The sequence below is a fragment of the Colias philodice genome, chromosome 13 (assembly GCF_061535455.1).
Source record: "Colias philodice isolate Cphi_HAF_F1 chromosome 13, ilColPhil1 Martin Lab GWU primary, whole genome shotgun sequence".
Lineage (NCBI taxonomy): Eukaryota > Metazoa > Arthropoda > Insecta > Lepidoptera > Pieridae > Colias > Colias philodice.
This window is the reverse complement of record NC_143098.1, coordinates 4,123,193-4,195,281: the sequence shown is the minus strand read 5'-3', so window position 1 is coordinate 4,195,281 and position 72,089 is coordinate 4,123,193. Positions and strand designations below refer to the sequence as shown.

The 72,089-nt window shown below is 34.7% G+C and overlaps 6 protein-coding genes across 6 annotated transcripts in view; 5 read left to right on the top strand and 1 right to left on the bottom strand.

The window, feature by feature from the left end:
* The window catches only part of LOC149483315 (ESF1 homolog), a 5,108-nt gene extending 4,779 nt beyond the window's left edge, over positions 1–329 (top strand). Inside the window, exon 8 of the mRNA XM_089702320.1 lies at positions 1–329. This exon is cut by the window's left edge and continues 346 nt beyond it. Within this exon, the coding sequence (XP_089558446.1) occupies positions 1–316 (316 nt within the window). The 3' untranslated portion in view covers positions 317–329.
* A 2,290-nt stretch (positions 330–2,619) lies between these two features.
* LOC149483313 (DNA (cytosine-5)-methyltransferase 1-like) lies at positions 2,620–18,998 on the bottom strand. The gene is made up of 8 exons (XM_089702317.1): positions 18,758–18,998; positions 17,896–18,010; positions 16,968–17,334; positions 16,569–16,782; positions 13,489–16,489; positions 10,395–10,575; positions 4,653–4,834; positions 2,620–2,745 (listed from the first exon to the last, which is right to left on the bottom strand). Exons 1-8 carry the CDS (start codon positions 18,817–18,819, stop codon positions 2,674–2,676), a joined length of 4,194 nt encoding a protein of 1,397 aa, XP_089558443.1. The 5' UTR covers positions 18,820–18,998; the 3' UTR covers positions 2,620–2,673.
* LOC149483314 (uncharacterized) lies at positions 5,386–6,815 on the top strand. Its single transcript, XM_089702319.1, has one exon. The coding sequence runs from the start codon at positions 5,503–5,505 to the stop codon at positions 6,250–6,252; it is 750 nt and encodes a 249-aa protein (XP_089558445.1). The 5' UTR covers positions 5,386–5,502; the 3' UTR covers positions 6,253–6,815.
* An 834-nt stretch (positions 18,999–19,832) lies between the features above and the next one.
* SerRS-m (Seryl-tRNA synthetase, mitochondrial) lies at positions 19,833–22,268 on the top strand. The gene is made up of 4 exons (XM_089702318.1): positions 19,833–20,563; positions 20,830–21,017; positions 21,219–21,386; positions 21,946–22,268. Exons 1-4 carry the CDS (start codon positions 19,940–19,942, stop codon positions 22,259–22,261), a joined length of 1,296 nt encoding a protein of 431 aa, XP_089558444.1. The 5' UTR covers positions 19,833–19,939; the 3' UTR covers positions 22,262–22,268.
* A 3,220-nt stretch (positions 22,269–25,488) lies between these two features.
* LOC149483311 (NFX1-type zinc finger-containing protein 1-like) lies at positions 25,489–66,420 on the top strand. The gene is made up of 27 exons (XM_089702302.1): positions 25,489–25,680; positions 29,844–29,884; positions 30,650–30,754; positions 31,725–32,314; positions 32,699–32,918; positions 33,569–33,614; positions 36,092–36,317; positions 37,181–37,348; positions 40,520–41,407; positions 41,520–41,675; positions 43,799–43,946; positions 46,530–46,613; positions 46,792–47,060; positions 47,622–47,768; positions 49,520–49,694; positions 49,772–49,914; positions 50,926–51,077; positions 51,363–51,552; positions 52,298–52,423; positions 52,898–53,020; positions 53,846–54,004; positions 54,428–54,674; positions 57,198–57,360; positions 59,880–59,991; positions 61,880–62,097; positions 63,403–63,686; positions 64,401–66,420. The coding sequence occupies exons 2-27, from the start codon at positions 29,857–29,859 to the stop codon at positions 65,123–65,125; spliced, it is 5,892 nt and encodes a 1,963-aa protein (XP_089558428.1). The 5' UTR covers positions 25,489–25,680; positions 29,844–29,856; the 3' UTR covers positions 65,126–66,420.
* A 3,588-nt stretch (positions 66,421–70,008) lies between these two features.
* dbe (KRR1 small subunit processome component homolog dbe) lies at positions 70,009–71,316 on the top strand. Its single transcript, XM_089702316.1, has one exon. It carries the CDS (start codon positions 70,252–70,254, stop codon positions 71,275–71,277), a length of 1,026 nt encoding a protein of 341 aa, XP_089558442.1. The 5' UTR covers positions 70,009–70,251; the 3' UTR covers positions 71,278–71,316.
* Positions 71,317–72,089: the final 773 nt, after the last annotated feature.

Below are 72,089 nucleotides of genomic sequence, written 5' to 3'. Positions count from 1 at the left end.
GAAATCTAAGCGTAAGAAAAAACTTAAAGAGAAAATGAAGGAACAAAAAGAAGCGGTCCCCGACTTCGAAATGAACTTGAATGATCAAAGATTCTCAGCTGTGTATAACTCCCATCTTTTCAATATAGACCCCACTGATCCCAATTTCAAGAAAACAAAAAATATGGAAAAACTTATACAGGAAAAGTTAAAACGAAGACCAACAGAAACACCGATGACGGCTTCGGAACCCAAAAAGTCTAAGGAAGATATTGAATTAAATTTGTTAGTGAAAAATATTAAACGAAAAACGAAAGGTGTAATTGTAAAAAAATAAATATATAACATACGTGTATTTGTTTCATTATTCTGCCTATCTCTTTATCTAACCACAAGATTGTTCTCGATGTATAACATCAATGTTTTGCACGCCTCATAAGCGAAGCGTTGAGGTGGGTACTACTGTCACTTCGCGCAAAACATCTGATTTTTCAAACTTAAAATGTCTTTATGTATCATACATTGCACTTGTAAGATAATACATACACACACATATTAAGAAAAACACTATTTTTAACATTCATGATATTTTTGATGTCATTTTTGTTATTTAAACTAGTTAAAAAACAGTTTATAAAAGTTCTTTCTTGGACGTCCGTGTGTCTGTATGTGCGGAGGATTTTCTTGTTAACACGATAGCGACCGAAATACTTTACTAATCGAGTCTTTTTTTTTCTCTTACGCTTGAGTATGCTCAGGAATAGAACCCTTTCATTTTTCAGGGTCTTATTCGATGTGGTTTAATTGTTATTAAATAAACAAAAATAATAATTAATAAATAATTATTAAAAAAAATTATGAGGCGTGCACTTTTGGATTTTCCAAATTATTTCGTTTTTTTATTTGTTTAATTGAAAAATTTTTGAATGATATAAATTAATTAGAATTATTAATAATTTTACACAATTTTTTCATATAATAGCTGATTAGTTTGTTTGTTTGTTGGAACGCGCTAATCTCAGGAACTACTGGTCTGATTTGAAAAAATATTTCGATGTTAGATAGCCCATTTATTGAGGTAGGCTATAGGCTATAATATATAATCACGCTAATACCAATAGGTGCAGACCAATGCGGGTAAAACCGTGGGGCACACTAAACTAGCTAAAAAAATATAGTTTGAAAAACTAACAAACACGCTTTCAAGATAGATACAACAAAAAGTATAAAATAATTCTTAATCTAGGAATCAAACAATAAACAATTCATAGAATATTTGAGAAAAAAGCGTGAGGTGCCCGTAGATTTTGTACAAATTACCTAAAGTACAGAAGTCGGAAATAAAAAAAATAGCCGTATGGGGGCTGTCGACGAAAATGCTATCTAAACCCTTTGAGATATACGGTCTACCTAACGAAATAATGTATGGTGGAATTCAACTACATATTACGCTATACAACATGTCACGTAATTGCTAAGCTACTTACAGAAATACGGTACTAATTATTTTTCAGATTATTTATTCCTTTTACATATTACAGTCAAAACCGTTTATGGCGACATCGCGATCGTTTAGAACAGCTTCTTGAGAACAACATACTGGTTAAATTGACCAAAATCAAAGGTCCTGGCTGAATTTTATATGACCGCCTTATCGAAAACATTGGTTTTTACGACATTGTTTACTACGACATACCGCATTAAGCGACCACATTTGGTTAATATTTTCGGAGTATTATATCTGTAGAACGACCGGCTCAGCTGTATTAAACAATTTGAATAGGTAACTGTATCCACATCTGGCACGGTATAATAGCACTGTGATAATAGTCAATGGCTATTATCGTAAAAGTAATCAAAGTTTAGGGTCTTTTGTAATTCTTAGAAACAAAGCACATGCATGCAGTAGCCTGAAGGCCCGTTGTTAACTCTTTGGTTTGTTACTTATCTTTACACAAGGCACACCAAAACATATTGTTGAGTTAACTGTGAAAATTGTAACATGTCGCAAAAAAGAAAACAAATCAATATCGAAGAAAAATCGCGTATTATTTCAAAGCTAGAGAAAGGATTTCCAAACAAAGACCTGCCAAAAGAATATAGTGTATCACACTCGACAATTTTAACTATTTGGAAAGAAAGGGAGAAAATTCAAATCCGGTTGTCACAACTATCGGTTTTTACGACTCAATATGAGTAGTCCCTTCGATGTCGTTATAACAGATTTTGACTGTATATCATATTTAATGAATATCTTTGGAGCTAAGATTAAGTAAAGCAAAATTAACAAGATGCGTCACAAAATGATTTTCTGTCTTGATACGAACGGAGCCCTGCGACAAGCTGCGCTTGCTAAGTCGATAATAAGATAAACTCATGAAATTATTGTAAAGTCACCAATCCTTGATAAGTGTACGAATTTTGAATTAAGACTGACCATTTAAAGTGGCGAAATAATCCGGACGATCCTTATCAGGATAATAAGATAAATTTATGAAATTATTGTATTGTCACCGGTCCTTGATAAGTTGATACTTAACTGTACAAAAGTGGATCAACATCGAATCGAAAGGAGTCGGTTACATACAAACATACAGGTGAAGCTAATAAAAGCGTGTTAAAAAAATAAAAATACCATAATTTGTGAACAATATGATTTATTACTAAATTATAATTACATTTATTGATTGAATATCATGATATTAAAGCTTTTTTTATTTCTCTTCCTAGGGCTGCTCCTAGTGGAGGAGGAACTGCATTACCCACCTGAAATAAAGATATTATTAATCTTATATATAAAAATGAATCGCAAAATGTGTTGGTAAGCGCATAACTCGAGAACGGCTGAACCGATTTCGATAATTCTTTTTTTATTATATTCCTTGAAGTACGAGGATGGTTTTTACGTAGAGAAAACGTAAATATGTACCACGGGCGAAGCCGGGGCGGACCGCTAGTTGATAATATAATTTTAATTATTAATTTGTCATAGTTATCACTAGTCTAAAATTTCTATAACTATATGAGCTATTACGCACTGTCGACCAGTCGCTGGCGACTCAGTCGCCGGCGACTGTGACTTACTATAGTTTAAACTAGCGGTCCGCCCCGGCTTCGCCCGTGGTACATATTTACGTTTTCTCTACATAAGAACCATTCTCGAACTTCAAGGAATATAATAGAAAAGAATTATCGAAATCGGTTCAGCCGTTCACACGTGATGCCGTGACAACGCGAAACGGGTGCAGACCCGCCGCCTTTTTATAGCTCCCGCCGCGAAGCGCGTCGAACGCGGCAACTGATACACAAAAATAATCCTTATGGCATGATTCTGTATTCACGCGCAATGATATGCGCGTATTTCATGTATAACTTTGGTGTTTCTACACCGATTTACATGATTCTTTTACTATAACCTGCCCAGGAGTATGAAGAATAATTTTGCCAAATTTGGTTAAAATCCGTCGCGTAGTTTTTGTTTCTATAACGAATATACAGACAGACAGACAGACAGACAGACAGACAGACAAAAATTTTACTGATTGCATTTTTGGCATCAGTAGCGATCCCTTATCACCCCTTCATAGTTTTTTTTTAAATATATTTCATGTACAGAATTGGCCTCTCTACAGATTTATTATAAGTATAGATAGGGGCTTGCGCACTTAGTCGTCAGTCGTCCAGGAGTAAGTCCAGTCGCCGGCGACTGAGTCGCCGGCGACTGGTCGACAGTGCGTAACAGCTCTATGCAGCATTGTGAAAGCAAGTTTCCCGCAGCGTCTGTCGGTAAATTCCCGTTATATTCAAAAACTACTCAACACATATGTGGTTATCAAAGACATTATATGATTTGTTTCAGTTTTGGGTATATTAGTTAAAAATAATATCCATTTTATTAAAATCGCTTCCTTTATAAAATAGCAATATAATTTCTAAAATTTGATTCTGCCCTCTAAAATATATTAAACTTTAGATTTATATCCCATAAAACCTTAACTTTTATAAAATGTATGACCCTTACATCATCTGCAGGTATAGCCGATGTTCCATCAAGATGTACATATTAACAATACAAAGTATAAAATATGATAAAAAAGAGCGTGTGTGCCGAGTAGCTGTCAGAAGTGAAACTTCTTTGGCAAGATTCAAAGATACCAAAATCGTCGCTTTACTTCATGACGTGACGGTATTGCCATGACGCGACTTTGAAATATTACTCTCAACGTGCCTAAAGTTTCACTTCAATAAACGCGTGTTAGAGCGGCGCTACACGGGCAGCTCGAGCTGTGGCTACAAACCGCGAAGTTGACGGCTTGAAGCGTTCGCGACTGCTCGAGCAGTCCGTGCACGGCAGTGAATGAATGTCTATAGTTCAACGGGCGTCGCGGCTTCAAGCTGTCATCTCTGCTTGATCCGGTCCGTTTACGCCTCCCCTTAAAGCGCGTCACACACGGTGAAGATAAGTACTATAATATTTTATGTTAAGATTCTCTAATATAAAATATTACAGTATCTTAAGGTATCTGGTATCAGCGTTCTGACCATCATTTTTCTTTTTGTCATTACGTACTAAGACCCCTGTAGAACCGCCATCCTGTTACAAATGACCCGAAACACTGACACAAAATTTGTGTGACGCGCTTAAAGAGAGGCCAGTAGGTGTGTGCAGTCACCTGGCGATGCTTGTCCTGCACGGAGCCGGCGAGCAGGTACTTGTCGCGGAAGCCCTGCGAGCGCGCGCACTCGCGCACCGACACCACGCGGCCCTGCGCCGGGTGCAGCACGCGGCCCTGCTTGCCCATCGGCTCGGGGTCCGTCACCGTCGTGCTGAAGTACCCGTCCCACGATATGCGACCTGACCAGTACATACGTCAAATAGATTTTTATTAATTGTTGTAACATAATTAAATAAAACTGGCCTTCGAAACACAGTTTACCACTCGTTCGAAGGTCAGGGTCTGAACATAATGCTGTACCTGTTTCTTGAAAAATAAATTTTTATTATTTACTAGCGGTCCGCCCCGGCTTCGCCCGTGGTACATATGAAAAATAGATGTTGGCCGATTCTCAGACTTACCCGATACGCACAGAAAATTTCATGAGAATCGGTCCACCCGTTTCGGAGGAGTATGCAGACTAACATTGTGACACGAGAATTTTATATATAAGAATGTTGGCCGATTCTCAGACTTACCCGATATGCACAGAAAATTTCATGAGAATCGGTCCACCCGTTTCGGAGGAGTATGCAGACTAACATTGTGACACGAGAATTTTATATATAAGATTATAATTATCTATATAAGTATTTATTTAAAAAAATTATCTATGTCATACATTTTTTTTTTTTTTTTTTTTTTTTTTTTTTTTTTTTATTGAAAATTTGTCTCCTACTGTTGTTTACATAAATAAAATGCTTTAAAAGTTACCTTTGCCATCCAGTAAGTGTCACACAAAATCACTTTCACTTTTCACCAAGACCTATTGATAATCCAACACCGAAGTTTAAACATAACCTCCAAAATGGAAACCATTGCACAAACTGTAGCGGATATGAGTGAAATGTTCAATTATAGAATGGAGGAGTTTCAACGTGAGCTGCAAAGTAGCAATAATGGCTCTGGAAGTCCCACCAGTAAGATTTCCTCTGATTTTGCTGTTTTTCGAACATTTGTGCTGTCATCGTTAAGCTGCCTTACATCTCAAATTCAGCTGCTAACCCAAATGCACGATCAACTAGAAATGCGCAGCAGGCGCAAACACCTATTGTTTCATGGTATCCCAGAGTCGAAGAATGAAAACTCTAGCATTGTTGTTTCCAAGGTTATATCTGATCACCTTAAAATGCCCGAGGTTACTCCAGAAATATTTAGTCAGTGTCATAGAATGGGAATGATGAAGGAAGACAAACCACGGCCACTTCTGGTCAAATTTAAGGATATCCATGTACGGAGCCAGGTGTGGCAAGCCAAGACCGCTTTCAAGGGTACCAATATCACTGTATCTGAATTCCTCACTAAGGCTCGCCATGCCCTCTTCATAGCAGCAAGGAAACGGTTCGGTATATCCAAGTGCTGGACAAGAAATGGTTTTATTTTTGTTATTGGATCAGATGGGGCTCGCAATCAGATTAATTCCATCGCTGACTTGGACTCAATAAAATCTCAGACTCCTGATACTGAAATGCAACCTCTTGCTGCTTCTACTGGCAATAACCAGAAGACTTCTTCGCTGCAAACAGGGAGATCCAGAAGAATTCCCAAGAATAAGTAGTTTTATATCTTTATCATTTTATTTTTCTTTGCTTGTTAAATGATGGTGTAGGGTTTTAGATTGTCGGTTTTGCTACGATAACTTTTGCATATTGGAAGATATTCTTTTTTTTTTCTCTTCTTTTGTTTCTAATTTCACCATCATCTATTTTCATCATACATTATAATTCATTATGTAGTCTCGCCATAATTTCATGTTTCTGTTTTGTTTTTTTCACCTATAATTTGTGTAGTTGCGCTTTTGTTTTGCCGACATATGCTGTGATGGGTGGCGAACGACTGTGGTTTGATTTTGAGTCTTTGTTTATGTTAATATTACAATAGTTTATATATTTAGCGCGTAGTACCTTCGTATATTAATTATTACTTTATTTTTTGCTACCATAATTCTTTAAATACTTGTAAACAAACCAATGTCATTTGTCACTTGTTACATGTCAGATGTCATTACAATTCATGCTTTTGTATCTTGGTGTTACCACTTTATAAAAATACTGGAAGGTGTTTATGGTAAACTGTCATATTACATATTATATTGAAAAATAACACATTTTATTTAACACATTAATAAATTATTATATTAAATTGTATAATAAACTAAAACTTATATATTTTATTAGTACGTATTAGAGCTTAATATATATTTTTTTGTATAAATCACATATTTTAATTGTATTTATTTGTACACTTATTTTTATTTTATTTATTTATTTATCTATTATTATTATTATTTTTATCTCCATTTATATAATATTATTAATAGGCTTTTAGTATATAATAATGTCATCCAACGAGAGCATCACGAGCGACGAGTTTTTGTCATTACCATCAGCCTCTGACTGTTCAATGGAAAGTTTTCTTAGCAGTACCTCCTATATTCCTCTCAATATGTCACTTGATAATCATTTTCCTGCAACCTCTAAAACTTTTAATGTGGTACATATTAACGCGCAGAGCATTCCGGCACATTACACTGATTTTCTAGCCTCATTCGAGTCCAGTAATGTTCAAGCTATCCTTGTATCAGAAACCTGGCTGAAGCCCTCCTTACCTTCCTCCTGTTACTCCCTACCCGGTTTCCATCTGATACGTAACGATCGTGCCTGCAGGGGCGGAGGTGGTGTCGCTATTTATTTACGCAATCACATGCCGTTCACTATTATCAGCTCTTCGCCAGAACCCACACCTGCAGCTGCGATCGAATACCTTATCCTAGAGGTCTGCATTTCCCACACTAAAATTCTTTTAGGTGTTATGTACAGTCCTTCCTCTTCCGTTGACTATTTTCCTTCTTTCGATGATCTCCTTCTAAATTTGTCTCCTTCTTACAGTCACACCATAATTATGGGTGACTTCAATACCTGCTTACTAAAAAATGACTCTCGCTCTAATAAACTATTATCCATTGTAGACTCCTATAATCTTCACATCCTCCCTCTTAATCCCACGCATCATTTCCCTAACTGTGCACCTTCCTTGCTTGATCTTATAATTGTATCCAACACAGACTTCATCTCTAAGCATGGACAGTGTGCAGCAGATGCGTTCTCCTATCACAATCTTATTTTCCTTTCCTACAAACTCCGTCCCCCCAAATCCAAGCCCCAAATTGCTATGCATCGAAGTTTTGGTCGTATGAATCATGAAGGTCTCTGTGCTGATGCGATTAAGATGGATTGGAATGCAGTACAATGCTGTGAGAACCTTAATGAAAAAGTAATGTTATTTAACTCCTTTCTTACGCAGCTGTACGACATCCATGCCCCAGCGCGTCCAGTGAAGCTTAAACACTTGCCTGCACCTTGGCTCACTGAGGAAATTAAATCGCAACTAAATTTAAAAAACCAAGCCAAATCTCAATTAAAATCGTGTCCTTCTGATGAGGCGAGGGTGAGGTATATAAGACTGAGGAATCGATGCAATACTGTGTGCCGGGATGCACAGCGCCGCCATATTCATACATCCATTGAAAATGGTGACCCCTGTTTTGTATGGAAATTTCTCAAAACGATTGGAGTAGGCAAACAACCTAAAGCCTCGTCTACAAACCTGAATATCGACCAGTTAAATACACATTTTTCCACTCCTCCCGTTCTGTTTGACAGTGTCGATAAACAGGCTACCCTTGATTTCCTTTCTTCCTTACCTCTTTCTTCTAAACAACCTTTCAACATTTCACCTTTCACCGAATGCGATGTTAAGAAGAACATATTATCCATATCTTCTAAAGCTGTCGGTTGTGATAACATTAGCCGTGCTATGATCGTTCCTATCCTTGACATCATCCTTCCTACTATCACCAACATCCTTAACCACTCTATTTCTTCCAGCACATTCCCTGAAGTTTGGAAAGATGCAAATGTTATCCCACTCCCAAAGAAGTTGAATGCTAGCTCACTGTCCGATTACCGTCCTATTTCCATTCTCCCTTTCCTCTCTAAAGTTCTTGAAAGACTTATCCATCACCAATTAAGTATCTTCCTAAACTCGAATTCCATACTCAATCCTCTACAATCCGGTTTCCGCCCCGGGCATAGTACGGCTACTGCTTTAGTAAAAATAACTGATGACATCCGGTTAGGTATGGATAATAAGCAGCTCACGTTACTAACTTTGCTTGATTTTAGTAATGCATTTAACTGTATTGACTATGACGTACTTCTGAGTGTGCTGCGTTCTATTAATATTTCTGCTTCGGTGTTAGAGTGGTTCCGTAGCTTTTTGTATGGTCGCCGGCAGAGGATAAAGCTAGATGAATCCATTTCATCCTGGAGTTATCTGACTGCAGGTGTACCACAAGGCGGCGCGGCGTCCTCTCTCCTCTTCTTTTTTCACTCTTCATTAACTCCATTACGAACAACATCTCATCCCGGTTCCACATGTATGCTGATGATCTTCAGATTTATACGCATTTTCCTCTGTCTGATTTGCCTACAGCCATAAACTCAACTAATACTGATCTCGATTTTATCGTTAGGTGGAGCAAGCTGTACGGCCTTAAAATTAATCCCCACAAAACGCAAACCATTATTATCGGTAGTCCGCAGTTCATGTCTAAAATCGTGTGGGATAATTTACCTTCCATTTACGTTGACAACACTAAGATCCCTTACAGTCCGTCTGTCAAAAATCTCGGTGTCCATATAGATGTTACACTTTCCTGGCATGAACACATGAAAAATGTCAGTAAAAAGTTATTTGCGGCATACCACTCCCTTAAGCGATTACGAAACTTTCTTCCGATTCCGACCAAAATTTTGTTAGCACAATCACTCCTTCTCCCTATCCTCGACTACGCCGATGTCAGTTTCTGTGACCTTACTGAGATACAGCTTGATAAGCTTGAGCGATTTCAGAACTTGTGCATCCGTTTTATCTTCGGGTTGCGTAAGTATGACCATGTCTCTGCTTATCGTCGCAGGCTGAAATGGCTGCCTATCAGATATCGCCGGGATGCTCATGTGCTGCATCTGTTGTATGGAATATTATTCGATCCCAGAACCCCACCCTACTTAAAAAACAACTTTGAGTACGCAAGTAACCACGGATTAAATCTTAGATCCAGTGATACTTATCTCCTTAATGTACCCATACATAAAACTAAATTTTTCAATTCCTCATTTACAGTGAAGGCTATTAGACTATGGAATGACTTACCAATAGCTATACGCAAAGCGAGTTCCATTGATGCTTTCAAAAACTTGCTTTTTAATTACTACATATCTTTAATCAAGTGATGACCTTATATATTTATGTATTTTCTCTCATCTATTAGTACGTATTATACATATTTATTTATTTTTTATCTTTTTATTGCTTCAGTGCTTCAGTATACACCACCTACCTGTATTCGTTGTTTTTGTCATTGCTTTCCTTGGTTGGGTTACCTGGAAGAGATGGCTCTGTAGCCATAAGGTCGCCCATTGTGCAATTTATGTGTATTCTATTTTATGTAATGTCTGTAATTTGGTGTGTACAATAAAGTTCTCATTCATTCATTCATTCATTCATTTACTATAAATATAAGTATTTTATTTGCAACAAATGGGATTGACCGTGCATTTTAGTTCTAATCTCACATCATAGGAACTCTCAAATAAGTTTTATGTCATAGCACAGATACTAGTTGTAGAGGGAGCGTACCGTAGAGGCCGGCCCAGTTGTTGTGCCGGTTGGCGGTGTGCGGCAGGCACCAGGGGATGAGCGTGTGCTCCTGCTTGTCCTGCGCGCCGCACGGGCCGCCCGCCGCGCACGCGCACACGCCGCGCCGCGCGCCCGTCGACGAGCGACCGTTCTTCTTGTCCTCGTAGCGGTACTGCAGCACCTGACCGAACGACAATAGGGAATATGCATACAATTTGCAATGGCCTAAAACATTTTTTTTTCGAATACTTATTAGTTATTATCGTAGTATTATAATGAAAAGGATTTTTTTTTATTTACTTATTATTTAAACCCCTAAAACAATTATAATATTCAAAAAGTGCAAAATAAGGGAGCGAAATTCAAACTTCCAAAACGCGCCACATTGGTCGAACGAAATGTGACGTCATCTGACACGACATTATATTCATCACTCCACAGTAAACACAAAGGTAAACACCCACTGGACGAGTCATGTGACGTCACGCAAAGCCCGCGCAAAATGGCGGCGTTTGAATTGCTTACATTTTTTAAAAGTTATAAATTTCATTTTTAAAAATATCTACAGTATTTTGAAGCCGATTAATATTTTTTTCTACGTTATAAAATAGTAAACTATTAAATTAAGACAAAAAAGAAAAACATGAATATTCTCCGTTGTTATCTATACTAATTTAATAAAGCTGAAGTTTGTTTGTTTGAACGCGCTAAGCTAAGGAACTACTGGTCCGATATGAAAAATTCTTCACTTCTTTATTTCGGTGTTATACCCCAGCCACACGACTCGACGAGTGGTATGGGAAGTGACGAGGGAAGTAGGCAGGGACGTAGTGTGGCCACGTTACTCGTCATGCCACTCGTCGTGCTCATCGTCCTGCTCACTGCTCCCTATTTTGTCGGCTTTTGCGCGCGAGTCAAAGGACCGGCAATACGAGTGCGAATTAGGGATGGGCGTCATGGAATCAACGGACTAGTTAAATTAACCGTCTATATGTACACTCAACGATTCGACTAGTCCATCGCTCACCAATGCACTAGTTGAATTCAACGGCTAAACAGTCTTATTGATAAGAATAAATTCTTTTCTTTGAGGTTTAAAAAAAAAATATTTTTGGTTTATAAGACCTATAATAATATATAAGGTTTTGAATTTAAACTATAAAAACAAACGATAATAAGTTTTTTAGTAATACTTTTTTTAGGGAGTATAATTTTTGTAAGAAAGCATAAACATTTATTAATTGTTTTATTGAGATTAGAATTTATTGTTTTAAGAATTTATTTAATAATAGTTATTTATTTTACACATGGACTAGTCGAAGATTTTAACTAGTTGAACGACTAGTTGATGAACGTCATTTAACGATAGTCTCGTTGATGAAAAATACGTCGACGACCCATCCCTAGTGAAGAGCGTCGCGATTAATCGCGCGAGTAGAGCAGTGTGTGGCCAGACGGCAATATCGAGGCGAGCGGCAGCGCGATGAGCAGGACGAGTAGCAGGACGAGGAGCAGGACGAGTAGCATAGTGTGGCTGGGGTATTAGATAGCCCATTTATCGAGGAAGGCTATAGGCTATACATAATATATCATCACGCTAAGATCCACAGGAGTGGAGCACTGCGAGTAAAACCGCGTAACTTATACCCTACTACAGTTGAACCTCGATAACTTAAACCTCGGTAACATAAAAACCTCTGTAACTTCAAAAAATAATATGTTCCCTTCCCATCAGAGCCCAAAACCTCTTTAACTTAAAATACGCAACCTCTATAACTTAAATAAATAATCTCTGTATTGGCCCTCAGTAACTTCAAGAAATGTTTCCACAACCTCTATAACATAAAATTGTTTGTCAATGAGTCATTTTGAAAGAGTGTCAAAACAAAATGTTTCGGTATTTATTGCTTGCACGTGTTTACTATGTATTGTTAACGTAAACAATACATTACCTATTGTTTGCTTTATCGAAATTCTTCAAAGCTTTTCGGCGGTTAGCTTTATGACAACGACTTACTTGCATCATAAGTTTTTGATTGTTGTCCTGGAAACATCACTTTACTTACTGTGTGATAAAACTGGCTTAAAACGAGTCCAAAAAGAAAACTAACAACCCTCACCTACGCTTATAAATTAAAAGCTATAGAAGCAGTGAAAAATGGAACCCTTGATAACTTAAAACCTCTATAACTTAAAATATTTTGTGTTTCCCTTGGACTTTAACTTATCGAGGTTCTACTGTAATATTACAAATGCGAAAGTTTGTGAGGGTGGATGGATGTTTGGTACTCTATCACGCATACTGAACCGATTACAATAAATTTGATATGTAAGTAGCTATAGGCTACTTTTTATCCCGTAAATCCCACAGAAACATGAACTATGCTAGATTTTCTTTGTAAACGCGGGCGGATTAAATAGAATTAAAATAGGTTCAGTAGTTTATCGCGTACAGACGCGGCGGAAAATTATTTATAATACGCTAACCGCTTGTCCCGGCTACGTCTAGGCTGACACAAAATAAAAACAAAATAAAATATAGCCTATGTTACTTCTTATTAATGTACCTTCCCATCAGTGAAAAAATAATTAAAAAAGGTCCAATACTTTTAAAGCCTATTCATTACAAATATACAAACAAAAAGCGATATTAATTCTTCTTTACTTATATTAGTGTTGATATGCTAGTAATTTAATAATATCGTGTGGCGTCCGTGCACCTAAAAGTGCGTCCTAAAAGTAGCAGGTTTTATGTTGGAAATTATTATTCTTTTTGTTTATATTAGTGTTCGTTCAACATTCTTTAATTCTGATAATGAGATAAATATTTTCTGTGCATGTAAAAGTAAGTGTGGACATGGAAAAGATTTACTTGCAGGTTTTTGTTAAGGTTCAGATGTAAAAGAACTATTATTACAATATAATAGATTTTTTTGAGTTTAGACCAGATACATCAGACGAACATTTTAAAACTATATTTTTGGCTTAGATATTGATTGCTGATCAAGCCTCAATCAAGTATTCTTTTAAAAAATATTCAATGTACAGTTTTGAATTTCTTACGATTTAATTTTTATTGTTTTGACAAACTTACCTTACACTTAGTTCCATCAGACAATGTCACAGAAATATTGGGAAGATCTCGCCAATCGGAACCAGGAGTAGTCGGTATTCTAGCAATACGAGCCTGTATTAGAGGGGCCATGTTTTTGCATATATGATCCCTCAATTTTGCATTTTCATCTTTACTTCTCACTAGCCGTTGGAAATAACTTTCAGGCATCGATCCGTAATCTATTTCAATTTTATTCGCGCCATTGCATATTTGCGGCAGATCACTCATAGCGTCTTGTATGGTGCAAGTGCGTCTCGGCGCCGACTCGTCCCATTGCATGTTCGTTACGAATCGTTTCCCGTCGATGGTGGTTGTGAGGGAGCAAGCTCGACGGCTGAACACGTGCGTCGGCTCCGGGTACAGCGGGAGCTTGTAGCCGGGTGCCGCAGCCAATATGATGAGCCGTCTTCTCGTTTGAGGCACCCCGTAGTTACCGGCTTGTAGGATTCCGAACGTGCACTGATACCCCATATCCAATAGGGCCCTCAAAGTCAACTTCAAAACCATTCCCTTTTTGAATGCTACAAAGTTTCTCACATTTTCTAAGATGAAATATTTGGGTCTGTAGTAATCACAGTACGAGAGATACGAGGCCACTAACGAGTTTTTGAAATTTGAATACTCGCGAGAATTAAATCTATTCATGCCTGAAAAGCCTTGGCAGGGAGGGCCACCACACAAGAGCTCGACTTCACCTTGCATGGGGAGCCTCAGACCGCCGGAACTGTGTGTCGCACCCGACATGGCATCTTTGAGCAGAGCATTGCAATCTTCGTTGAAAACGATACAGTTTTTGTTATTCAAAGAGTATGCATGTGCTGCGGCTTCAACATTCTCGATGGCCCATTTACATTCAGCAACACCAGACATATGCAAACCTTCTGACAATCCTCCACAACCCGCAAACACATCCAATGTCCGAAGAGGTTTGACCTTCACTTCATTGACTTTTGAAATTTGTTCAATGGGTTTACTTGACTTTCCTTTACCCTTTCCTTTGTCTTTGCCTTTATCTGTACGGCCTATATTCTTCGCGTAATGTGGAACATCTATAATTTCATTTGACTTCTTGTCATATGACATTCGAAAGTAAAAGCGGTTCGGATCTTGTTCCAACCAGCTATATATGTTATCAGACTGGGGTATGTTCTCAATATACACTAAATGGCATGGTCCAACTACAGCTGAAAATGGTACTTCCTTAATTTCTTCACTCCAATAAACAACATTTAAATCTTCATGTTGTGGAAATCGATTGCTAGTATTTTCTGGTCTATACATAATGTTCACTTTTATATAAATATCTTGTGGTACAATAAGGGGCCCTTCGCCAGCAGCTGTTACAGCTACTATATGACCAATACAAAACGGGTCACTCGTATCAACATTAGACCCACGTAAATTATTATCACTTTTTCTGTAGTATTCAGGATAAATATCTTCATCAACTTTATCAAGTTTCATTCTTGTTGTGCTATTGATATTGAGGTTGTTTCGAAGTTTAAATGTGCCCGGCTTAAGGAACACACCATTTCCTTTCTTATATTCAAAATCTTGCCATTTAACAACAGTCCATTCAGATCTATTATCTTCTTTAACAAATTCAGACTTTTCAACAAGCTTGCCGATAACTTTTGGGATATCTTTAGCATCTTTTTTCGTCTTACGTTCACAAGATGGACAGTATCTGTGTTTTCTCAATTCATTTGGACAGGGTGGATCAGGTGGTAAATCTTCAAATCGAGACGTGAATCTCTCATAAAATTTCTTATAGAAATATGTTTTACCATCATCTTCAAAGAACTCTTGTTCTACCTCTTTTCCACCGAGTTTGAACCAGTCTTCTGGAGATTCCTTTCTGTCTACTGAAGCTTTTCTGAGGATAGACGATAATGGTGCACCATGACAGCATCGATCTGCTAAGAATACTTCTCTCGGATCTCCTACTTCGCCTAAAACAGTATCTGATGATCTAATGAATACTTCAGCATGAAAATAACCAGATTTAGGATTTATTATTTCTTTCCACATATAAATAACTCTTGAAACTAAAGCCGGTATATTCGCCTGCGATGTTTCAACCATTACAAAATCTCCAATTTTTAACTCGGCGCCGTCAATTTCAACCCGTTCGTAATATATTTTTGTTGCATCAGCTTTAACTGGTTCCCCAATCCATTTAATATTTCTATTGTTTGAACCCGTTAATTTTACTGGCAAAGCATCTTCAATTTTGTTAAATTTATTTTTTTCTGCATTCTGTTGGTATTCATCGTCATCTTCGGGTTCTGAATCTTCAGCCTGCTGTACGGCCATATTTGGGCAAAGTCTTCTGACACAGGCCTTCTTAGTCCTGCCATGACCCCCAAACTTAAGCATAGCTCTGCAGGCATTGCACTCACCACAATCAGGTAGTTGACAAGCCTCACACACACCACATCTCTTTCTTCTTAACACCAGTTCATGGTTAGTTTTATCTAGTTGATTCGTAAAGAAGCTTTCAAATGTTTTTTGAACTAAGGGTGTGGTGGTAGCTTTAGTCCAAGCTTTTTTATCAACTTTCTTATAATCAATTTTAGCTCGTATTTTCCTTTTACCAAACTTTATTCCCATAAGTTTTATTAATTCTCTCATACATGGGAGTGTTATAAGAGGATCACTGTCTTCATCTGATTCTAAGCTAACAACTTGATCACAGACAAACTGAGCATGTTTGTGAAGCATTTCTTCAGACATTAACTTATCATTAAGATCTGGTATTTTAGACTCTCGAACAACTTCTAATAGATCTTCATATGTAGGTTGCAGATAATGGTATTCTTCTAAATATTCTACCACCACTTTGCTCAACCAAATTTTCTCATACAAATTATCCATCAAAGGTGTATAGTCCACACTTGGTTTCAGTAAATTATATTCCCCAAACTCAGTGGAAAGTGTTATACAATTACGACTACCTCCATCAAATCCATGGATATACCTGTAAAATTATTAAGTTTTGATTAATTCGAAAAGTGAAAAATTATTAAAGAATTAACTAAAAATAAATAATGATATACCATTCAATTATAGGGCCAACATCTTTTACAGGTATGCATTCCTCATCAATATCTGGGCAATCAGAGCAGATGGATTTCAAATAACCCGACATAAAAATCCTAACGTCACTCTCAACAAGGCCACCGTCTATTGGGACTAAGTGTCCTTGTTGGTCAAATATTGAAAATCCTGTTATGTTAGTTTGTGGGCGTTCCATAATGTCACCTTCATCGCCTGTAACATAGTTTATAAAAGGATATGAAGCTATTTAAATATATTTTTTATCAAACTTTGTATATTTTATATATTATGTTAGTTAATTAAATTTGATTCTGATATTCAATGAGTTGAACTGAATTCTGAATTCTGAATTTTAAAAATTTTACTTTTCTTAAATCAACCCTCATAATATGATTTACCTGCAACTAAAAGTAATTTTTCATTTGTTAAAGCAATAAATTCTTCCATAGCATCTTGTGGGTGTCCTTGATAATAAATTATGTCTGAATTATTGAGAAACTGCCCACAAATGAGGCATTTCTCAGTATCTAGATTTTTATTAATCATAGTATCTTCAGGTACTGTGGTTTCTATTTTTTTGTCATTTAATTCATTAACATTTTGATTTTCATCTATTTTTTTGTGTGTTTTAGTGTTCACATCATTATTTAAAGGTTCTGAAAGGTGACTTTCTTCATGATTTTTTGTTTCAGTTGTTATACCATTATCCATATCATTTGGTGTTTTTATTTCATTAGTCAATTGGTTCTCCTGTTTTAATTTTTTCTGCGAAATAGTAATTGAAAAATAATAAATGAAATGAATAGTAAAAGTAAGTAGAAAAATAGTAATTACTACTCCATATTTTATGTTGATAACTAGCTTTCCACCTGCGGCTTCGCTCGCTTTGCCTAAAACCTAATCTATACTAATATTATAAAGCTGAAGAGTTTGTTTGTTTGTTTGAACGCGCTAATCTCGGGAACTACTGGTCCGATTTGAAAAATTCTTTCGGTGTTAGATAGCCCATTTATCGAGGAAGGTTATAGGCTATATATCATCACGCTACGACCAACAGGGGTGGAGCCACGGGGGTGAAACCGCGCGGAGCAGCTAGTATATAATATACTAAAACCTTCCTCTAGTATCACTCTATCTATTAATCCGTCAGTCCTCGGATCACAGACACAATAGAAAATCTATTGTGTCTCGGCCCGATCGGGCCGCTCGGTGGTCAATGGGTTAAAGCGCATCAAAACCCATTGCATAGTTTTAAAGATTTAAGCATACATAGGAATATAGGGGATGAGAAAGCGACATTGTTTAAAACAATGTAGTGATAATTACCATATTATCATTCATTGTATCTAAATCATTCTCTGAATCCGGACTTCGTGTTCGTTTTTTAACAAACATGTCTGTTAACTTTTGTTGATTTTTTTCACTCAAATTATTTTTTAATCTGAAAAAGAAATCATTTTTTAATTCATCATCATCATCATAAACCTATTATGTTCTCACTGCTGAGACACAGGCCTCCTATGAGGGTACAGGCTATAATCCACTACCATGGCCAGGTGCAGGTTGGCAGGTGACAAATTTATGATTCTTTGTTTGACATGTCGATTTCCCAATTATTTTGTCAATGTTATCCTTCACCATTTAGCAATCACCATTGCTAAATGTTATCAGATAAAATGAAAAATATATTTATTTCCTTATTGCTCGCCTGGTCTCGAACCCCCAACTTATTGATTTGAAGTACTGTGCCAATACTGCATAAACATGTATATATGCCTACATAGAGCCAGCAAATCATTTAATTAAATTACAAAAATATGTGCAACTAAATCACTTTAGTATGTTTTATAATACAATTTTATTTTTAAATGTTTTCTATAAATTTCACCCATGGCTTTGTAGTCAAAATAAATTGCCATGGGAATGATTGTAGAAATTATTACTTTTTAATTACATATATTATGTGTATTAAAAACACTACCCAATAAAGTCTAAAAGTGCTACATACACTCTACTAGTGTTAGAGGACATTAAAGAGGGACCAGACTCCTGTAGGCATAGAAATCGTACCACAAAATCGTTCCGTTTCGTGTGTAAGGATGACAAATAAACTTTCGCATATTATTTTAGTATTATTGATGTCGCAGAAAATTATTATTTTATTATTGACAGAAGGATTATCGCTTACTTGTTTTCATTGAATACTTTGCTTTTCTTAAAATCGTCATGTTCTTCAGTGAGCGTAGGCATATTTATGTAGGTAACTAATTCCTATAAGTTCTATAATTGTTTACACTTTATATAAGAAATCAAACCATTTATCATATTGTATGTTGTAAATGTGGTTGTAAACAAGAAAACTGCAAAGGCGCGAAAAATATTCGTGTAGTCACAGACACAGGTCACAGAGCAAGTACCTATAAATAAGTGTAATGTTGCCATGGTTGGTTACCAGAGACTAAATAAATGAAAACTTTTAGCACCGCAGATAATTATATGTACTACTTTAAAATATACAGTTAGCATGAAAATAAATACTTACAGTTAGGTGTGCCCCTCAGTTTTACCATCATTGCTTCACTCCGGTTGGTCTTAGCGTGATGATGTAGCCTTCCTCGATAAATAGCCAAATAGGCTATCTAACACCGAAATAATTTTTCAAATCAGAGTAGTTCCTGAGATAAGCGCGTTCAAACAAACAAATAAAATAGCAAGGCGAATTAACAACTAACCTAACGAAATTTATTGAGCTGTATCAGAGTGAAAACTGCGTGTTCCCAAAAAATAAGCTCGATTAAAATAAAAATCCAAACATCCAACATCCATTTTGAATCCGGCCACACATTGGCCCGAGCCCGAACCAAAGCATACTGATTACTGAAAGTCCTTCCAAATCCAATGTGTGGACTGTGGATGAACTCACAAGCGCGTTGGCAAGCACACCGCTATGCTTGCGCGTAGGCGGAAGTGCTGGCATAATATCATAATATGTGTGGAGGAGGCATAAGTGAGTCCTTGCGCCGCGGCCGCGGCCGCCAGTTGTGTGATTTGTTAAAACAAAAAGTGTTATAGTGCCATAAACAAATACGTAAACAACACTGTTGGAACTACGTTGGATCGGTTTAAATAAGGACAAAGGAAGGAAAAATATCTTGAACATTTATGATCAAAAATTAGACTTGGCTTAAAGGTCTCGTAACCAGGCCGTTAAATCTTCAAAAAAAAAAATATCATGATAGAATCTGTCACTTGTCAGATCGACAGATCGTAATTTTGAATGAAAATTAAACTGTTTAATGAATGCTGTATTTTGTGATTTATCAAGGATTTAGCTGAGAATATTTTTTTTAGACAAATTCAATAATAAATAATGAGTAAAGTAATTATAACATATAACAAGATGCTAGCGCCTTATTACAGGAGATTTAATATTAACGTCGGCAAGCGATTGTTTTCAACTTGCTATCCTGAAATAGAAACAGAATACTATTGTAATATTAAAAATTGTTCAGAAATTAAACAAAATATTAATCAACGGAAGGGTATAGGTAGCTTAGATCATGTACTAGAATTGTACCATACTTTAAAAACAACATCTACTAGTGCAAGTTCTTATGAAAATGTAAAGAAGGATTTTTACAAAGAATTGATGCTATTACCGAATCGAACTCATCCTTTAGTTCAGCAATATGGGGAAAATCCTGTCACTGTCACTACTTTAAACGAAAAAAAGGATTTTGGCATTCACAAACCATTGGAATTCAGTGAAATTACAGAATTTTTGAACTTGATGAGAACTGACAGGCTTGGATATACTTGTGATAATAAAAGTTATTACTACTTTGGTGAATTAGCTGAATATGAAGAAGCTCTAATCAAATACACAGTGTCTTCATTATTGAAAAAGGGTTTCAAATTAGTTTCTGTACCCGATATATTACCAAGTGCGATAATAACAAGTTGTGGTATGACTGTAAATAGTGACAGAACTCAGGTATAAATTTGCATAGAAAATATATAATTTGAACTTGTCTAGGACTGTTATTTGTAAAACAACTTTCTTGAAAAGTACTTGGTTAATTTTCATGACTTTAATTTTTTGATTCATATCATAAATGGTTATTAATGCAAAAAAAGAAAAATGATTACTATTCTGTTTCTCTATGTTTAAGTGATACAAGTGTGTGTGTGAATGAAACCGATTGTACAGAAATATGTAATTGTTAAATATAGGTAAGTATATTATATTTTTTTTTTCAGATTTATTCTTTGGATCCCATATTGCATGGACCTGATTTGTATCTCTCTGGTACAGCTGAAATGTCTCTAGCCGGGCTTTTTAAAAATACTCTCCATTCTTCAGATAAATTGCCAATAAAGCTTGCCGCAGTTAGTAGATGCTATAGAGCGGAGACTTCTAATGTTTTAGATGAAAGAGGGACTTATAGGTTTGTTTTTTTGCATTAAAGTGTACAAGAATAGTCTAAATGTTATTTTTTTTTTTGAGTTCTAAGCCTAATTTTGCAAGTGTTCTACTGTAATAAATATTTCACTGTAAAATTGTGAACACCATATTTTGTGTTGCTAAATTATAAAATTTAAATCATATAATACTGACTGGATATGTAGTCTCAAATTTCAAATTACAGAGTTCATCAATTTACTAAAGTTGAAATGTTTATTGTTTCACATCCAAATTTGTCTGATCAGATGCTAGAATATATCAGAAAAACTCAAGAAGAATTATTTACGCCATTAGGCATACACATGAGAGTGTTGGATATGCCACCACATGAATTGGGGGCACCAGCTTACAGGTAATCTATACCTAATACTCATTACACACATTACACTATGTATATACTATTATTATAACAGAAATATTCATAAAACATTGACTAGTTTATAATAAAGGTACAATGATATGTTTTGCAACTACTGCGTTTAAACAGTGTAATATTTTGTACATAGTTTTTTAAAAGAGTTTTGTGACTAATAATGTTTACACAATATGACACTTTTATTATAAACACAATTATTTGCATTGTTAAAGGAAATGTGTTATGAAGATAGGCTAACATTGTTCTCTAAGTACATAATATTCTCGAAATGCTTATCAATGCACCTTCCAGCACCATAAGCTTTGTATGCACTATTTCTAACCTAACAACTAACCTTTAAACTTGGTCTCAGACTCAGAATTAATATTCATAAAAATAGGATGACCATGTTAATAATCACTGTACCATGAGGAGTACAAATCTTTAGAGCTATTTATATGGATAGATATACATATTTTAAAATTTGTTAAACATGTTTTTATCCTTTAGGTAGGACACAAATATTTTATAGAATGTGTTAATATTATTCTTGTAGAAAATATGACATTGAAGCTTGGATGCCAGGCAGAAACAATTATGGAGAAATATCGAGTTGCAGTAATTGTACAGACTATCAATCCAGGAGACTTAACATTAAATATAATGATGGAAAAACTGATAATTATGTGCACACATTAAATGGTACAGCTTGTGCAATTCCACGGATGTTAATTTCTTTAATGGAAACCCATCAACAGGCTAAGGGAAAAATAGAAATTCCAGAAATCCTACAACCATATATGAACAACAAAAAAAATATTGTTAAAAACACAGTCATGCCGAAATTAAAATTTTTAAAAATAAAACATTAAATTTGAAGATTGTTTTTCATTTCACCCGATAAACCTAGTTAGCAGATAAAATGTGGCATCAATAAATTGTATAAAACAAAGTGGCTTTCTCTGTCCCTATGCACCTGTATGTTATCTTTAAAACTACGCAACGGATTTTGATGCAGTTTTTTTTAATAGATGAGTGGTAGAAGAGGAAGGTTTATGTATGTATAATTTACTAGCTGCGCTTCGCGGTTTCACCCGCGTGGCTCCGCTCCTGTTGGTCTTAGCGTAATGATAATATATAGCCTATAGCCTTCCTCGATAAATGGGCTATCTTACACTGAAATAATGTTTCAAATCGGACCAGTACATCCTGAGATTAGAGCGTTCAAACAAACTCTTCAGCTTTATAATATCACTAGCTGCTCCGCGCGGTTTCACCCCCGTGACTCCACCCCTGTTGGTCGTAGCGTGATGATATACCTATAGCCTATAGCCTTCCTCGATAAATGGGCTATCTTACACCGAAAGAATTTTTCAAATCGGACCAGTAGTTCCCGAGATTAGACACATCGGGCGAAGCCGCGGGCGGAAAGCTAGTGAATAATAAAATATTTAAACACTATGTAGTTATGACTTATGAGAGATATTTATGTACCTACACAGTACACAACATAAGTTAACAGAAAATAAACATTTTTGTTTCTGGCAGCTGGCCTTTGATTTGTTAGTACACTTTGCTTTTAACTTCTTACATTATTTACATAATTTAGTACATAAGATTGGATTAACAATATTAATTGCTATGCTATGGATGTTTCTAGACGGTAGACCCCAAAGGCCAAAAGAAAAACAGAGCGGTGGGTTGGCAGTGGGCACCACAGGTGGGCACTGGGCAGTGGGCATATTATGACACAAAGATTAAAGAGGAAAATGGAAATTATGACATATTAAGCCGTAGGTCTTTAAATTATTATTTGATCTGTGGTCTTTCTGTTTAATCTGTAGCAATGTTGGAATGGTTGCCATGTCGGTTCCAATATGGTTGGCACCAACCAAATCGGAGCGTCTGTAGCTCTAAGACTGATTTTCAGTTCGTATGTGCGATAAATAAACGTAAAAATCCATTGTAGACCAGAGCCGATAATTTTTGAAACAAAAAAAAAATCGCAGTAGGATGAAACCCATTAAAAAAGGAGGAAAATATGATAGTTATATCTTGCATATGATAGAGTGAAAAATTCAAAAAAGTTTTTGGTTTTTTGAATTTTTCACCTAAATTTTAGGTTATGTGAAAAAATTGTTAATACAAAAGTTGTAGATCTTTTTATTACAGCTACAACTTTGCCATTGAACTATTTCCCGTAGGACTTGTAGTTTTGTCGGAAAACGAGAGAGACAATTTTTTTCTCTTAAAAGCTCCCGAACTCGTATTAACCGTAATTTTATTTTTTCCTTACATTTTTATCATATTTTCCTCCTTTTCTAATGGGTTTCATCTTACTGCGATTTTTTTTCACTTTTTATTATTTTTAAAGGCTTCTACCCTGGTCTATTGGTCTTTCTTGTCCAAAAAAACTAAATATCGCAAATGAAGCCTAGATAAATGATCATATAATATGTGTTTAATATGATACATAATCATAATGCCACATACAAGTGATCTATAAATTATTATATTAATCTAAAACAATTATATTTTAGACCTGTTAACACTTAACTTTAAGTAAAAAGTAAGAGCTAGCGCGCACCACGACTTTATGCAGCGTGATTATTTTATCGCAGAAATACAACGTATGAGTTACTATGACAATGCGCGCACATGCGATTAAGTAATCGCAGCGATTTTAAAATTGTGATTTGTTACATTTTGCTGCGACTGCTCGCGACGCGATTGTCGCGAAATTAAATGCAGAATATGAAATTGTATGGTACCGCGCGCACTGCGATAATAAAATCGCACACTCGGGCCCGGCCGGCACTTCACTTGTGTTTCGTCTGTCCAACAGTATACATCGTAGTGGTATAGGTACTTTTTGGTAAACATAAACTCAGTAATCTGTCAAAAGTTTGAATTTACAATTTATTTATTTACTAGCGGTCCGCCCCGGCTTCGCCCGTGGTACATGTTTACGTTTTCTCTACATAAGAACCATCCTCGTACTTCAAGGAATATAATAAAAAAAGAATTATCGAAATCGGTTCAGCCGTTCTCGAGTTATGCGCTTACCAACACATTTTGCGATTCATTTTTATATAGGTATAAAGATTTATTTAACACTTTATTGTGCAAAATATACATAAAGGTTACAATAATAAAAAAAGCACAAAGGGCGGCCTTTTGGTGGAATTTTCATTCTATAGTAGCCAAAGAATTTTTTGGGATACATCCATATCAGAAATACAATGAACTTCCATGTATGGATATCCATACACAAGTTCATTGTATTTCTGATAAAAGAAGTCTTTGACATTTATATCTGCTGTAAAATGATGAGTCCAATATTGACGAATTTTCTTTTTTTTCTTCATCTTATCCTCCTAAGTAGTTAGTAACTAAAGACAAGCAACTTGTACGAAATCCATGATGAAAGTGAGTAATGATCACTATTAAATTATCGCTGTGCGCGCACCGTACTCTCTGCTATTTTCTACAGCGCGATTTTGAAATCGTGTCGCAAAAATTAAAATCGTGGTGCGCGCTTGGTCTAAAATCTAAACGTCCGCGTCGCGTCGATTCGATTGGGGAATTCTCCGCTATTTCGTAGTTGTTTTCGATTGGCTGCAAAAGAAATACGATAGGTAATTGAGGAAATACCCGACCATAGATATAAAGATGTGACCATATGTAAGTTATGTTGTTTTCCACATTTATTGGGTATTTTGGCCGCAATAGGTACTTTTAGTTATGGTTTTATTTTTATTTATTTGACTTTTAATTGAATATAATTAAAACGATAACTATTAAAGGTCACAATTCTTTTAGGATCAAATAAATATTCATTAGAAATTTACAAATCTACTTGTACGTAGAAGTATAATATTATTAATTTACATTTAAATGTAAGTTACATTTTAATAAATAATTGAGATTTTTTTTATTTCTTGATCTTTTCACTTGAATGTTTTAAGTATAAATTTTCCTTCCTCATGAAGGCCAATGGCGATTTGGGATAATTGCTAAATATAAGCTTGCAACTCAACAGTCGAAGATTCTGTGTACCTACTGCAAAATGCAAATGCTGTGACTTGTGACTTGTGAGTTGTGAGCTGTTTTCAGACTTCATTTGAGTTTTGGAAACGCAACGCTGCGAGTACCGCAAAGATTTTAGCATTTAGTTGATTTAATTGATAATTTCAATTTTCAGAATTATTCCCTTATATTTGCGATTCGATCGTGCGTGGTTTCTGTGGATTAAAATATTGTGATACCTTTTCGGACTTGGTGATCAAGAGTAAGTAGTTAGTTAACTTTAGGAAATTATATGCATTCAGTCGTATATATATACTAATTTTTATATTAACAAAGAAAATCCTCATGGCATTATTTATTTTAGTAAAAATTTACGGAAGAATAGCTGTGTCCCGCGGATTTACCCGCCTAAATGTATATTTTCTTTTAAACCACATGTTTCTATAGGAGTATAATATTGCATACCACAGTTGCATACATTAGCATACTTAATTAAGTTACCTACCCCTTATTACATCAGCCATATTATTCTGTCCACAGAGCAAGTAATATAATAATTCTGTCAGTTAAAGTCTTGCCAAAATCGGCCCAGTCGTTCCAACTTCCAAAGCCCGAACAAAGCACAAACAGACATTAAAAAATTAAAATTTGGTAGTTAGGTACTAGGTATATGGACCGTGAATCTGTACTATTATTATAAATGAGTTATAAAAAATCGGATGCATTATGTAAAAACACTACTAGCATCTACTTTCTACTAGGATAGTCCCAAAGTAGGTATATATTAAAAGGACTGGACTACCCACAGGATGTTAAAGTATAATAATTAGCTATTCCTACCAAATTTCATGGTAATCGAACCCGCAGTTTTTGCAATAAACAAACCTATATGTGTAGACACAGTTAACCAACCTATATATGTACATACTAGGTTTCCGCCCGCGGCTTCGCCCGCGCAGTCAAAGAAAAATCCGCATAGTTCCCGTTCCCGTGGGATTTCCGGGATTGCGTCATTTTCCCGGGATAAAAAGTAGCCAGTAGTGTAAATTTCATGAAAATTGGTTCAGTAGTTTAGGCGTGATTGAGTAACAGACAGACAGACAGAGTTACTCTCGCATTTATAATATTAGTATGGATTGTATTTCGCATTTAGTACTATCTCGTTAACTTCCGTTTGCTTGTGCCGCACACTCACATATTTTGCACGAATACGCAAACCCACAATAATAATAGTTATTACTTATTAGTGTAGGACGCCACTGATTTCAAATATTTAGGTACCTATATAGGTAAGTATATGTATATAGTTTTTGCGTGCGTAAATATTTTTACAGTGTAGGTAGTTACAATTTTTTGCAAAAAAGGGAGTGACCCAGGTAACGTTTTTTTTTTCAGGATTTGTCTTAGATATTAATTTCAAAATTTACTATTTTTATCTATCACACGTTGAGCACACCTTATAATTAGGTAGTTTTGATGTAAATTCCGCCCGCGGCTTCGCCCGCGCAATCAAAGAAAAACCCGCATAGTTCCCGTTCCCGTGGGATTTCCGGGATTACATCATTTTCCCGGGATAAAAAGTAGCCTATGTCCTTTCTCGGCTATCAAAATATCTCCATACCAAATTTCATGAAAATTGGTTCAGTAGTTTAGGCGTGATTGAGTAACAGACAGAGTTAATTTCGCATTTATACTAATATTAGCACAGAATACATAATAGTAGCTAAACCACAATATACAGATACATACAGTAAGGAAACTTCATACAAATCGTTCGAAATGGCTCACGCACACAAGCAAGCGTGTTTACGAGAATCTTAAGGGTATTCAGGGGGATCGATAGTAGCGGGTGACACATCCACAGATTTTGAATGACAAAGATACATAGGCAGTATAGAAAAGTGATGTCAATGACTTCACGTTAAATAAATATCGATTGTTTCAGTTTGTAGCCCAACTATATTTTTCGGTATCTATTGTCCCAAGTATTCTTTTAAAGAAATATTCAATCTACAGTTTTGACTTTCTTACGATTTTATTATATGTATAGATATTAAAATAACGATAACATAAATATGCCTTTATTATTAAATTACAAATTATTTACTGAAAAATACTTTCGTCTACTATGACTAATTCGGAATTTATTGTAAAATTTTATAGTGTAAAATATTCTCAATCTTATGAACAGTTTTTTTAAGTAACTGATGTTTAATTCGTTGTAAATAAATTCAGCCACTTCACTTTACAGTTTATGTGTTCTCTCTTAAAGCAGCAACGAAAATGTTATCCATTTTCTCGACATATTTAACAAAATCATCTGGTGGTATAATTGGTATAGTTGAATTCAAGCAGCCGAATACTTCGCAATTAGTACGTGGCATTTTTAAAATGATCGCCGTAATCAACTTATCTACAAGAAAGTGTTCAAATTTAACTGAAATAATATATTTCACCAAAATGTTAAAACATAAATACATAAATGATAGTCTATATTATAATTATGTATTGTATTTTTATCGATACGTGACGTCACCACTTTGTCAAGCACTAAGCCTGTCAAACTATTTTCTTTTTCATCCTAAAACAAAAAGGTGGAGGTTCTATGCTCGTATAATAATAATTTTAATTTATTTCTGCATATTTTGTGTTTTTTAATTTAATTTAATTTATCGTTTTAAAAATAATTTTGTAGGTAGGTATACCTACATACAAGTACATATTGTAAATTCTGGTTTAAAATAATTATTATTGAATATATGTATAATACAAATATCAAGCATTATAAATAATTTAGGTACATTAAATAACCTTCGGCGTCCATAACAAAACAAGATTTCGAAATATAGCACTGATAAAAACGTATTTACTTTTACAAAGTGTATTAATTCGGATTGTTTCTTCTTGTAAATTCATATTTAGGCTACACCATTTTTGTATTTTAACGAGTTTTAATCTCAAAATTACCACAAAATCGACTGTGAAAAAAAAGCAAACAGAAATATACAGGCCGAATTGATAACCTCCTCCTTTATTTTTTGAAGTCGGTTAAATATCAAAAAGGTAACAGCCCTATAGTTATAACAGTGCTAACGTCATAATTTCATCGCAGGGGCTTAGTTTCCTAACTGTATGTACATTGTACGTATATATCTGTCAACTGTGGTTAAACGCTACAGAACGGACACTCCGCCTCCCGCCAAAATTAAACGCAGGCGATTAACACACGGCACCGCGCACCGCGGCGGTTGGCAGTGAATCCCTACGAGGAACGGACCATTCGACCGCGCGGTCGGGCGGTGTATGTGTGTTTGGTATCAACGGATTTAATAGAAGCCAATGCAACTTGAGAACCGCTTCACCGCCAACCGCGGCGGGTCGCGGCACCGTGTGTTAATCGTCTTACCTCACCACAATCAGGTTAAAAATGGTCCAAATTTTTCTACAGGGACGATACGCAACGAAGATTGACAAATTATTTTGGATTTGTGATTATCGTTTTTCGTAGAAAATGGTTTGTTTACGGATGTATTTCATCAGAAAAACGCGAATTTTTTTTTACGCTAGTCAAAAATGTGCCAACCATAAAGCGTTATCACACACATTTGCAGTCTCTACAGTGTGACTGTCAAAACGATAATTTTGTATGGAGTGTCCGGGGTGTGATATTAGTATGGATTTCATGTATAACTTTGGTGTTTCTACACCGATTTACATGATTATTTTTTTATTGAATAGGTAATAACGTTAACTTTTTTAATAAGGGATGAGTGAGAGTGTTGTAAACGTAAGAGTAGACAAATATCATCAGAAAGCTCCGAATTGCTAAGCTATTGAAGTTTCGCGTGTTATCGTGAGTCAATTTTAAAAGATAGACATATAAGTATGCTGTCTAGGAAGTTATTTTTATATAATAATAATTTAAGAACATTTGTGTCATACATGATTTCTATGTAGCTTTAACCATTAAGGCTGCACACGCGACGGAAGCTTAAAAAATGGAGTAACTTCTCCCGTTTTCCCAATATTTCCCTTCACTGCTCTGCTCATATTGATCGTAGCGTAATAAAAAGTATACTATAATCTGCCCAGGAGTATGAAGAATAATTGTGCCAAATTTCGTTAAAATCCGTCGTGTAGTTTTTGTTTCTATAACGAATATACAGACAGACAAAATTTTACTGATTGCATTTTTGGCATCAGTAGCGACTAGCGATCCCTTATCACCCCTTCATAGTTTTTTTAAATATATTTCATGTACAGAATTGGCCTCTCTACAGATTTATTATAAGTATAGATAGTATAGATTATCGTTATTTATAAGTAATCACATTTATAATCTTGGTGATATACCTACCTATTAGTAGGTATATTATGTATAGGTACTTACGTAGTTTATGAAATATGAATATTATTTTTTTTCAGAATTTTTTGAACCATGTCGGGCTTTGGAGGTCCAGGTCCCGGTAAGTAGTTTATTAAAAAAAATTTCAAGACTTATATAAAATGTCTGCCAGATTTTATGAATATAAGTAAAGTGAAAAAATATATTACCTATGGTATGGGTTTATAAACAATATTTTACATAATTATAGACTTATTCTACACTTTTAGGTACCTAGTTACCTAAAGAAAAAAAAATTTTTTGTTTGTAGGTATTGTACCTAATAGGCACCAAAAGTCCTGGACCGAGTTTAATGTTTTTTTAAAGCTAAATTATTAGAAATTAAATGTGATGTTTCGCTGGTCGATTTTTTGGGGACAAATAGGTGTTCAGCCTACTGTGCCTGCCAGATCGATATTTTTTTGTCGTCTAATGGTGCATACCTATATCAAACGAGCGAATGCTCTTTCTTATCCCCCTTGCATAGAACCTTTTCGAACGCACTAAGAACGAAACAATGCTCTATATCATTCTGTATACCCTAAATTACTTTTACATAGTGGGGTTAGAATGAGCTGTGGAATGAGCATTCGATCGTATATAATTATGCACCGTTAGAGCGGGAAATCGACTTAAAGCTTCGCCTCATGTTAAGATATTGCCATCGCCCATGAACATTTGCCGATTTTAAGCCTCTCTCTATAAATGTGAAGTCCGAATAAAATAATAAGAAAGGTTTAATAAAATCACGGGTGACCGAGTTAGTAAAGGCGTCGCCCCGATTTGGCGGAAGACGTGGCTTCGATTTTTTTCTGTGCGGTATAACATATTATATTATGTATTACAGGACCATCGAACAATTGGCGATCGGGACCTAGAAACCAGGGAGGATTCAATCGCCGAAGAGGTCGTGGGAGGGGCGGTTCACAGCATACATTGAATAATGAAAGTGGTAAGTAGGCTTTAAGTAGGTAACAAACATATTGGTATTATGTATCGTTATGAGTCAATTAACCCTTTCCAAGGTATATAGTAGACTTAACTTCATAAGCCAGATCCGCTGTATCTTTGTGTTTGTTGTTAACACAATAAACAAGCTAAGATACGTTTTAAATATGGAAAGATTCGATTTATAGATTTTGCTATGAATGCGTTCTATGGATTCGTGCTGTTTCGAGTAGAGTGGTGTAGAGATAAACTACGATAACATGGCGCGCCCCTCCAAAATTCAAAACGTTTGAAAGTATTTGTGAAAGTATTTACAATGCACCACCAAGATTCACAACGCATGTGTGCGTAATGAGACGGCCGTCAAACAAATACAAATCCACGGATTTGTTGCTCGACTAGTCACGCTCTAATCGCTCATTATTATTAGTAATGGCGCTGCACTGACGTATTCTATGAAAACGACACGTGCGTTGTCTTGGGCGCTCGGCAACTTATGATTAGTTGACCAACAAATCTGGACGTAAAGTACTAAAGACGAATACGTACAACTACATACAAACTCCTTCGTAAGGATGTCACTACACACATTGAAACAGTAATTTGGAGGGGCGCGCCATGTTATCGTAGTTTATCTCTAGCTATGTGCGGTGCATACTATCGATACATGACATAGCTCGAGCTGCCTAACTCGCACCTCTACAAAGCTTAGTAACTACGGTCACATAATTTTACAGCATAGCTATTACATTTTCGCAGCATAGCTGCATAGCACATCTCTGGTGGAAAAGCACCCTTATGATGGCATGAATATAAAAAAATATTTTACATTTTACATTTCAGAGGTGACACTCCACATTTCTAGGGTTTTTTTTTTATATTTTCATGATATTGCCAACTTACATAATATCACTTGCTGAATTCTGAATGTAAGCGAACAAAGAGACCATATACCTAACTTTTTTTCTTTACAGAAGAGCACATGAATAGGAAGGATAATAATGTGATTTTTAATAAATCTAATAAAAAAAATAACCAGAATTTGGGTATGCTAACACTTATTAAATTATCCAAATGTGAGGGTAATGAAATTTTAGCCGAAATAAATGCTAAAAAGGAGGCATTTAACAATATCATACAAAAGCCTCCCGATAGATTAGATGTTTACAGTTTAATATTATTAATATCGGCAAAAGTAAGCCAGTCTCGTTTAGAGCAGTTAAAGTTGGAGTTACTATTGGAAATATGTAATTCAGGTTTTATGCAAAACCTGGTATTATATTTATTAAATTTGCCGTATTCGGATAATAAAAAGCAGAATTCTTTGTATTGGGAGGATCAAACTGCTTTTTGGAAGAACTTGTTATTAACGCTTGAATGTATCATTGTAATATCACCATCAACTGCTGTAAATAAGTGCAGGCCTTTAATTGAATCTGCATCAAAATGTTGCCTAGACGCATTGAAAGAAAAACATAACTATGAACTACCTGAAGAGTATGCTAAGAAATTTCAAATGTTACGGGAGTTTCTGACCAATCGTGAAAAAACTAAAGAAGAAGAGGTGAGGTTCTAAAATATTATTCTTTTATCAACGTACATGCTTACTTCCTTTCCTTCGTAAAAATGACACCAGAAGCTAAAATCTTTTTAATTAATTCACGAATCGTCTTTCTTCCTATCGGGGGAAGAATTATTATGCGTGTAATTTTACGTCTTCCTCTTGGTTCGATCATTTGTTAATTCGAGCAGGCGCTGAAGGAAGTTGAAAATTTGCAACAAAGAAGTAATCAGCTACAATGCTCAAATTCAAAATACAGAAAAAAACCAATGCTTTCACCTATAAAATATACTTAACATAGACATAATTAGTATCTGTTGATGTAAAATCCAATCAATCTTAACCTTTCGAACCTTTATATGTAACCATTTAAATTTATCATTGTAGAAAAAAACACATTCTGAGCCGCCAATCATTGCGTTCGACGAACCACCTAATTCTTTCCGAGAATTGAGTGTTTTACCCACTACGGACGATCTCTTGGATTCGCAACCTTATATACGACCTAACATTGTGGATGGAGCATACGCTAGTATTGATCATTATTTAGATGTCCAGTTTCGATTGCTTCGAGAGGATTGCTACGGCCCTATCCGCGAGGGTATAAGTAAGTTTACCTATATAAATACTTAAAACAAATATATTTCCTTATTTTTCTATTATTTAATAATTTATTTAACTACCCAAAAATGTGTTATTTTCAAATATTATCACCCCTCATGTTATTCAAGACCATAGAGTATAAGTTTTTTCATTTCTAATAACAACAAAAAAATAATAACAGCAACAAAATCTACAATTTGAATGAACTTTTTTATCCAAAATACAGGGTGTTTCAAAAGAAAGTTTATATTTTGTGGATGAATAAAAAAAAAGTAAGCTGCGGTGTATGTATTGAAAAAAATGTTTATTAATAATTATTAAAGTGCATAATATGGGAATTTATTTCTTAAAAATAATATCGTCCAAATGCAGTCCATTGCGTTCACGGCACTCATTTAATGTGCATTTAATCGAACAGTAAAATTATTTATGACAGCTCGGCAGGTAGACACAGTGATGGCTGCCATTTATCGTGCCGGTAATTTTCTTTTAATTTTTTTTTTATTCATCCACAAAATATAAACTTTCTTTTGAGACACCCTGTATATATATGTATAATGTAAAATTTGTTGCATATAATTATTAATGTATTTGTAAAATTAACATTTACCATTTGGTTGAAACAAGTATATTTAATTATAATTACGTTAACAGTGCAATTTCGCCATGATCCAACGAGAAAGAGATACGAAAACATAAGGTAATGGATTTTTTATGCTATAAAAACATTATTTACCCATATTGTTTAGGATTTCTTTTGAATTTTAATGATAATTACTTTTTAGTTTTTAGATCTTACTTAATACTTACTAATTAACAAATATTTTCATTGATTTTACAATTTTTGTTATAACACTTGGTACTAACATATACAGGGTGTCCCAAAAGGTTACGTAGCTAGGAAGAGGGGTGATAGGGGTGGTAATGAGAGTCACCAGAAAAATAAAAAAAAAATTCCCCTCTGGGTATTAAAAAAATAAAAGGCATTTATAAAAAAAATTAAAATTTTATACCTTGTGAGGCGATTTTGCCCCCGATGACCTACAATTATTGGTATATTAAAAAAAAATTGCTGTTATGCTATCGTCAATAACCCTTTTTTAAATTGAAATAAGAAAAACGATACATATCTAACCAATATTTTAAAGAAAATTAAGTTTTTGTCCAATCAAGGACTTAGTAATTACGATTTCACTTAACTTCCTCTAAGTGTACTGAAAAAAAAAGTACTATGCAACTCCGGCGAGTAACTTAAAAAGATAGGTAATTTTATTGCAATTCCAAAATGGTATAACACTTACTTGAAAAATTCTTATTAGGATATGTAAAGATAATTTTCGGGAACAATACCCCAGCAGAACAAAACATACCAATAACAATGTAACCAAACTAAACACGTTTGGTGGTTCACGTTGGGTCTGTTACCACGCGATTATCCTGCGAGACTTGCATTTTGTCGTAGGATGTTGCGCATGCATAGGGAGGACCCTCAATTTTTTAATAAAATACTGTGGTTCGACGAGTCTACTTTTAAAAAGGACGGATACATGAACCTACACAATTTGCACGAGTGGCACGTAGAAAATCCCCACCTACTTAGAGAAGTTCGGTCCCAATATCGTTTTAAAGTGAACATTTGGACCGGAATACTAAATGGTAAATTAATAATAGGACCCTTTGAGCTACCTGAGGCACTGACTGGAGAGGCGTACTAACACTTCTTACAAAACGAATTACCAAATCTATTGGAAGATGTGCCGCTAGAAACAATGAGGAATATGTGGTTCCAGCATGATGGGTGCCCAGCACATTATGCATGTCCTGTAAGGGATTTCCTAGATGAAGAATACCCTGGTAGGTGGATGGGAAGGGCCGGTGCTATAGCGTGGTCAGCTCATTCACCGGATTTAAACCCGTTAGACTTTTTTTACTGGGGTGCTATAAAAGAAAAAGTTTACGGAAAACCCATCAGGGACTTGGCTGACTTGAGGGCGAGGATTACAGAGGCCGCGGAATCAATAAACAATAGAAGATTTGCCCGCCATATCTCCCGCTCATTTTTAAAACGATGTAGGGCGTGTATTTATGTTGGTGGTAGACATTTCGAGCATTTTGTTTAAATAAATAATTACGATTTTGTTTTATTTTTGAGTTTCAATTAAAACCATTGCAATAAAATATTATTTATCTTTTTAAGTTTTATGGAACAGAATAGACATTTAAAAATGTACTATTTGCGTACGAGTTTGAGACTATTGTTTTATTAGTATGTTTTGTTCTGCTGGGGTATTGTTCCCGAAAATTATTTTTAAATATCCTAATAAGAATTTTTCAAGTAAGTGTTATACCATTTTGGAATTGCAATAAAATTACCTAACTTTTTAAGTTACTTGCCGGAATTGCATAGTACTTTTTTTTTTCAGTACACTTAGAGGAAGTTGAGTGAAATCGTAATTACTAAGTCCTTGATTGGACAAAAACTTAATTTTCTTTAAAATATTGGTTAGATATGTATTGTTTTTCTTATTTCAAAATGAAAAAGGGTTATTGACGATAGCATAACAGCAATTTTTTTTTAATATACCAATAATTGTAGGTCATCGGGGGCAAAATCGCCACACAAGGTATAAAATTTTAATTTTTTTTATAAATGCCTTTTATTTTTTTAATACCCAGAGGGGAATTTTTTTTTTATTTTTCTGGTGACTCTCATGACCACCCCTATCACCCCTCTTCCTAGCTACGTAACCTTTTGGGACACCCTGTATAAAAGTACCATCGCCCTCAGTGCGGTTTTACTATTGCTAAAATTTTGCTATTATTTTACACATGCTACGTGCTAGTAGGACTTTTTAAACTGACTGACTAACTTTCTGACTTTTTAAACCTAATTAGTAAATAGCATATCATAATAAAGGCAGTACAATTAATCACTATCAAATCTTGATTATTTTTTTACTTTTGATGCTAGTTTTTTAAATACCTACGGTATTGTTCGTCGTAATATTTAGATCGCGTTACAGTAGCGATGCCAATGCATGATAACATCGCTACTGTATCGCATCGCCACAAAAAGCCGTGATCGAGGGGCCTAAAATATGAGGACCGATGAAAAAAATTATAAATTTGTAAAAAAATCTAACTAACTATAAGTATAATATAAATCATTTTTTGCAGGGTATTTCGAAAAGTAAAGTTTGTGGAACCATATGTTTCCAGTATCGCCTTTGGACATACTATTCAATTAGATCCACAAACTACAAAGCGATTTAGAAATATTAGATGGAAATTCAATAAGCGCTTTCTATATGGCGCTCTTTTATTATTTACAAAAGATGATTGTAAATCCTTCACTGTAGCAACAGTTTTAGATCGTGAAAGTTCTTATCTCTGCAATGGAAAGGTAAACATTATTTTACAATAGATAATAATTTACTTTTATTATATAAAGACCACTTGTGTATAACTGAGGAAGCTCAATAATAAGAAATATAGAACAGCGGAAACATCGCCTTAGCACTCATCATCAGATTGGTGTTTCAAAATTTTCTTGAATTATGACCGCACAACAAAATTCATTAAATTATTAAAATTGATAGGCCGGGAGATACTGACAGAAAATATTGGGTCATTTGTACCAGTATGATGGTAGTTCAGGGGCTTTAAGTACGTAATGACAAAAAGAAAAAAATGGTGAAAGCGGTACCGGCTGGTACCGGAGGCCCAGTCGTGGGGCAAACTACCGCCTACTTCTTTTTTATGGGCTATCAGAAAATCCTAAAATTTTTGTGGAACAAATTGTTTGACACTCGTAATTTATCCGACGAATTCGACTAAGGCCCAAGCGACTGGGCCGCCGTACCAGCGCTCTGACCATCTTTTTTCTTTTTGGCATTGCGCACTTAAAACCCCTGAAGAACCCCAAACCCCTGTACAAATGAACAAATGACCCAATATTTTCTGTCAGTATCTCCCGGCCTACGAGTTATTTTGAAAGTCTTCTCAACCGTCCGCCAAAAACAATTGAGGTTCTCAGTTCGTAGTTTTTCTTTGTTTTGTTTCTTCATTCGATTACAATTTCTACACTGTACCTTATTATATTTTTAGTGAATCGTACTTATCTATTAAGTTTATTTGTGATTCCTTTATCTAAGTTATAGAGTGAAGGTATTAAGTTCTCTCTACATTTATTTCTCTCCATGCGCACGAGAGTTCAAAATCCTAATAAGTTGTTTATCTATAGTATAATTCATGAAACTTGTTTAGATTCCAGTTTCTATAATGGACAATTGTGCGATACCCAACAATAAGGATGAATATATAATGATAGAAAGTGACATTTATTTTGAACCTTATTACCATGTATTAAAAGTGCTGAAAGACCCCACCTTTCCGGAGGATTTAGCCATGAAAAAATACATAGTAGACGTGGAGGTAAGTACTTCATATCGTATTTAGCCATCTACTATAATATTATAAAGCTGAAGAGTTTGTTTGTTTGCTTTTTCTAACGCGCTAATCTCAGGAACTACTAGTCCGATTTGAAAAATTATTTCGGTGTTACATAGCCCATTTATCGCGGAAGGCTATAGGCTATATAGTGTGGAAATTTTCTATTTCATTATTAAGGTTTCCGTATAAATTGTTTTTTTACTCGTATGTGGTCACTTTAAGGGCCCTTAGTAGGTGAAAACGGAAAAATGGACTGTTTTCTATGAGCTATAATTGAAAATATTGAAGTTTTTTCGCACTGAAATTTCTAATATGTATTACAGAACGTATGTGTGATGGGATGACTGTTTCCAAAACACGATTGGAAAAATTTTGCTCGATAAAAAAAAATCCTGAAGTTACCTCTAAAATATCATATAAATTCTCATTACAACTGTATTTTACGATAATAATTCGTATAAAATCACAAATACATAGGTATTTACCTTCTCGATTTCGTGACTGTTTTAGATTTAGAAAATACTAAATATTTTCATTCACTTTTTGATAAAAATGTGAATGGCGCTTACGATTTTCAGTTTCGAGCACGTTGATTCCATACTAAACGCGGACCCCCTCACCGCTTACCTCAGGCCCGAATAGCTGAATTTTCGCTGACCGCCTAACCCCCCTTAAGTTTAGACACTTTTTCCTTTGTGTTCTCGGGGGTTGCTACGTACCAAATTCCAAGATTTCTGTGTTCACTGCAAATAACCCTTTGGTTATGGTTCCCTTGCGAAAGTCGATATTTGCGAAATTTTTTAGAATAAACGGCTGCATCTTTTGATAACTTTGGTACATTGATATTTGATACATCAACGCGTTCCTTTGAACAACTGGAATCTTCCCCCTTATCCTATTCTGGTATAAGCAACAGCCAACAACCATACCCTCTGTTATGGTCTATGGGCGACGCAACCTGCTTACCACCAGGCAGTTCGTCCGCTCGTTTGCCTCCCTATAATATAAAAAAAAAATTTAGATGAAAATAAATAGGTACATATTTAAGAGAGCTCCCATACAACACGCTTGACACTTATTTATGGTCAATAACTAACAAATATTGATAACGGCAACACGCTTGAAATTTTAGAATAGATAAAGTAATCTTTAGAATTTTTAACAGAAAAAAGATAAAAATTTATTGAATGAAAATAAAACGAACATTTAACATTTATAATGTAAGCCAAACATGCTAAGGTATACCGTACAGATATGCGTGTGCAGGTTAACACTTAACCCATCATACATAGGCTCAAAACCTGCACACTGAACACTGCACAGGTTCCACGACACGTCTACCTGCTTTAAGTTGTACGGCTTGTACCATAGCGGCGCCATTGAATGTAATTTTATACAAGTTTGTGCCCGTTATTGATAATAGCGATATATACATATTATTAAATGACGCTAAAATTATTTCCAATTTGAGCTCATTTAAGATTAGGTATAATGCGAATATAGTGTAATCTCGAGAATTTACTTTCCCCAAACGCCGTGGAGGTGCAAATTCGCCATCTCCGTTTTTCCATCGATCGTCGAGGCACACAGACTAGGCATCGCTATATGGTGCACGTTTCATGTACCCGGGCAAAGCGGTTCGGATCGACATTTTTCATTCGAACCGCAAGGGACTGGAAAATGCTTTCCGAGTCTGTGTTCCCCGACGAGTACAATATGGAGGTCTTCAAGAAAAGAGTGAACGGATATCTTCTAGGGGAGCGCCCTCCATCTTAGGCCACATCTCAGCTTACCATCAGCACAGAATAATAACTAGTAGCTAGCTTACCATCAGGCGAGATCGTGGTCGAGGATACAATAAAAAAAGAAAATAATAAAAATAAAGTTGGGAACGATAGTTTCCTATTGTAGCTTAGTTTATACTACTTTATACCTATATGTATATGATTTAAAACAAACTTAACCCATAATATTGAATGGCCATTTCACAATGCAACGGATTTGTGTGATACAACAATTTGTATCATGAAAATAATTTTACAGTGACACACTAAGCTTTCGGTTCTCACATAATCCGGTTTTTACGGCAGCGAACCCAGCTGCGACCACGCCACAGCCGGTGAGAACGAACACGTGCGTTTCGGCGGGGCCGATAGTTTCGGCTATATTTTGGTCGAAACCGAAACTAGATTTTTTTTGCCGAAACTTGCCGAAACCGAAACCGAAAGTTCGGTCGGTCACGAATTATTATTTGTGATTTTAAAAGTCACTTATAGAATGGTTTTGTAGACAATTTATCAACACGTCCGGAATGTACCTAGTTCTTTAAAATCGTTTGGTAATTAATTATTGTAGATTAAGCAGCAGTATTAATTCTACGCGTCAGAAAATATAATTTATTATGATATCTGATAATAATATGAGTACATATTTATTTCCCCTTATTTCGTGGCTGATCAGTTGTATACATAATATACTACATCTGTTGTATACATATAAGTTTATATTTTTCATTTAATGTTATAGGTATGTATAATAAAAAAATATAAAAAAATCCTTGACCTTTATTTGCTATCAGCAAGTATGAATTATTATAATCGTATCGTCATGGACGTATAAAAAAAGACGGACGCCGTATTACGAACAAACAACGTGAAGCCACCATAGTAAGCTAGCGATCGTGTAAAGACAATAAACACGCACACACTCTCACCATAGTAAGCTAGTCGGCCGCCATTACGTCGTGAACTACCGACTGATTAACTGCGTCACTGTTTCACAAAAAATATTTAAAATGCCGTCTTGCGTGGTTAAATGGTGTCGCAACAGTACAATTTTAAATAACAAAACACAAGGGATTACATTCCACAGGGAAGCAAGTTATTTCTTTTATGTTTTAATGACAAAATTATTACGGCAAAATTTATAGAAAAAAATACAGCCGCCATTGTCATCAACACAGCTGTTGCCATTGCAACATGGCACACACATGGATGTTTCGCCGCCATTACTAGGCTTCACTCAATGTTTAGGCGATATACCGTCCGTCTTTTTTTATACGTCCATGCGTATCGTATTATATATTGATTAAAATTTTTTAATCGTTTTTATATACAAACTTTTTAAACAAATTATGAATAATATTGTTTCTAGGCATCATCCTCGCCACCCCTGTACTTGAGGGAATTCACGCCGGATATACATAGAAAATTTTTGTCTTCTGCGGAGAAAATGTGTTTAAATGAGAGTCAGTACGAGGCCTTTAAATTGGCTTTGACACATGAATTTGCCGTAATTCAAGGTCCACCAGGAACGGGAAAGACATATTTGGGCGTTAAAGTAGCCGAAAGAATACTGAAATTAAAACAAACTGAAAAGAATTGCTTTTTGTTAATAATATGCTACACAAATCATGCACTGGACCAGTTTTTAGACGCTATTTTGCGAATAACAACATCGATAGTGCGCATTGGCGGGCAATCGCGTATGGAATCTATGAAAAAATTAAATTTAAATGAAATACGTAAACAAGCCTCAAAGTGTCCGGAGTGGGATCTTTATTATGATAAAAAGAGGATACTAAAAACTTCCGTTTCTAAATTGAATCATTTACAAAATATCATTTCGGCGATAGATAATGGAATTTTAAACATTAAAGTATTGAAAGAGCAAAACAATATTAGAAATATTAGAAGTACAGTTGATAAGATTGAAACTCACTATGAAACTTTATGCAATTGGTTATTTGATAGCAACTTGATAAAGTATGATTATTCACAATCTATAACAGCAGATGATGCAATCTTAGAATCTTTAACCAAGAAAGTATCTGATGATGATGGTGACATTAATGTAAGAGATGTTTGCGATATTTTTGAGGATTTGAACATCGATAACGAAAATTTGGATAATATATGTGAATTTTCATTGAACGAGACAAGAAAAGATCTAATAGAAAAGATTAAAACATATAAAAGTAAACCAGCCCACAACGTAAAAGTGGATATTATAAATTATCAAGTATGGATAGAAACATTTGAGGTGTGTTGACATTTAGTTATTTTATCCTTTACGATTTACATGAGTAATTTAATGCAGTAGGTACATTTAAGAATTATTCTTCTTCGAAGTTAAAGAACGTGTTTATTTTCAGGACATGAAACATACATTTAACCAAGATGAAGTTCAAAACGTAGATGTACAACATGTGAATCCTTTGCGCATGTCGTTACATAATCGTTGGATGCTTTATTTTCAGTGGGCTTCTAACATTAAACGAAACTGGTTGCAGAATATAAAACCTATACAGGTAAGTTTATTATTGTTTTCACTTAATGTAGTTTGTATTCACCAAAATAGAAATGACCGTTATAGAAGTAATGCCCTACTCTAAGTTTCACTTAATGTGTCATACTGAATTTGTAAAGAACAATGGCAGAATAATATTACATTTATATTATATACATACTAGATTTCCGCCTGCGGCTTCGCCCGTGTTTTCAAAGGAAAACCCGCATAGTTCCCATTCCCGTGGGATTTCCGGGATAAAACCTATCCTATGTGTTAATCCAAGTTACTAGTTAGTTGTGTGCTAAATTTCATTGTAATCTTTTCAGTAGTTTATGCGTGAAAACCATACATACATACATACAAACCTTTCCTCTTTATAATATTAGTATAGATTATAATAAATATAATATATATATATATATATTATTATACATAATTCATAATTCTAAACGTTATAATTTATAAAAAAGATTTACGACAATAATTATGATTACTATAAAATGGTCAATATGATGAGACTATCTGCATATTATGGAATTTGCAAAAGACAAAAGCCTCATGCTTCTTTATGTAACTAACTCTGTTCCAAACCACAAAAGAAAAAACATGGAACCCTTATAAATTTCAGATTGATACTTCCAGTTCCTGAGAAAAACGGTCTTCTCTTCGAAAGACAGACAGACTGACAGAATATGGAATACAAAGTGATCCTAAAAATATAAAGCTTTCGTTTATTTCTTTTGAGGTTCGGAACCCTAAAAATGGCAATATTTAAAAACGGAAAAGAGATATTCAAATGCTTATTTTTGACTCAAACACGCATTTTGGGTATCGCAGTCATTTTAAAAGTCAATTTGGCCAAAATCTTTGGTATTTATTTCCGTCCCTATGTCGACGTATACTCCATTGAAATGTTACATTTTTTAGGCCTAACCTTGCAGTTTTTAGAGGACGCAATTTTATGTTTTTGGTGTGTAGGGGGGGTCAGTGAGTAGCTAAAACCAAGTTTGTGGGGTTGCCACCCTCGTCCCACGGGCGCCATCTTGAAAATAGCGGTTGAAATGGTTTTTACGATATATCTCTTAAACTATTTATCTGATAAAAAAAATTGTTAGCATTATTTGTTGCAAATTAAATTTTCTACAACTTTTGTCCAGTAACTTTTTGTCGTAGAACTATAAATAAAAATGTTATAAGCGAAAACGTTCAGAAATTAGAGCTTTTTATATTTTTCAATAAAACTTTTTTTTATCATTTTACGAAAAAATGATATCAGACCATTTTTGTAGATTGTTTTTCGAGGAACAACTTTTATATACAACATTTTTTCATTACGTCAATAGCTAAGGTTTTACAGCGCTCTGAAGTGAGTACTATTTTTCAGTACTCCTAACTATACATATAATGGCTATTGGCTCTTTTCCCAGACTCCAGAAAAATGGAAGCACACTGCAGAACATTTCAGCCCTGCTTTTCGATGTAAAAAAAAACGCGCTTCCAGACTTCGTCAGTTCAGTCAATAATTAATTATTAATAATATTGCAAAATTAATTATTAATTATTAAAAATATTAAAAACAATTACTGATGACAAATTATTATTAGTACACACATAATATATATGTATACTGTATAGTTAAGAGTACTGAAACATAGTACTCACTTCGGAGCGCTGTAAAATCTTAGCTATTGACGTAATGAAAAAATGTTGTATATAAAAGTTGTTCCTCGAAAAACAATCTACAAAAATGGTCTGAAATCATTTCTTCGTAAAATGATAAAAAAAGTTTTATTGAAAAATATAAAAAGCTGTAATTTCTGAACGTTTTCGCTTATAACTTTTTTATTTATAGTTCTACGACAAAAAGTTACTGGACCAAAGTTGTAGAGAATTTAATTTGCAACAATGTTAACAATTGTTTTTATCAAATAAATAGTTAAAGAGATATATCGTAAAAACCATATCAACCGCTATTTTCAAGATGGCGGCCGTGGGACAAGGGTGGCGACCCCACAAACTTGGTCATAGCTACTCACTGACCCCCCCTACACACCAAAAACATAAAATTGCGTCCTCTAAAAAATGCAACCCCAAATGTAACTTTTCAATGGAATAGTAATATTGTTGTAATTTATTTAATAGGACGAAGCAATTGCGGCCAGTGCAGCTTATGAAGAGTCAAGAATAATACTAGATATTCGTTTATTAAAAAGATACAAAGTTATTGGTATGACTACGAGTGGAGCGGCAAGGATGAGGAAATTAATCCGAGAGGTGGCACCTCAAATAGGTAATAAAATAAAAATAACCATATTTATGCAGCATGGTAAAGCTTGCATTTTAAAATATTGCGTTGTAATTATAAAATAATTTGGAAAATCCAAAAGTGCACGCCTCATAATTTTTTTTTAATAAATATTTATTAATTATTATTTTTGTTTATTTAATAACAATTAAACCACATCGAATCAGACCCTGAAAAATGAAAGGGTTCTATTCCTGAGCATACTCAAGCGTAAGAGAAAAAAAAAGACTCGATTAGTAAAGTATTTCGGTCGCTATCGTGTTAACAAGAAAAAGGATCCGCACATACAGACACACGGACGTCCAAGACAGAACTTTTTTAAACTGTTTTTTAACTAGTTTAAATAACAAAAATGACATCAAAAATATCATGAACGTTAAAAATAGTGTTTTTTCTTAATATGTGTGTGTATGTATTATCTTACAAGTGCAATGTATGATACATAAAGACATTTTAAGTTTGAAAAATCAGATGTTTTGCGCGAAGTGACAGTAGTACCCACCTCAACGCTTCGCTTATGAGGCGTGCAATATGAATAATCTACTATATAAAAATAAGTCGGGTTTTCCTTCCTGACGCTATAACTCCAGAATGCACGAACCGATTTCCACGGTTTTGCATTCGTTGGAAACGTAGACAGAGAAACCAATAGACAAATTGATATCTTATGTCGCATTCACACAAGAAAAAGAGCAACTTATGCCGGTGTATACATAATTACAAACATTTCCTCTTTATAATATTAGTATAAACATGTAAGTATGTAATGTGGATATCTCATTATTATCCACTTATGTTATGTGAATAATATTGAGAGATTTGTATCTTACAAATTGCGGGGTAAATTTTCCCTCACACGGTAACCCTAAATATTGTGACGTATTCTTTTTTATCTCTTTCTGCGACCAGCGACACGCATTGCCGGTGTCTATTGGATTCTCTGTCTACGGTTGGAAAGGTCTCGGGCTCCGTGAGGTTTATAGCAAAGAAAAGGTGTCTCTGGTGGCGAAACGGAGTTCGCCCGGTTTGCTAGTTTCTTTATATAAATAATGGGATTTGCCAAATTAATGTTAACAGGATAATGCTTTATTTACTAACCAAACTCACTAACAGGTATAGTGTATACCTCTAAACTCAGAACATTTGGTCTGAGCTTTACAAAGTTTGCAAATTAACTGACTCCGAAACCAAACGACTCGACGGATTATGCTTTATAAGGTGTCGTTGCAATCATCAGAATTGTGGCAGCGACATAGGCTACGTGATTTAGTAGTCGAGTTTATTTGCATTATAATAATTATGCCTTTGCGCTTAAGTTTTGTAAGAAATTAACGAAGATTTGAGTGAAGAAGGCGTGAAGAAAAAGGGGCCATTTTCTGTATAAATTGGCTTTTCCATGTTAACGTAAATCTATAGGTATTATAAAGCTGATGAGTTTTTTGTTTGGTTTGTTTGTTTGACAAGCTAATCTCGGGAACTACTGGTCCGATTGGAAAAATTCTTTCGGTGTTAGATAGCCCATTTATCGAGGGAGGCTATAGGTTATAAGTATATCATCTTGCTAAGACGCGTATTTCCAAACTATACATAGCCAGAACGCAACCATAGGAAACTGCTCGTGTATACTTTGTAATGCTGTTTTTAATTTTGTTATTACAATATATACACGAATTGTGCGTACTGATCGTGTATACTTTGTAACGCGGATGCTTGCTTCTTCGTTCCAAACTATACACGATCAGTAGGCAAAATATAACTAAATATACTTACTACACCACTTACGCTTGAGCGAAATAATAAATATATAGGCAATCAAAGAATTGTACAGCTATATCTATCTACTTTTTTTTCTTCTTGATTGATTCAGTAAAATATGGAATAAAAATATTATTAGGTAAGCTTAGAAAAAAAAATAGGTAACAGATATAAGGGTTACCTATGGGTTAGGTTAGGTTCGTGTTTTTTTTAACTACACAAAAATAGGAGCTCCTCGAAGCGAGGCTCCGTCGCCTCGCAACCGTCTTCTGGACTTATTAGATTCTTACATTTTAGTACTATTGTCAATTGTAAGTCGTGCAGTATAGTCGGGAACGAAGACACAAGCATCCACGATACAAAAAATATACGATCAGTACGCAACATTACATACACAATACACATGCATTTTAATAATAGATTTCAAAACAGCAATACAATAATATAAACGCGAGCAATGGAAAGACGCCGCGCTTACTCCGAAACATACACGATTAGTCCGCATGCGTACTGGCGCTGTATATTTTGGAGCGCTATTCTTACTTACTTCACTACAAAGTATACGCGAGTATTTGCGTACTGCTGTTGTATAGATTGGAAAAACTTTGTAAAAAAGTTATTTCCAAACTATACGTGATTAGTTTCACACCGTTGCGTACTGGCCTTGTATAAGACGCTGCTAAGACCAACAGGAGCGGAGTAATGCGGGTAAAACCGCGGAGCACAGCTAGGTCTGAATAAACCTTACATCTTGTTGCAAATTTCACACATTTAACATGCCTTTCTTTTGTAATTTGCGTTTTCCTTGTACAGTTATAGTTGAGGAAGCTGCTGAAGTACTGGAACAACATATAGTGACATCCCTTCAACAAAATTGTCAGCACGTAATTCTCATTGGTATGTTATCTAATATTTTAAAATAAAATTTCAGGTTCTCTTAATAAACAGCTGTAATTTTCTAAATATATGATTTTGTAATGCAGAGTAGCGGTAAATAAGTATAAGATATCTGTATTACAAAAAGTAATTTTTCATAATAATAAAATAGTTGATAATAGTAATCTATTGTTGAAAGGTGATCACAAGCAGCTACGACCATCGGCATCGCACATGAAGTTGGCTAGACATTACAATATAGAGGTGTCTCTATTTGAACGGATGATAAAAAACAAAATACATAGCAGATGTCTTTCGGTACAGCATCGGATGCGGCCGGAAATAGCCGCCCTTATATCCCCTCATATATATCCAGATTTAAAAAACCATTCGTCGGTTGAGTGCTTCCCCAATGTTCGAGGTCTTGCTCACAACCTGTTTTTCTTCACCCATGAACACCCTGAACAGGTAAAATCTTTTAAAATGTCAACTAGTAGGTAGATGATAAGTGTGACATCGAACATTATTCATGTAATGTTTTAGAAAATTTTTAGACTTAGCTTGGCTTCACGTTTTGTCACGTTAAAACTTAATTCACATCTGACATCTCTCCCCTCCCGATATAAAAAAGAGCTTGTACCGAGCGCACGTGTCAAAAGTGAAACTTCTTTGGCAAGATTCAAAGATACCAAAATCGTTGTCTTACTCCAAGACGTGACGGTATTGTCATGACGCGACCTTGCATTTTACTCTCAACGCGCCTAAAAAAGTTACACTTCAAAAAATAAAAAATCGTTTATTATTAAATCGTTTAATGAGAACATTACATTGGGTTACACAGTACATTAGTTAGTTATATGTAATAAATGTATATGTGATCAGTGATCAGCGTATTCTGCCAGATGAGTAATTTTTTTTTGTCATTACCGTGACTTCAACCCAAGACTAGGACAAGGAGGACTCTTAAGACAAGGAAATGTTCAGATATGAATTAATAACACTGAATTAAATTAGTGCCTTCTTTTTCAGAATTCCGAGGATAGTACAAGCAAGTTCAATGAAAATGAGGCAAATATTATTCTCGGATTGGCAAACTACATAATGCAACAGGGATATGAACCCGAAGATGTTACAATTCTCGCTGCATATACCGCTCAAATGTTTTACATGACTAAGGCAGGTTTTTTACTATGTTATTTTTAAGCTATTGCATAGCTTCTATTGCGGGCCTTGAGCGCGGGGACCGAATTGAGAAATTCCGTAACGAAAAAACCTCACGCTCCCCACTCCGACGGGCTCGGAGGCAGAGGCGGCTCGTGACAAAATTTTTTGGGTGTTCACTTGAAATAAAACACTGAAAATACATGGTGTAAAGCAGTACATTTATCAAAAAAAATACTTATAAAGGAAATACATACGTCTTTCTTTTTGGTGTGCAAAAATATCTACTTATAACTTAAAGCGACAAGACATTCGTAAATGTCTGTTGTTGCTTTCATCACAACCACACAACCACGGTGTTTTCACATAATATTGTTCGGATTTAAACACACGCGTATATGTTTTCGTTTTTGTCGTACATTTTTGCGTAAGGTCAAGTTCAGGCCGTGGCAGTCCCTTAGCTTTCAATTCAAGCCGAATTTGTAACGTTTTAACACACTTTTTAATGAACGCCACATTATAATTGTTCATTTTCACACTCACAAGTAATACTGATAACTACAAACTATTTCAACACGTATATCTTATGATTTTAATTAGAAAATTCCCGAATTTGCATTCGCGCGCGTGCATTGAAGTTGACTCGAGAGTCGAGTGTTTGTTTATAATATCGCTGTCCTGTGTACGGGCGCCCAGGCGCGGCGGTAAAAACGAACCGGCAACGTTTGCGGGAGCGGCGCTCCGAATTTTGCTATTTTTCCATAGAAAGATTCTGTTTCACGCGCGCAGGGCACTGGCAAACCCTCTCTTTCACTCCTATTGGATTTCGTATTAGGAAATGTACTAAATATTTTTTCATTGGAGCGCAATCGTGAGCGCTCCGCTTCGCGCGTTACTGTATAATACAGTATTATTCAGGTGTATGGAATGATGGAATGATGGATATATTCATTGGTATTGACACTAGTTTTTTACGATTACGATTGATTTTAAATAGTAATAATTAACATTAATAATGAAATTAAGAAGTATGATTTTATTATAATTATTTATGGGAGTTCACTTCACCAGCGCTCCTTAGGGCGAGCCGCCTCTGCTCGGAGGTGTGGCTTGAAGGCATGCTATGCTTTACCGCGGCAGTCCCCGAGTGCCACACGTCTTTTTTTATTTTTTTAATTGTACAACTATCTTCCCAAATCTTAAGGAAATCTATACTTAATTAATTAATATATAATATGTACAACGAAACCTGGTTAAGTGAAACTTAAAGTGACCTGCAAATTTGTCGCGTCCACTTTACCCAGTGTCTCAGATATCCAGGAAATTAAAATATCTGTTACATCTATTAGTAGAGGTCAGAATAGAGTTACCTATTTCAGTTATAGAGTTGTGATTACTTATCACATAATTATAAATTTTAATGAAAAAAAAAATTACGTAAACATTATACCTGAGTTATTAGTAGGATTACAAATGTTAAGTAGGTATATAAACAAAAATAATCACGCACATTTTTTAAAAAATAGTAACTACCAAATTGTAACCTAAGTATAAAAAAGACAATTATGTTAACTATATGTTTCATAGACTACATCGTTACTTACTACCTACTTGGTACCGGTACTTACATTCAAAGGACTGTCTTTCTAATAAAAAAACGGTTAAATGCGAGTTGGACTCGCACACCGAGGGTTCCGTGCAAACAACAACACCAACAACAACCTGTATAATTTAATGATGTATTTAATTTAAATGATTTGTTTCAGAAACGCGATAATTATGCATTTCTGTCAAAAGTGAAAATAACGGTGGTCGACAATTATCAAGGCGAAGAATCTAAGATCATATTATTATCTCTTGTGAGAAATAACGCAGATAACAAAATAGGTTTTTTGGGAACTGAAAACAGAATTTGTGTCGCCTTGTCTAGGGCTAGAGAAGGTAATTGTTAAATTGTTTACCTGGTTTTACCAATTTAGAAGTAGAAAATGCTCATGCATACTATTTATATTTTAAAGGTCTCTATATTTTTGGAAATATGTCAATGTTGAAGAATCAGTCCGAACTTTGGAAAAAAATAAATGGAACCCTCGGTAATGCATGTGCAATTGGCACCACATTGGAACTTCGATGTCAATCGCATCCTGATTATATAACACAGGTAATTTTGTACGAGTTGGTGAAGGAATTGAATTAGGAAATAGAGGAAACGACTAGGAAGGGTAAGAAATTTTAGATTTTCGGATCCGACAATCATCGCACAACGAAGACATTAGCATTTTACGCCGAAGCATCATGTGAGGGTGAGGGCCTATTCATGCCGAAGTGTGTTCGACTTCCACATCTATATAATATTATACTTGCCTACCCGACAGACGTTGTCCTCTCAAGTGAAATAGGGATTCATCTTAATATATGTATATAAATCTCGTGTAACAATGTTTGTCCTCAATGGACTCCTAAACCACTTAACCGATTATAATAAAATTCGCACACCATGTGTAGTCCGATCCAACTTGAGAGATAGGATAGTTTAAACATGTAGGTACCACGGGCGAAGCCGGGGCAGACCGCTAGTATAGTATATAAATCTCGTGTCACAATGTTTGTCCTCAATGGACTCCTAAACCACTTAACCGATTATAATAAAATTCGCACACCATGTGTAGTCCGATCCAACTTGAGAGATAGGATAGTTTAAACATGTAGGTACCACGGGCGAAGCCGGGGCGGACCGCTAGTTTTTATATATTATAGAGATTGGAGTACTAGTACTTTAACTTACTTTTTATCAACATAGATAGATAGAGATAATTAATTCTTTATTGCACAGACAGAAATTAACATATTTTCTTTGAAAACGCGTGCACCGCTTCGCACGTGTTTTCAAAGAAAAATCCGCATAGGTCCCGTACCCATGGTTCCCGGGATAAAACCTATCGTATGTGTTAATCCAATTTACCCTCTATATGTGTGCTAAATTTCATTGTAATCGGTTCAGTAGTATTTGCGTGAAAGAATAACAAACATACATACATACACTTATACATCCATCCTAACAAACCCATTTATAAAATTTGTAGGATATTATAAATAGGATTATTATCTATTTGTGCATTTACTAGTGTGCAAGCGTAACGGCTCTTATAGATTATTCTGTTTGTCTTTATAGATTGACTCACCTAAGGATTTCGAAAAAGTACCAGAAGGGGGTTGTATGTTGAAGTGCGATGCGAAACTTTCTTGTTCACACGCTTGTCCGTTAATATGCCATGCGTATGACCGAAACCATGACGAAATACGATGTATTGAAAAATGTGAAAGGTAATATTACGATGTTCGCTATGTCCTAATCATTCGCTTTAGCTGTGGCTTTAACATACCATATCATGTGTTGTATCATGTGTATACACTTCAAAATGGGGAAAAATAAAAGTGTCTATATTTCAGTTTCACAATGGTGTTTATGTTCAGTTTTTCAGGGCTTGTTTGATATCCATGAATGCTAAATATATGAAAGATGAAAAGTGTTACTTCCATATATTTTCAAGAAAAATCAAACTTGAATATTTTTCAAAAAAAAAAGGAAGTTTATATTTATTGTTTCAGAATATTGTGTGATTTACAACATGTATGCCCTCTCTGGTGTGCGCAAGAATGTACACCTTGTAAAGTTGAAGTGGAAAAAACACTTCCTTGCGGCCATATTAATAAAGTACCCTGCCACATTGACCCAAATACAGATAAAGTTCTTTGTCACAAAATAGTCACTGTGACTTTACCAAGTTGTGGCCATGAGGTAAAAGCATTCAATAATTTTTTTTCACTGTTCTTTCTTATTTGACTTAATTTAATTATGCTTAGGTACAATACTCTCAATACGAGTTTTACAATTACTACTCTTTGATTAGTCATGAGTTGTGTGTGTGAGGTTTGTGAGGACTAGTGAAAAAAATATCTGTGTTTATATCATTGAGATAATATTACTATACGTATGGAGGAGACACCACGAACAAAATCTGTGCGCCATTTTTTTGCTCTAACTAAGTTTTAAAAATTATTATCTAGTTAGGTTCTTACCGATGAAAGTTATTCCTTTGCACATTTCCGTATTATTTGTATTATTTGTGCAATATCGTAACACACACGAAGACATATTTGATGCGTTTCACTTTAAAACCATTAAAAAAAACCGCTCAACATACGTCATGTGGCGTATGTTGAGCGGAACATAAGTGATGTAGGCGGTGTCGTCTCCATATATGTATATCTCAATGGTTTATATTAAAAATATTTCATGTAGTTTTTGTAACTTTCGAATCGAATGAAAGAGCTCGATTTGTAAAATATTATATATGTATATACATTATTTTCGCGCGAATTTCAAATCCAAGATCACAAAGAAGTGGTCGGTTTATTTTTTATTTTTAAATTTAAATAAAATTCGTTATATCGTAATTTCTTCTTGTATATATATATATACAGTGATTGTGGAATGTTTGAATTTTACAGAGAATTTTCAGAGATGTTTCTGTTTTTTTCAGGCGAAAAAGATTTGTTATATGGACATAGGGTTCGTGGCGTGCCCTGTAGAGTGCAGCGCGCGGCTGGAGTGCGGCCACGCGTGCGCGCGGACGTGCCATGTCAACAGCGATCCCGAACATGAAATGGTATCATTTTTTATTTCACCTAGGATATTTTCTTTTTGTGAAAGCTTTTTGTGAAAGAAAATATGTATGAAAATATAAATAGGCTATCAGGAACATCATCAGCGGTTTTAGTTGACCGCTGAAGTCCACATTATCCATCGTATCGACTATCGACCCTGGAACCCAGAGTTGGTACACCAAATTGCTAATTCATATGTGATGTAAGTTAATTAAATTGCAGGAGAAATCTCTGTTAGTATAGGAATTTTATTTTCTTTATCTGAACCTTTCTAAAATGATTTAAGTTTTTCAATAGATCAACTTCTGATGAAACAACATAATTTGAAAGTAAAGAGAGGTTTTTCTATCCTGAGCTGCTCAATAAAACTATTTTTATATTCATTTAAGATTTTCACACTTACTTACTATAATTTTGAATTATCGTTTAAATTAATGTAGATTGTAATTATCATGTAATTAATATTTTGTTTTTAGTATTCATGCGAGAAACCTTGCGTAAAACATAAAAAAGATTGCTCATTTACTTCGGAAGAGGATAAAGAAGACCATATGTGTAAAAGAAAATGTTATGAAAAGTGTGATGTTTGCAAGGTTGAGGTAAGTACATTGTAAAATATTATGCATAGAAAATATGGGAGATATAATTAGGAATTCGTACCGAAAACATCGTGTAGGAATTTATGCTTATTTGTTATTCGGAAAAAGGTGCTCCTCAGTTCTGACAATGGCATCCATGTAAAAATGACGCTCATGACTTCGCTCGAATTATATATGCGTTGCAACTTGGTTGCAACCAAGAAGGTTGCAACCAAAGATCTTGAATATCCGAATAAACATTGACATACATGTACGTAAGCCGCTGTTTTTTTCTTTTAGTGTAGGGTGTGTAGGGAGATGAAGTAAAGTTCCAGCCAAATGAAATGAAATTATATTTTTTCTAAGTTATTCAAAAATACACTAAACTAATTAATAAACTACTTAAGCGTGGGTTGGTGGCGCGAGTTACGGGACAACTGGGGGGCGACACTCTTCCTGCGTTAGCACAGCACCTAAATTCTCTTTAGTAGTTTGCGTTATACATACTAGGTTTTCTTGCTCCCATGTTTTTAAGCGTAGCGAAATTCAAAATCTTTGGATGCAACGATCTTCCCGGAAACAACCATCGCGTTAATACGAATATTCACCGTGCCCATCTAATGTAGCATCCGCGGCAGTGAAAACAAATATGAGCTTTATTTTCATGATGATGTATCTTATTAATCAGCTAGTCTTAACAAGTTAATTTTAACACTTAATGCTTAATGTGAATTAATAACTGAAAACATAGAATTTCTATGTTTTTTTGTATATTTGCCTGCTCTTTTTATTATTTTATTTTTCTATGTTAAATTGTTCCGTTTTTAAGGTCTGTTGATATTCCAGGTTATGAAAAAAAGACAAAATTGCAAACATTCTCAAAAAGTTCCGTGCCATGTTGATGTTAACACCATTTTGTGTCGCAAAAACTGTGCTCGCTTACTGCCTTGCAATCATCACTGTAAGAAGAAGTGCCACGAGCCTTGTGGGGATTGTGAGCAGCTAGTAAGTGCTCAAAAAGACCTTTCTTTTCTTTTATGGTATTTTATGGGAAATAAATGCTCATCTATAAATTGACGGTGATGGAAGAATGTTTCTATTGAAATGTCAGTAATTTACGGTCTAATTCGACCGTATTTTTTTTTAATTAGATTGTACCTATACAACCATGATGGATTCTCTGGATGTCAAATTTATCAATATGTACTTTACGAACTATTGGATTTTTTTCTTTAATCATAAAATTTTATACTTAATGGTAACTACAGAAAAAGTCGACAATAATAATTAAACTCCGATGTTTTTTTTTTAATAATGGAATAGAAATTATGTTTTACCTACATCTAAAATTTTCATACCTTCCAATTCGGTACGGTTTAGAAATTTAGTGAGAAGCACTTTTGTGATTTGACATCTTACTTTGCGCAGGTTCTCAAGAAGATTCCGGAGTGTGGGCACAAAGTTAAGGTACCATGCAAAATGACGGTCGATGCTAGCATGTGCAAAGCGCAATGCCAACGCGTGATGTCGTGCGGGCACCCGTGCCAACGTCTCTGCTGCGAACCCTGCGACGAAGAGAATTGCAACTTTTTGAGGGAAGACCAAACATATGATTCTCCTTGTGGTCATAAAATAGCACTGCCGTGTAATATTTCCCAGAGAATACGTTGTGGCGGTAAGTGCAATAGAAATGTGCGTTTTCTAATAAAAGTAGCCAAAATAAAGGTCATTGGGCATACTGTTCGGACATTTGACCCAGGGGGGTGCACAAACAATATTATAAAGCATTGTATTCACAGAAAAAAAAAACTATTGCGAGGCGCCGGGTCTAACTATCCCTCGCTAAGGTTGATGTGGTGTTTTTCTATGTTTTGAATTGACCACGCATATAATAATATTATGTTAAGTAATAGATATTTTTGCTAAAATAAATATTTCATAAGATATCACTACATAGTATAAAACAAAGTCGCTTTCCCTGTCCCTATGTCCCTTTGTACGCTTAAATCTTTGAAACTACTCCAACGGATTTTGATGCGGTTTTTTTTAATAGATAGAGTGATTCAAGAGGTTTATATGTATAATAACATCCATTAAGTAGTGGAGAAGTACTGTTATTTTTGAGGTTTCTAATGTGATGTCGTAAAAAATTACATTTATTCCGCTTACATTGCAAACGCAGGCTGAACCCTACGAGTTTTATCAAAATAATGTACTAAGTATTATAGGGGAGAGCGGGGATGAAAGTCACATTTTTAACTTTTTTTATGTAACTTCCAAAATACGTTGTTTAGGAATGATATTTGTATACCAAAAGATAGTGTAATTATTCTGTTACAAAATAAATAAACGTATTTTTGTGTAATATTATCAGTTGTAGAAATATTTTGTATTTTCACTCTAAAGAAAAATGTGACTTATAACCCCGGGTCAGGCATGGTTGTCACAATGCCTAGGGTAGGTAGTCACGTACTAAATAACAGGCAATTTATAAATAGAAAGTCACACTTTGGTCTTATAATTTTACGGAATAATTTTTAATTAAGAACTCTTAACCAAATGAAACCGTGTCTACGGTCTTTATTTCAGTCTGAATATTAATCAATCACAATTTTAGCAAACAATAATAATCGTGAGTCAATATAGAGTCATCAAGGACAGATGGACTTCCAGCAGGTTTGTTAGGGTGATTTTCCGGTGTTGATTGAAAATTTACGGCTAAAACAAACAACCTCAAAACGCAATTAAAGTCATCTCGCATACAGGGGGCTGGTTGATAGGTGACAACCAGCCCCCGAAAATTTGTGACAACGAGCCCCATAACACGTTTTATGAAAATAAAATTGAAAATAAATTCCGATCAATGAATATCTAAAAAACTATACTACAATATTATAAAACACATTTCATCATCATCAAATGAACTGAAAGATTATTACTGTAAAACAAGAACGTATAATTACGAGGTTCGACACAGCAGCACAAAAATTTACTTTTGCTGTGCGAAAACAATAAACACGTGTGGGGCCCTCACGGCAGATCGGAGCGGTCTGACGCGAAGTTGGGACAGCGTTTTCACTGTATCGCTCTTGCCACGCTGTTCAACAGACTTATTCGATAGTTCAGTTTTGTGTTAAGACCGCTGTGACAAACAACCCGTGAGACAACCAAACCCGGTCTCCCCTACACATTGAAAAGGTCTACAGAAAAGTCCGCGATGGTATATGTCTATCTCTTATGGATAACCCACAATAACTTTTTTTTGTCATTTACTTTTTACGACAAATAATGGCTAATTTTCGAAGCGATTTTAACCAATACAACATTAATCCTTAACCAATTAAATACCATGGATACATTGTTCATTTAGTATAGATCTATATTGCCCTTTACACCGTATGATTTAAGTGAATATTTTCGAAGATATTACAGATTTAAAAATTGCGGGACGTAGCGTTTGCGGCCGCCCGGCTATGTATTTTATACCCGTGCGATGCCGGAGCGGGCCGCTATATTTTTATACCTATACAACGTTCACAATTTTTCTGTAGTGTATTTAGTATCAGCATTGCACCCGTGCGAAGCCGGGGCGGGTCGCTAGTTTATTATATGTCGTCAAAAATGTCATACTATATCATCTTCGAAAATCCACGTAGTACCTTAATACATAATCTTATCTTATATATAAAAATGAATCGCAAAATGTGTTGGTAAGCGCATAACTCGAGAACGGCCGAACCGATTTCGATAATTCTTTTTTTATTATATTCCTTGAAGTACGAGGATGGTTTTTATGTAGAGAAAATGTAAATATGTATGTACCACGGGCGAAGCCGGGGCGGACCGCTAGTATTATATAAACTGACATAGAAGCGATGTATGCTAACAAACTAGCAGTTAAAGCTATTCCACGGGCGGAAAGCTAGTACTTAAAGAATAAAAATTAAGAGCAATTTCTATAATTCTTTAATATAAAAAAGAGCGTGTGCCGAGCACACGTGTCAGAAGTGAAACTCCTTTGGTTTATAGATTTAAAGATATAAAATCATCGCCTTACTCCATGACGCGACCTTGAAATTTTTCAACGCGCCTAAAGAAGATTCACTTCAAAACATTCGGTTTCTCTGCGCACACTTTCGAGTACGGGTCAAATATGCCCAACGGCCTTTATGCCAGAGCTGGTCGTTCACAATTTCAGAGAATGTGGAGTCACGTGTGTTCCTGGAGTACTGCAAGGTGGCGTGCGAGGCGCAGCTGGAGTGCGGGCACGCGTGCGCGGGCTCGTGCGCGGCGTGCTGGCAGGGCCGCCTGCACGCGCCCTGCCGCCAGCGCTGCGACAAGCCCAGCATCTGCGGACACGTGTACGTGCACCCTGCTCCCTCCTCCTCTTATCTTAACCACAGAATATATAATGGAATATAAATAGTCAACCATAATTACTGGTCGATTAAGGAAAGCTGGTATGTTCACAGTACTCACACTTATGCAATTTTACTATACAGTATGTTCAAAAATAAATGCGATTCTAGTGTACCTAGACTTGAATTATAAAATGGGTGCGTTGTAGATAATATGAAAGCTCTCATAACTTATATGTAAAATTACAATTTAAAAGTACTATGCGTGCCAAATAAGAATAGGACTGTCAAGACGCCATATTGTTCAGTAATACGTGCTAACTTCATTACCAAAGCGTATGGTGTACAAAAAAATCAATAAAGAAATTATATTCAGTTTAAATATTTAATGTACGCTTTGTTGGTATTTCTAATACATTTCTAGCCAAATTTATTATGAATGAGTAGGATTTGAAAATAAAAGCACGTATATAAAAAAACATATATATTATTTCAGTTTTTATCAATCGGATAATATTTCCTCTACACCACTTAACACAGCGTCATCGTCGTCGTATTCTGAATCTTCATTGCTGTCGCAGTCACTGCTATCTCCGCATTAACTATGAAAATGTCAACTTTTTATGAATACTGTTTCCATACCTGTATAATTAATTTATCCATAATCCATCAGTGAAATTCAATAAATAGTATTTTTTAATGAATATAACGATTATACAATAATTAAATATAATCATGAACATTAAAAAATAATTATATGAAAATTCTTTTTCGCACATTTTTTGCTGGCAGTACTAATTTGACAGTTTTCGTGTGAAGTTGGCAGCAAGCGCGGTCCTATTCTTAGTTGGCACGCATAGTAACTCAATCGATGAACTTAATTACATATTTATTCTCATACCTAATCAATTTTATTGTAATATAGTATTGATAATCATTCAATTATCAATCAAATAATAAATAAATTTCATGTCATATTCAAAATAACGATATAAACAATACAAATAACACATGCGCTCACTCCCAATACAATACAAGCGAAACTCTAGCACGTAAGAGATAAGGCTACATTACAATAAAAGCTGTATTGTTCAGCTATGTATGAAAATTTTAACTTACTGCGTTTACATTTAGTTTACAAAACTTATTAAAATTGTTTCATAATTTAACCTAGGTAAAGTAAAAAAAAATTCTAATCCGCATGCCGCGAAGTAGTTATCTCGTCGAATATAGTTAGTAGTATACCTAACGTCTTTGTTTAAATTACATCTAATTTATAAATACAGGGTGTATTTATAAACAATTGCAAAATAAAAACAATAATTGTCCCCTTCACTCTCATAAGCTAGTTTGCGCGCGAGAGAGACTGGCAGACTTTTCATGATGCGTATGCAGTATGACGTCACGCCGCGCGCGTCTTCATAGACACTACATATGTGCAATGTGTGAATGTGTTTACGTTCCAGCTCTTCTTAATCGGCCTGTAATTGCTAGCTCTATAGCTATAGCTCAGGGTTGGTACTCGCCGCCGATTTATCATAGGTACGCGAACACACGTCACGCGACAAACGCAGTGAGCGCGTGGATTGCGAGTGGCAGGCGCTAGGCAACCCGCACTCGACTGCCAACTCACTCGGCAACGGCGCGAAATAGCGCCGTAATACCTAAATTTCGGAGTGAAACCCCCGTCTTAACCCTCTTCCTCCTCCAGACACTAAAATCCTACTAATATTATAAATGCGAAAGTTTGTGTGTATAGGTATACATACTCTCGTATGGATGTTTCTTACTCTTTCAAGCAAATACTACTGAACTGATTATGATGAAATTTGGCACTCATATATCCCACTGGAACGGGAAATGGTTATGGGTTTTTCTATGAAAACGCGGGTGAAGCTGCGGGTGGAAAGCTAGTTATACAATAAAATCGCTCCATACGTTTCTTTAAACACACTTTCCCATTTAAAATATTTTAATAAGCTATCCTAGTAGGAGTTTTATACGGTCTTATTATTCGTATATTATTATCAATTATTATCATATTTTAATAAATAATAAAGTATAATACAAGCACAGCCTAATCAAAATTCCACGTAAAAAGTATAACGAATTTCCTATCCATAACAAGAATACTTTAATAATATAATATCATTATAATATTGCAATATTATTAATACCTATTACCTATTGCATTTGAGCAATCTTATATTAAACCACATTAATTCAAGCGTTTAATTCTTATTAACTGTACGTAGTAATAACAAAGCACTGACATAATCAAGATAATACTAAATAGTTTTATAAGAGAATTTTGATTTGTTTTTCCACCACGTTCATTTGTAGAAGAATATTTGTTTTCGTATTTGCATAATTTATTTATTTCAGACAACAGTGCAGTTACAGTTAAAATATCTTAAAATACATGAGGACTACGGCCCGATTAATAATGTCTTCATATTATTAATTAAAATTTACAGTTCTTAAGTATAATCGTTATAAAAAAAGTATTTTTTTTACAATAGATGCAAGGAACCGTGTAATGAAATATGCCCGCCATGCGAGAAGCCCTGCGAAGTGCAATGTAAACATTCTAAGTGTAAGAACAAGTGTGGAATGCCGTGTACGCCATGTAAGGTATGTCGTGGATTCATTTAATTATTAATTGTATTCTATATATAAGATTAATTGTGAAATGTAAAGAATCACCTTAGAACTTATTTACATCTAGTGATCTAATGATGTTCATATTTTATGCTTGTTATCGTTGATTTAACAAGCGTCACTCAACGCCTAACTAGTTCGGCTAGTTCCCGGATTGTAACATAACCCTGTAATATACAGGGTGTCCCACTATTGGTATACTAAGCGCGAAGGGACTTGTAGTTTTGCATACACTGATCACGTAAAAAATACATAAACAACAAAATTACGAAAAAAATTTTTGCTAAATTTTTCCTGAAAATCCATGTTTTATTCTCTAGCTTCGCGCAGCCGGCATATACCGCTTCTGTAATGTGAGCATTTTGTCTATGAAAACATAATCTTAAACGATAGCTCACGTGCTGGTAGCAAAGTTGGGCGGGTTGCTTGTTATGGGTATACGCATAAAGTTTTAAAAATTCATCTATTTGAAAAAAAATGCGTCTGGAATTTTATAACTATTTTTTACGTAGGTACTCAGCGTATGCAAAACTATAACCTCCTTTGAGCTTAGTATACTAACAGTGGGACACCCTGTATACTCTAAGCATAGCCCTTTGAACAGAGTGGATATAAAGCTCGGCTGTCGGCATATTGTTGAATGATTAGCGCCGAGCGCGTTCTTTGAATGACGATTGACGACAGAATTTGCATTTTCCAAATGTCTACAAGAAGACGGTTGCAAACCGACGGATCCCTGATTTTTTCTGTGTATTAAAAAAAACTAACGAACCTTATCAAAGACAGCTCCTTATCCAAACCAACGACTATGCTAAATAACGTTTTTAACAAGATTTTAGTATGTACTAGCTTCCGCCCGCGACTCCGTCCGCGCGGATGTCGGTCTTCGCGTGGATGGTTTATTTCTCCATTTTGAGTAACTCTGACAATAACATCTTATAAATATCTATTGGACCCAAATACGGCTAGGCCTATAATAATACCCAACGTGTGTTCGCGGTTCTACAGAACAACCTCTATGGATAAAACTGAAAAATTAAGATTGTTTTTTTTCTACGTATTTTTCCAGGATAAAAAGTATCCTATTTTACGCCCAGGATAATAAGGTATAATTATACCAAGTTTCATCGAAATCGAACCGTTAGTTTTCACGTGATGTCTTCACATACAGACAGACAGACAGACAGACAAAAATTTTTTTAATCACATATTTGGGTTTGGTATCGATCCAGTAACACCCCCTGCTATTTATTTTTTCAATATTTTCAATGTACAGAATTGACCTTTCTACAGATTTATTATAGGTATATGTATAGATTGCTAAATTTCAAACCTACTTGAATATTAAAAATGTATTAGTTCAGAGAGGAATTAATATTTACCATTTAATTATGATGCTTCTAGAAGAAGTCTAATAGAATAAATACGAGTAAATGTTTGAGTTTTACCTGGGTCACTCACTTGCGTGGTTGCGTGAAAACATTCGTAAAATGTAGGAATGATTCCCTCATGTGTGAATCTTGAAACGTTTCATACCGGCACTAAGATACTAGATTCCGTACCTAGTCAGTAGAATTGGGCTAATAACTTCTGCGCTAACTGAAAAGTCAGTGCTCTGAAACTATCGAATCAAATATTTAAATTGTTTTTACATTGCACTTTTACATTATGCATTGCATTGCTTTTGTTGAATTGCTTGTGTGTGTGCGTGTGCTTTTTCGTGACCCAAGGAGAAGGCATAACGTAAACAATTTCGTTATCAAAATTATCATAAATTAATGGAAACGGATCTCGAAGTTTTAAAATTCAATTGAAACTTATTCGATGCACTTGACCCTTAACATTTTTCAATTTCCTTCAGGAAAAATGTGACCGTGAATGTGAACACGGTCAATGTACGAAATTATGCGGGGAAGTCTGCTCGATACCTCCGTGCTCTGAACCTTGTCCGAAATTGATGAAATGCGGCCATCCTTGCCGCGGCCTCTGTGGCAACCCTTGCCCCAATGTCTGTAAGATTTGCAAGCCAGACTCGTTCCCTAGAGATTTAACTGGATTCGAATATGAAGATGATGTAAGGTATGTTTTCCTTTTTCTTTTTTGATACGGCGCACCACAGCTGTTAATAAATAAGAACAAAATATCCTTAAAATCAATACACGGCTTACATCCTCATCGATAGGAACCAAATTGGAATTTATTAACATATTTAGTGAAATGTATAAGTTCGTAGAGTTTGAATTGATTGTTTGCATTGTCAACAAGGAAAATAAAAATATTTATTTTCTTTCCTCCCAAATTCATTGTTAATGTTCAATTAATAATTCTCTGAGATAAACCCAGACTATAATATAACAGAGTAAATACAAAAACTGACAATTGGAATTAGTAAAAAATGTTATATTTATAAGTGCCAAATTTTCCAGAGAATACTGATTGAAATTCTTAAATAAAATACTTTTATCTGCGTCGCCTGTATGTTTGAGTGTAACCGACTCTATTTTGACCCATTTTAAACAGACGGATTTAATTAAAAGTTTGTACACTTATCAAGAATCGGTGAAAATACAATAATTTCAATAATTTATGTTCCTAAAGCGTGTTTTTTTTTTTTGTTTTTTACATTTTTTTAATTAACCTGATATAATTGCGATACAATTTTGTAAAAAAATACGTAAGTAAGAGTAATCTAAAGTAGGTAACCTACCATTCCCAACGCGCACCGCGAGCCGAGCCCCGAGCCCCGAGCCCCGAGCCCACGCTCGCGTCGAACTCGCAGATTTTTCCGCAGACTTTCCGAAATCACTACAATATAAGACAAAATCGCTTTCTCTGTCCCTATATCCCTCAAATCTTTAAAACTACGCAACGGATTTTGATGCTGTAGAGTGATTGAAGAGGAAGGTTTATGTGTATATTTTATTAGGTTTTAGACACAGCGGGCGAACCCGCGGGCAGAGCCCGCGTAATGCTAGTCAATAATTATTTAATCAGAGGCGAGAGCACGAAAACTATCACCAAAGTATTCGTATCATCATCGAGAGCCCGACGTCATAACATATTAAATCATAGAAATTAGTTCCTGTTACTTTTTTAAAATCCCCATACAAATGATTACAAAATACCTACCTAGTTACTTTGATCACAGTTTTCCTGTTCGCGCATCAGAACTAAACCACCTCTTCTTTTCAAGGAACCATTCTATGTATTTTCTTATTTATGACGACATTAAATATGTTTTGTAAATTATTAAAAAAGTCATATGCAAAACATTAAATATAATTTTGGTCATGGGTTACGTTCGCCCATTGTTATTTAGATTTCTATGGGTACGCCCATTACGAAATCACATTTTAAAACAAAAAATTTTGTATTTGTTTCCAGGTTCATCGTTTTGGAAGATTGCTTACATATTATGGATGTAGATGAATTAGATGTTTGGATGAATAGTAAAATGGAAACAATTGGTATTAAGACGTGTCCATTTTGTCGAATACCTATTATTAAGACTTTCCGCTATAAAGATCATATAAATAATACACTAAAAAATGAAATTGAGCCAATAAAACAAAAAACATACGGAAATCCAAACGAAATCAAAGCCAAAAAGGTGGAACTTTTTGAAAAAATTTCCACGTTTTGCCTGGACCACCCTGATATTATGAAAGGTAAAATTTTGTTTGTATGTATTTTCTTAATTTTTATTATATTATCATTTCATTATAATATTATGTATCACCCTATCCCCATTGCCTATCCCATTTAATTTTTAGGGTTTCGTACCGAAAGGGTAAAACGCGACTATATTACCCTTCGCTGTCTGCCTGAGTCTATCATAAAATATAAAAATGAAATAGAGGGCAACTATCACAAGAATAAAACGAGATTTGTTTTAAAATATTATTGACACCATCATATTACAATTAAATGATGTCATTAAAAAAAAGCTTATTTTACGGTACCCGTCGGTCGCGAGTATCACTCGTACTTAACCGATTAATTTTTTTAATATTTTTGTCTTTGAAATAAATACAACTTTTGTAAATTTTCTCCACACGTATTTTAAATCTATACTAATAGTATAAAACTGAAGAGTTTGTTGGTTTGAACTTCAGAAAGTGAAAGGACTGCTAATTTCAGGAACTACTGGTCTGATTTGAAAAATTTCGGTGTTAGATAGCCCATTTATCGAGGATGGCTATTGGCAATATATTATCATCACATCAAGACCAACAGGAGCGGAGCCACGGGGGTGAAACCTCGGGGCGCTGCTAGTCTTTTATAAAACCTTCACGGAGTTGACTCAATTTTAACTTAAGTAGTTAGTATATTTTATAATATCTTAACATAATAATTTTTCAAACTTGTATTTATCGTTTCAGATTCACGGCAATGTAGAAATGCGTTTCGTATACTTGAAAATTTTATTAAAAAAAACAAAAAAGCCTCTCTTATGCAAATAGAAGTAAATTTATTATATCTTCATATATTAGAAATGCTTTCAGAAATGTATGTTGAATATAAAAAGAATCATCTTTCTATTCTGAAATCCTATTTGAACAGACAAATTGATATGATGTGTGATGTTCTTATAAAGAATGTTAAAAAATTCAGCTATCAGCTACAAAATGATATTAAAAATGAGATGAAACGCGTTCATGCAATTATTCAGTTTGATAAAATTATAGATAATCCAGAGTTTAAAATAGTAAAAAATAATAACGATGTAAAAATAAAATATGAAGAGGCTTTTAAACTAATATTAGGTTGCAAAATATACACCGAACAACAAACAATGGAGGCCTTAGATAGCTTACAGAAGGTCGTTAAAATAAATGTTGTTTCTGATAAAAAAGAAATAGAATTGGTAGTCAAAGCTGTTGGATTAAAAGCTGGGCATTGGTTTAAATGTCCTAATGGGCATTTTTATTGTATTGGAGAATGTGGGGGAGCAATGCAGAAAAGTAAGTGCCCTGAATGTGGTGAAGCAATAGGCGGAAGCAGTCATCAATTACTTGCTACCAATTCCCATGCTGGAGAGTTGGATGGTTCCCGATTTCCAGCGTGGTCTGAAGGATATAATAATATGGCCAACTTTATGTTATAATTTCATTAATACTTAAAACAAAATTTATAAGTTTATGCTTACAACATTGATACAGTTAATCGATAATTTTAATAAGAGGGTAAGAGTTAAGTGAATACTATCAATAATTATAAATAGGGTGAGTAGGGGGGACGGTGGAAAACTAAGGGCGGCTGTACACGGACCGCTCGAGCAGTTAACGGCTGAGCGACGTACACGGACGGCTCGAGCGGTCGGCGTCAACTGCTCGAGCCGTCAGTTGTTGACCGCTCGAGCCGTCGCTACCAACCGCTCGAGCGGTTGATTTTTTTGACTAGTCGAGTCATTGATTTTCAGGGGGGGTGGGAGCTGTCGACGGCTCTAGTGCAGTCAACGGCTCGAGCAGTCAGTGTATGCCTCACGACCGCTCGCGAGCCGTCAACGGCACGGTGGAATTTCGTCATGCAGTTGACGGCTTGAAGCGGTCGCGACGGCTCGAGCCGTCACGTGTACGGTGACAAAATCAAACGTTTATCTCGAGAAAAAAAGAGCGCCAAAAGTGGTTTATCGCAGATAAAACCAAAACTAAAAGTAATTACACAAAATGCTCTGACAAATATCTTGCAAATGTTTTAATATAATTGTTTATGAAAAAAAAATCATAATAAGTATTACCATGTCAAGTAGAAAACGTAAAAGTGTGAAAATTAGAGCTAACTTGGTGATTTTTTTTTATCGAGTAAATTTTAATATTTTATGTTTTTGATTAAACAGAATCGTTGAACATATCATCTAGTTTGATATATGGGTGATTATACAAAAATGGGGTAACTCGATGTCATCAGCCAATTTAAACAAAGTCTTATTATATTTTATTCAAATAACAATCTATTTTAAAACAATGAAGCGTCCTTTATTTGGTCACTCAATTTCACTTCTTTATTTAAAATACAAATGAATAAAAAAAATAAATTAATACCTCAAATGTCAGTACTTTGGCATGTCACAACTCCGAAAACCAACAATCAAGTGACTATCGTTTAAACATTATCATCGATTTAAGAAAACTTACAAAAACACTACAATCTTTGATGTACATAGTATTATATACTACAAATTTCATAACGCAATGTTTTCCATTTTATTTAAAAAATAAAATTAAACTTTGTCATCGTTTTCACTAGTCAGTCCGTTGTGTGTTTTTTAAATTCGAAATTCTCGCTAAATATCACCAAGTCGAGGTCAAATCCCTGTCTAAGTATTAATGTTGGTAATGAAGTTACTTGTGCACCGCATATTTTGACGGCCGTCATAACTGTACCAGCGCTAGGGTTGTGTTTGTCCAATAAAATCTTGCTGCGCCAGTCAACATTTCAGTCCTATGGTTAGTCGTTATTTTATTGTTAATCCGATTTTTATTTTCATTTATAAATGGTTAACTATGATTTGTAAAAATATAGTTTGTTGATATTAGAAATTAGGCAAAAAAACATAATTTGTGATTATAACCTCATATTAAGTCCCTTTTCATCAATCCGCTGGCATCAGTCCTTTGTCAGATATCGTGCCAGAGGACTGACGCGACCCCATAGTACTGATGATTCTGTCGTTTTTGAGAACTTTTATCTTGATTGCTATTGGTATAAGCATTTCTATTTTATATTTCAGTTTAAAACATCATGCGCCACGCTAAAAGAACCTGAATTTGACTAGGGAAGAAACATTTAAGAAAGAGTAGCAAAGAAAAGAGCTATTGAAACAAACTACTAATAATTTTATTAAAAAAGATCTTATTTTATTTTAATTATTGATTTTGATGCTTTCAGGGCATAGCTTTTTATATTTATCAGATAAATACGTATACGTATATTACTGTGAAGTAAAATTACCTCAAAATAACATAAAAGTTAATTAATATACTTAATAACATTATAAAAATGTCAAGGGGCTCTTATGAAAACTCAGATGAGACTTTCATTTGAGACTTTGGTTTTTAATTTTACTATAATTAGTACTTTTAACATAAATATTGGTAGATTTTTAGGGCTCCGAACCTCAAAAGGAAAAAACAGAACCCTTATAGGATCACTTTGTTGTCCGTTTGTCTGTTAAGACGTTTTTTTTGGAACGCGTGGAGGTATCAATCTGAAATTTATATTGGATACTCAAGATTAAGAACCCTTGGGGCTGTAAAAAAATCAAACTTATAACGCAACGCAATCAAAAGATACCTACATCCGTTAATACTGCAAATTTCCGCAAAATTAAATATTCGCAAGGGAATAAAAAAACACACAGGATGCTTGCAGTGTATACAGTCTACTATAAACTGCTATATAGTTTACTTCTACTTGGTAAATAGCAACGTCTTTATAACACAGATAAGGAAAAATTGCTAAAAGTGTAAATTTTTAGTTACAAACATAATAAAAAATAGGTTTTTTAGGACTCCAACTCGCACTTGGCCGTTTTTTTGTTTCTATTGTTTGTGAATTACTTGAAATATCAAGTAAAACTAAGTCAAAGTAGAAAAAGTTAAGTAAGAGAGTAAGAATATTCACGTAGCGTTAAATGTCAGAAGGCTGTTTTGAAACTTGAGACATTGTTTTTTCCCAGTATCACATATTATTAATTATCATTTTTAAACGTAACTAAGTGATTTTAATACTTAAAAGACATGTGCCATTATTAAAACTGAGAGATTTGTAGTAATTTTCATTCAATTTCTTTAAGAATATTACAAAATTGTGTTTTTTATCAGTACCATGTTAGCCTCGTCAGTCCCCTGGAGGCCAATTTCAGAAAATTTAAAATATCTCACAATCTACTTAAAAAACTGGCTGGCCCGATTTGGAACAATATATTCATTAGATTAGTTATCATATACACCCTAATTTGTAACAATCTGATATAAAAAATATAGTAAACAAAATATCAACATATTATAAAAGTTCAAATCCTATACTACTTACTATATACTAGTTACTATATAGATATACTAATAAAAAACGTTCTCAAACTATTTTTATGTTGTTTGTTCCCTTTAAACCTATCACCTATTCAGAATTTGTTAGTTACCTAATTTGTAGCGTTCTCCAATATCGTATTAGTTCAGTTGTATGTAATATAATAGTTATTTAATAGTTTTTGATGACAATTACAATTTATTACAATTTATACTCTTATAAAAGTCCAAAAAGTCCATTCAATCATTCCCTAACTCACCCTATAACGATGTTTGTTTTTTTTGTGTTTTACTATGCATTTATGAATATCGTGTTGCTTTAGTCGTGTATTTGTTTTATTTGTATAACTACCATGACAATTTCCTCATTTCCAATTCATAAGTGTAATAATTTGAATACCTAAGAAATTTTATATAATCATTACCGGTACCCACAATTATTATATTTCGCTGTAGGTACTTGTATAATTATTATTATGTATTTCTTTATTTTCAATAAATTTTCCTAACATACATTAGTCGTGTTTTATTTGGGTCTCACTTTTTGTTACTTCCATAGAGTAATATAATATATATGGTTACTTCTATCTATCCCTAAGTACATACCTACTTATAATAAAATTGTAGGAAAGTCTACACTGTAAATTGAATATTAAAAAATGGAAGTGTGATCTACATTCGATAGATAAAAATTTTATCTGTTTGTCTGTACTGCTAACTGAATGAATTTACTTCAAATTAGGTACAGAGACATAGCTTGAAACCTGAGAAAGAACTTATGATAGTTTTTATCCCGGAAACCGTCGGAAACCCCACGGAAACGGGAACTATGCTGGTTTTTCTTTGACTATGCGGCCGAAGCCGCTGCACAGTGTTTCATTAGATCATAAAAAATTCCTGGGGCCTATGCTGTTTATTATATTATTTATCGATCAAGGGATGCATTTAAAATGGAAGAGTAGAACACCCACGTGTCAATTCAATTTCAAATACTTTTTATTTTATTAAATGATATCGTAAAGTGAAATTTTAATTTTATAAAAATTAAAATTTAATTATGATTTAAAAAAATGTAATAAATAGACTAGGAAACTGTAAATTATTAGTGAAAAAAATGGAAATAAATTATGAAAACGTATGTAACTGTCAAAGATATTTATTTTATACAAATATAGTCGGATATAGCATATTATTTGAGCGCATATTTTCTAGTTTTTATTTTTAGAAAATCACGAGAAATATATTTTCTAAATACTTAAAATACTAGTAAATATTGCTCACAATAAGGCCTATCAGTTATCACCTACTCAAGACCTACTCATACTAAAATCATTATTTAAAATTTTTCCGTTTTAGAATTATTAGACAAATGACCGGATTAGAATGGTATAACCACAGGGTATCCAGGGTACCTGTCGAAAAAGTCGGTTTTTACCACCGTCACCACTCACCAGTACTGTCAGGGATACCATACTACGATTTTTTCTTATTAAAATTTGCCGTTTTTTCAAGGGACACGCAGATTGACAGCTTAGACTAGAGCATTAAATTGACAGACTTGAGTGAAATGGGGTAAGCCTTAGGGCGTATTCAGAAAGAAAGCTTGAAACTTATAAGCGCTTATCGGCGCTTGTCATGTTCATATATTTTCCTGCGCGGGTTACCAGCACTGACAGGAAAATATATGAACATGACAAGCGCCGATAAGCGCTTATAAGTTTCAAGCTTTCTTTCTGAATACGCCCTTAGGGGTAAGCCGAAGAAAAAAATATCTTTGTTTTAAAGAATTTATAAAAAAAAGAACCTTCTATTTTTTAGGAAACAATACAGGACACTTTTTTATAGCGTAGCGAAATTCTAATTTTTTACAGCCAACTGAAGGCCGACTGGCAAAATGTGACATTTATCTGCTTAGTTTATCTGTGTTAACGTCACAGACTACAGAGTTCATTCATTTTTTGACATTTGAGTTTTGACATTGACATGGGCCAATATATTTTATTTTTTACATTTATTCAATTTAAGTACAGTACAATTACCTACATAAATAATAAAACATTTACACAGTGCATCAAATATCATAATTATTAATGTAAATCAACATAATTTTAGTCTCAGTCTACTTATAAATATATTACCTAAAGAAGAATTTGACGAAGTATTTTAAAACGTGCACTACGTTGTTTATAACCTATAAGTGAAAATGGAAACTGAATCTGAAGAGGTCAATGATACAGGCCCTGTAGAAAATGCATGGTCTTTGAAAATACCAAAATTTACTCCAGATGATAATCCACATGGTCTTTTAGAAGAAAGTAAATTTGCAACTCTTTTTCCAAAATATCGTGAACAATATTTAAAGGAATGTTGGCCTTTAGTCCAAAAAGTGTTAAATGAGCATCAAATAATTGGAGAGTTAGATTTAATAGAAGGTAGTTTAACAGTGAAAACAACAAGAAAAACTTGGGATCCCTATATCATTATTAAAGCACGGGATTTTATGAAACTATTGTCCAGAAGTGTGCCATTTGAACAAGCTGTTCGAGTCTTGGATGACGAAATTGGATGCGATATAATTAAAATAAATTCATTTGTTAGTAAGAAAGAGACATTTTTAAAACGCCGCCAGCGTTTAATAGGGCCAAATGGTGTGACATTAAAATCAATTGAACTTTTAACTGAATGTTATGTGTTGGTACAAGGTAATACGGTTTCAGCTGTTGGTCCTTATAAGGGCTTAGTACAGGTTAGAAGAATTGTTGAGGACACAATGAAAAACATACATCCTATGTACAATATCAAAAGTCTTATGATCAAACGAGAATTAATGAAAGATCCTAAGCTTAAAAATGAGAGTTGGGATAGATTTCTGCCTAAGTTTAAAAGTAAAAACGTACCAAGGAAGCAACCCAAAAATAAAGTCAAGAAGAAGCCTTACACTCCATTCCCTCCACCACAACCGGAAAGTAAAATTGATCAGCAGTTGGCCACTGGTGAATATTTCCTTAAAGATGACCAAAAGAAAGCCAAACATCGCCATGAAAAAGAAGAGAAACAACAACAAGCTAAAAAAGCCAAGGAAGAAGCAAGGAAAAAGGATTTCATTCCACCTGAAGAGAAGAAATATGATAACACGATACCAATTGAAACTGAAGTAAACATTGGTGCTTTTAAAGCAAAAATGAAAAAAGTTGCTAAATCAAACAAAGCCCTCAAAAAGACTATATAGTGATAACACTTCTTAAATCTTAATAAAAAATTGAAAGTATTTCTGTATAATTATTTGTCAATGTTCTCAATTCAAAGTAGTGGGTCATTATAAGGATACATTTTCTGTTCGATGCCGTTGTCAGATAGTCCGGGATCCATCGCCCATTTTTGCAAGTGATTACTATCAAGCTAATTTTTCGTGAGTAGCTTTATTTTGATGAGATGCCCAATAATTTCATGTACGAAACTCTCGATTGTGGTAGCTTACAGAGGTAACAAGGATAAAATTTTTTGATTTGACGGTTCTCAAATATTTATTACGCAATTTGTAGGACAATATGTCTGTTGAATTATATAAGTATTAAATAAGTGAAAATAAAAAATCAGCTGGTTAATAATCATTTATGATGACTTCGTTATCGATACACATTGGAAAGGGGGACTCTTTGATCAAACCATAGATTTTGTAGGACAAATATTTTTTTGAATAATTTAGATAATTATCTTGAGATTGAACAAAAAAAAACATTCAGTTAGTAATTAATATTTGAGAACCATCAAATCAAAATATTTTATCCTTGTTTCCTCTGGTAGCTACCACAATCGAGAGTTTCGTACATGAAATTATTGGGCATCTCATCAAAATAAAGCTACTCACGAAAAATTAGCTTGATAGTAATCACTTGCAAAAATGGGCGATGGATCCCGGACTAAGAGGGGTGGGTGAGAAATATGATTTTCCCAATGGAAAAATCTCATGTTTCAGGGAAATGAATTAGGAAGAAGAAATGAACCTATTAAGATAATCTTCATTTTTTTAGAAAAGTTCTT

Bases quoted from the DNA above. Each gene is read 5' to 3' on its own strand.
- LOC149483311 (XM_089702302.1), top strand. From the start codon at position 29,857: ATGTCGGGCTTTGGAGGTCCAGGTCCCG. The intron at 30,755-31,724 runs GTAAGTAGGCTT...TTTTCTTTACAG, and splicing joins TACATTGAATAATGAAAGTG to AAGAGCACATGAATAGGAAG. The intron at 49,915-50,925 runs GTAATTTTGTAC...TTGTCTTTATAG, and splicing joins ATCCTGATTATATAACACAG to ATTGACTCACCTAAGGATTT.
- LOC149483314 (XM_089702319.1), top strand. From the start codon at position 5,503: ATGGAAACCATTGCACAAACTGTAGCGGATATGAGTGAAATGTTCAAT.
- SerRS-m (XM_089702318.1), top strand. From the start codon at position 19,940: ATGAGTAAAGTAATTATAACATATAACAAGATGCTAGCGCCTTATTAC. The intron at 20,564-20,829 runs GTATAAATTTGC...TTTTTTTTTCAG, and splicing joins TAAATAGTGACAGAACTCAG to ATTTATTCTTTGGATCCCAT. The intron at 21,018-21,218 runs GTTTGTTTTTTT...TTCAAATTACAG, and splicing joins GATGAAAGAGGGACTTATAG to AGTTCATCAATTTACTAAAG.
- dbe (XM_089702316.1), top strand. From the start codon at position 70,252: ATGGAAACTGAATCTGAAGAGGTCAATGATACAGGCCCTGTAGAAAAT.
- LOC149483313 (XM_089702317.1), bottom strand. From the start codon at position 18,819: ATGCCTACGCTCACTGAAGAACATGACGATTTTAAGAAAAGCAAAGTA. The intron at 17,335-17,895 runs GTAATTATCACT...ACTATTTCGCAG, and splicing joins ATACAATGAATGATAATATG to AAAAAATTAAAACAGGAGAA. The intron at 10,576-13,488 runs GTAAGTTTGTCA...TCGTTCGGTCAG, and splicing joins CTGATGGAACTAAGTGTAAG to GTGCTGCAGTACCGCTACGA.